This window comes from Phaseolus vulgaris, chromosome 11, assembly GCF_000499845.2.
Source record: "Phaseolus vulgaris cultivar G19833 chromosome 11, P. vulgaris v2.0, whole genome shotgun sequence".
In the NCBI taxonomy this organism is placed as follows: domain Eukaryota; kingdom Viridiplantae; phylum Streptophyta; class Magnoliopsida; order Fabales; family Fabaceae; genus Phaseolus; species Phaseolus vulgaris.
In genome coordinates this window covers 7,867,844-7,939,932 of record NC_023749.2, presented here as the reverse complement: position 1 = coordinate 7,939,932, position 72,089 = coordinate 7,867,844, and the positions used below count along the sequence as shown (strand labels likewise).

At 31.4% G+C, this 72,089-nt stretch overlaps 5 protein-coding genes, 1 long non-coding RNA gene and 1 pseudogene across 8 annotated transcripts; 3 read left to right on the top strand and 4 right to left on the bottom strand.

Moving 5' to 3' along the window:
• Positions 1-712: 712 nt before the first annotated feature.
• On the bottom strand, positions 713-1,151 carry LOC137820090 (uncharacterized). The gene is made up of 2 exons (XR_011082539.1): positions 1,013-1,151; positions 713-925 (listed from the first exon to the last, which is right to left on the bottom strand). It is a non-coding gene; the product is annotated as an uncharacterized lncRNA (long non-coding RNA).
• A 7,648-nt stretch (positions 1,152-8,799) lies between these two features.
• Positions 8,800-12,366, top strand: LOC137820086 (ABC transporter F family member 1). Its single transcript, XM_068623883.1, has 5 exons — positions 8,800-9,292; positions 10,052-10,125; positions 10,222-10,432; positions 10,525-10,759; positions 10,920-12,366. Exons 1-5 carry the CDS (start codon positions 9,083-9,085, stop codon positions 11,975-11,977), a joined length of 1,788 nt encoding a protein of 595 aa, XP_068479984.1. The 5' UTR covers positions 8,800-9,082; the 3' UTR covers positions 11,978-12,366.
• A 3,442-nt stretch (positions 12,367-15,808) lies between these two features.
• LOC137823498 (auxin-responsive protein SAUR50-like) lies at positions 15,809-16,213 on the bottom strand (annotated as a pseudogene).
• Positions 16,214-28,406: 12,193 nt separating this feature from the next.
• Positions 28,407-33,050, top strand: LOC137824016 (cell division cycle protein 48 homolog). Its single transcript, XM_068629438.1, has 9 exons — positions 28,407-28,561; positions 28,663-28,828; positions 28,923-29,151; positions 29,756-30,522; positions 31,091-31,312; positions 31,415-31,486; positions 31,573-31,854; positions 32,074-32,433; positions 32,604-33,050. The coding sequence occupies exons 1-9, from the start codon at positions 28,533-28,535 to the stop codon at positions 32,892-32,894; spliced, it is 2,418 nt and encodes an 805-aa protein (XP_068485539.1). The 5' UTR covers positions 28,407-28,532; the 3' UTR covers positions 32,895-33,050.
• Positions 33,051-40,497: 7,447 nt separating this feature from the next.
• On the top strand, positions 40,498-43,062 carry LOC137827894 (uncharacterized). Of its 2 annotated transcripts, none has more exons than XM_068634267.1 (4): positions 40,498-40,691; positions 41,705-41,853; positions 42,333-42,481; positions 42,559-43,062. In XM_068634267.1, the coding sequence occupies exons 1-4, from the start codon at positions 40,643-40,645 to the stop codon at positions 42,644-42,646; spliced, it is 435 nt and encodes a 144-aa protein (XP_068490368.1). In that variant the 5' UTR covers positions 40,498-40,642; the 3' UTR covers positions 42,647-43,062. The 2 variants fall into 2 exon arrangements, with proteins under 2 accessions (XP_068490368.1, XP_068490359.1); XM_068634258.1 differs by having other exon boundaries at positions 40,509-40,691; positions 41,702-41,853.
• A 1,901-nt stretch (positions 43,063-44,963) lies between these two features.
• LOC137830603 (high-affinity nitrate transporter 2.1-like) lies at positions 44,964-47,502 on the bottom strand. The gene is made up of 3 exons (XM_068638051.1): positions 46,589-47,502; positions 46,256-46,371; positions 44,964-46,010 (listed from the first exon to the last, which is right to left on the bottom strand). Exons 1-3 carry the CDS (start codon positions 47,396-47,398, stop codon positions 45,344-45,346), a joined length of 1,593 nt encoding a protein of 530 aa, XP_068494152.1. The 5' UTR covers positions 47,399-47,502; the 3' UTR covers positions 44,964-45,343.
• Positions 47,503-58,598: 11,096 nt separating this feature from the next.
• On the bottom strand, positions 58,599-61,347 carry LOC137829134 (SNF1-related protein kinase regulatory subunit beta-3). 2 transcript variants are annotated; one of them, XM_068635929.1, is made up of 3 exons: positions 61,167-61,347; positions 59,213-59,309; positions 58,599-59,124 (listed from the first exon to the last, which is right to left on the bottom strand). In XM_068635929.1, the coding sequence occupies exons 2-3, from the start codon at positions 59,237-59,239 to the stop codon at positions 58,798-58,800; spliced, it is 354 nt and encodes a 117-aa protein (XP_068492030.1). In that variant the 5' UTR covers positions 59,240-59,309; positions 61,167-61,347; the 3' UTR covers positions 58,599-58,797. The 2 variants fall into 2 exon arrangements, with proteins under 2 accessions (XP_068492030.1, XP_068492037.1); XM_068635936.1 differs by having other exon boundaries at positions 59,213-59,264; positions 61,167-61,308.
• Between the last annotated feature and the right edge of the window lie 10,742 nt (positions 61,348-72,089).

Here is a 72,089-nt window from a genome sequence, read left to right as displayed (position 1 = left end):
GTCAGTTGAAACTGAAATACAAAACCCATTATCCCATTTATCCTCCATTTCCCTTACAATTCAATCCCTTCTCAAGTAACATCAAAATCATATTCCAAAGACCACACGACTTACTCCCCACACAGGCCACATGACCATCATATCCCTTTTTACTCAATACCTAACTAATCAAAGTTAAACCATATCGTTGCCCTCACCATCACAAAGAAGTTATCACTTAACACTACAAAAGAAGTGTATATTGTGGCAGTTTTTTTCCGTATAAAGTGGCGTTTATAACCGCCACAATATACACTTGTGGCAGTTTTTCAAACCATCATAAAACTGGCCGCCACAAAGTTTAATGTGGCGGTTTTATGTTACCCGCCGCAACACCCGCCACTTTAAACATAGTGTAAATAGTGGCAGTTTTCATATGTAAGTAGTGTCAGTTATAACTGTCGCAATTTACAATCATTGAAGAAAATTCTGGCACCATAATATACGTAAGTAGTGACGTTTTTAACTGACGTAATTTTAATACTGAATAAATAAAATTTAACCACTTTTTTATAATCTGTTTTATACAATTATAAAATTTAACCACCACTTTTTTATAATCTATTTTATAAAATTATAAAATTTAACCACCACTCTTTCATAATAAAATAAAATAATGTATAAAGTTATAATCATCCATTCATTTCATTGAAAATTAAAGCACACATAATAATGTTCAAAAGTTTATATGTAATTGAAAATTAAAACACATAAAAAGTTCATACATCCCTAATCAAGTTCAAAATTACAACACATAATTGTTCAAAAGTTCATATATCCCTAATCAAATTTAAAATTAAAACACACATCCCTAATTAGTTTTGCTTCCGGCACTTGATCCTATTACTTGATTAGGTGATGGAGCACCACTTCCATAATCTGATGCCTGAAATAAATAATTTTAAGTTAATGAATTTGTATGTTTATAATTATAAAATAAAAGACACCAATAAATATTTAAATATATTAATACCTCATTGGTGGATGCATGAACCAAATTAGTTGCCATTGCAGCAAAATGTTCTGGAACATCTTTTCTTGAAGCAATATATGCAAGCAAAGTGTTCATTTGATTTTTCAGAGTTGCAAACTCATTTTCCATTTGAGTTACCTTATCCTCTTCATTTGAGCTACAGTTACGGATCATCAACAATATCATCATCATCATTCATTTTATATAATTATGATTCTACATTCCTTCCACACAAGTCATCACTGCTGGGCGCACTGTACCCTCTGTGCACCACAATGTGATAAAATTTATGCTCCAAAATTATGATTCAAAAGTTAGTTTTACAACTCACAATTTGAATATCAATTTGACAACCTTCAGAACAACAAATAACCTTCTCACCACTTAGGTTCAGTTAAATGAATAAAAAGATTTTCAAATATATCATTGATAGTATTTTAAAATAAGAGAGAAAAACAACTTGACTGAATACGAAAAAAATTATATCAGAAAGAATCCTATTCATGGTTAAGATAATGAGCCACAAATGTAACAGAGCAAAAAGCACCAAAGGAGAATAGGTCCAAATGCAAGGATAATCGGAAATTCCAGAAAAGGGGAAAACCTGTTCAGGTTGAAGAGATCTCAATTAATCCAATAAATCATTCTTTTCCTCTCCGACAAACTGTTGCATTTGAAGAGCAGCACTTTTCCTCTTTACTTCATGTAACTCCTTTAAAAGTGTCCCGCAAAACAAAAAAGAAATCCAAATGAGAAAAACAAGCTAAATGTATTGCAGACCCATATGCAATTAAGGATATTGAATGCAAATCAATCATTATCAAGCACAAAAACAAAACAAAACATGAATCAAAGGATGAAGCATACCATAAAATATGCGACAATCAAGAATTAACAATGTATTGCAGGCCTATATGCAATTAAGGATCTTGAATGCAAATCAATCATTATCAAGCACAAAAACAAAACAAAACATGAATCAAAGGATGAAGCATACCATAAAATATGCGAAAATCAATAATTAGCCCCTCTTCATCAGACTGGTCAACTCTAGCCAAAAATGAGGACTCTGCATGGAATGTTTCCTGGAAAGAAAGGAAACCAATTACATATAACAATGCAATCTGACTAAAGTTTGGACATATTTTTCGGATTTAGAAAAAATCTAGTGAGTGAATCATTTCATATAATATCCACAAACTACATTTAGGCCAATTCACCCATTAAATGGGATGATTTTAGTGGTATAATTGTGTTAATTTAATTAAGTGAAGCTTAAATTAACCTGCTAACAAAACATTAATCATTTTGTAAACATTAAGGATAGCCTTAAGCTTAGGATAATCACGGTACAAACTTAAATTTGTAAGTCCTTAAAACATAGCCTTAAGCATGTGAGGGATGAAGTTCTTTGGCCAAGGAAAACACTACCCAGAAAAGCACATTCCTCCTGCATCCTAAGTCTATTTGCTGGAAACCTCAACTACGTTTATACCAGCCGAACAGTTAACTAGAGAGTTTGGCAACATTACCTAGTACTATTTATTATTAAGAAAATGGTATAGATTGGTGACAGGGTATGTGCCAATATAGTTATAATAATTCACAAATAATAGATATCAAAAATTAAAAACTCGACAGGGGGATGGTGCTATATAGAATACTTCTATAACACATACCTTTATACTGCACATACAGAATCAAACAAAAAAAATCAGTTGCTAAGAAAAAAATTAGCATTAGTGAACAACACAATTTTTTATCTATGTATTAAAAATTTGCAGCAATAGCTTTTAGAAATTTATTGCAATATGTACTCGTTTTTTTCTCCAGGACAGCTCACATACCTGATTACAAACCTGTAAAATGCAGTTTCAGTCTCCTAAAATGTTTAATCTAAGCGTAGATTACTGTATGACAAGGTGCCACACTTACAGACAGTAAAAATGACCAACCAGGACTAGTGTATATGTCACTTTAACAGTCCCAACTCAATAAAGGCATTCAACATAAAATTTTGAAAGAGAAACAACTCACAACACAAGCCTGTCCCAAAAAGCCCTATGAGATAGCTGCTTGCTATTCTGAAAATTGTTTATATATCATATACAATATACATACAAATTCTCAAAAATGATAAAATAAATTACCTAATAATGATGATATTCACAATTAACAATAAAATTTCTTAGTGACAGGCAGAGATTGTCAAACCAACACGAGAGAAGCAGAGGCCACCTAAGATAGGGTGAGGCAGTGATCTCCAAGAGACTTAGTTCCTGGAGATAACAGAGACCAGAGGCAGAGATACCCGAAATGCAGTTGAAACGAGTAAAAATGGTAGACGAAATTGAACACGAGATAGGGTTTTAGTTGCAGATAGAAGAAACGAAACGAAACGAAACGAACCTGAACAAACGTTGAATCCTTGCGCGGAGGTGGCGATGGCGGACCCGAGAGTGAGCGTTAGTTTCGTGAGAGGACAGAGGCGTTAGGGTTTCGTGAGAGGACACAGGCGTTTGAGTTTCGTGAGGAGCAGCCAGGTGGAAGAGGCGTTAGGGTTTCGTTTCGTGTGAAGCAGAGAAAGGGAAGAGACTTAGGGGTGTGGAGCAGAGAGAGGAAAGAGACGTTAGGGGTGTGGAGCAGAGATATGGAAGAGGTGTTAGGGTTTGGTTTCCAAACTCAAAGCAAATTTTCAAAAAATATTTATTTTCCAAGGAAAAGTAAGTTTTAAAAAAAAAATCAATTTCTAAGTGAAAGCAAGCTTTAAAAAAAATGAATAATGAGAAATGGTGTATGGAGGGAAAAAATTGGGAATTTATTTTTTTAAGGATAATTGCGACAGTTAAAAATGATATATTATACTGAAATGACGTATTATACAAGGATAATTGTGGCGCTTAGTCAAATGACATATTATACTGAAAATTGTGGCGGTTATTAATAACCGCCATAATAAAACCGCCATTTTTTACACTGTTTTTTGTAGTGTAACTCATATCTTATATGTTTCAAGAAGGCATTATTAAGCCTAACACTAGCCCCTTCTCCTTACCAGTCCTCTTGATAAAAAAAAAGATGGTTCTTGGCGCTTTTATGTTGATTAAAGAGCCATAAGTGCAATCACAATTCATGGTCGATTCCTTATTCCTATCATCGATGAATTTCTCGATGAACTAGGCTCAGCTACAGTTTTTTCTAAAATAGATCTCTACTTAGGATATCACCAAATCCTACTTCTCCCCAGAGACACTAAGAAAACCACATTTCACACTATTGATAACCACTATGAATTTTTGGTCATACCTTTTGGCTTGACTAATGCACCTTCAACCTTTCAGAAAACGATGAATAATATTTTGAGACCCTACCAATGCCGGTTTGTCCAAGTTTTTTTTTATGATATTCTCATTTACAGTTCTAATTTAGAGGATCACATTGTTCATTTAAAGACTAGCTTACAAGTTTACATGCACAATTTTTTTTCCTAAGCTAACCAAGTGTAGTTTTGCCACAAATCAATCAAGTTAGTTACTTGGCCCATATAATTTCGGCTAGGTCTTCCCAGACCCATGAAAAGTGAATGCAATTAAAAAATTCCCACATCCACGTTCCCTCACGGATTTGTGGGGTTTCCTCAACCTCTATAGGAAATTCTTTCATCATTATGCAACTCTCGTCGCTCCTCTCACCAATTTTTTTACAATACAAAACATTTAGATAGCCAAAGCTCACATTGCAGGCATTTGAGGAATTACAAATTTAAAAAATGTCTATGCTAAAGCTTCCAAATTTCACCTTGTCGTTAGTAGTTGAAACAGACGCATCAGCAGTCGCGGTAGGAGAAGTGCTCAACCAAGAAGGGCACCCGCTAGAATTCTTCAATAAAAAGATGGGCCCAAGGCTCCAAGCATCCTCAATGTATGTCTGTGAGATGTATGCTCACAGAAGTAATCAAGAAATGACGTCAATATTTAATAGGCTCCAAGCATCCTCATGTTGAAGTATAATAACGTGTTTTATAGCATCTCAACCCGAACACATGTCTCCTATGTTATTTTGTAATACTTGTTTCAAAGATCAATAAGCTGATTCAACCTTAAGTATAAAACATAAAATAATTAGACGTTATACACATTCTAAACAAAGTAAAAGCATATTTTGATATAAAATGCATCTCAACATTTACAGACATACTTGTTTGTGTTGCATTTCCCAGTTGCATTAACAAATTTCTCCAACACTTAACAAACTTTTATTTGTGCGGAATAATCCATGTGTTCTTTACATATTCAACAAATAATGACCATGGTGAACAAATAGTTTAAAAAAATTTAACAAACCCATCAAATTTAGCAAACTATGTATAGTTAATGACAATCCTCCACAGATCCATCACAACTTGCCAAGTCTCGACATAATCTACCAACATTTTACATTTTGCTTTGACATTCTTATTTATGTGAAACCGAAAAAAAAGGTTTGTTACTTTTAGAAACACAACATTGATGACATTCATCAAAACAAGATCTCTATCACAAACAATGACTTCAACCCTATTTTCTTTCTCACTAGATAAGAACGCAAAACTAATAGAGAAGGACAAACATGTATAAGTCACACCAACAATCTCAAGTAAATGAAGTCAATATTTTTTCATTTTGTAAGTCGTATCCAATCAAGAATACAATGTTAAATGAATTCAAAAGTTTCACAGCATTAGGACGAGTCCAAAAAATGTCACTAACAACATTGGAACACTCATGACACGTACTCTGGTGAAGATAGTTGTCATGGTCTAACAACATCATTAACTGTTGTAATTCAATTCTTGGTCCTCTAATTGATCTCTTGTAGAAGTATCTTGCATTGTATACTTGCTTTATTGTTGTCATATTATCCTTGTTGTTCTACTTCAAAGTACGTAGTATGTTACCTAGCTTAACCATGCTTTTAGTCATATCAACAAGCATAAAATGTTTATTCGCTTTTAATCTACCCGCATATGGATGATCAACTAATGTACATACAAATCATGATTATGAGTACCACGTATTACCTTAAGTACCCAACCTTGACCTATTCCAATAGGTTTACCTTGCAATTTAAAGAGACAATGACATTTTTTAGTACAAGTTATAGTAACCTCCAAACCATCCTTGTACTTTTTGTACCTACCCCCCTTTCACAACCTAATAAGACATATGTCTTTCTCCCTTACTTTCCATTTGTTGTGTAAGATCTAATAATGACAATAACAAAACCAAGTCCATAACCAACCCTACGAACTTATTCAAGTAAGTATTCTCACGAAGGAAACCCCTGCACAAAGTTATTTTAACAATATTACAAGATCACTTCAGATTATAATACCCTAACATGAATGAAATGATATTCACCTTATATGTTGTAAAATGGGTACCATGGTCCCCTTCAACCAATTCATGTTCATGCACATAATTCATTAAGTCTTTCATACTACACAAACATTTCTACCTCATCTAATCATTTTTTAAACAATCCAACCTCCAGGTCCATACTCCCACCTTCATTAATAACACATAAATTTCCATTTTATTCAAATTTTCATGCAAATTTGCACAATTATGCAAATTAAAAACAACATTCAATTTTCCTTCCGGATTGGATAATCCGTAACTCATTTGATAACTGAAAAATAGCTTATGGATTGGGAAATCCATAAGTCATTTATAACTAAAAAATAGTTGTTGAATTAGGTAATTCATAAGTTATTTGATAACAAAAAAATACCTTCCGGATTGGATAATCCATAAGTTATTTGCTAACTAAAATATGACTTTCGAATTGGGTAATCCTTAAGGCATATTATAACTAAAAAATGACTTTTGGATTGGGTAATCCATAAGTCATTTTATAACTTAAAATATTATTATCGGATTACGCATCCTAGAAACATGAGTTTTGCTTCATTTCCAGATCCCGTATGTATACGAATTTCCTAATCTGAAAGTTTTAAAATTCATTATTTGTGTTTCGGATTATGTAACACAAAACTTAGTTTCAAATTTGGATTAACTTTCTGGGTTATCTAATACAGAACACAATGGTAAATTACAAACTGAATAATCCAGAATGTTATTTATGGATTTTATGATTTGTTGATCTGACGGATTACCTTATCCAGAACATAAAAAGTCAAGGGAATCGTGTGTAATGAAGCAAAAAAAAACTCACCTGAGAATTACATCAGCAACGACCATCAACACCACCACCACCGCCACCTTTAACCCACACACCTTTTTCACTCAGCATGAAACCGTAAAACATTGCTTTCTATTTTTATATTTTTACTGAAGGTTAATTTAGGAATTTTAAAGTTTACGGGGTTGATGAAGAAGTGGATGAGGTGTAGGAAGAAATAGTCTTAACCCTAATATGCAATACACTCAACAACGACTCAACTCACCTCCAAAAGTCCAATTCGAAACCCCCCTACAACATACACCACCAGAGAGCGCACACAACAAAGGCCCAACGATTCCCCGTGGCCCAAATGCAATCAGGAACACACTTTATGGACAAAGTGTCTCAAAGGCAGAGACTACCAAGGTCCAATGCACATGCGAGGCCCAAAAGACAATCAAACTGGATGAAAGATTTTATAATAGATTAAGACGTTTCGAAACTAGTATAATAAATCATAGACTAAGTTGTTTTAAATTAAGCGTTGTAAGACACATGGAGCCTACTTATCTCTTATTAAAGGAACTCACTCATATATAAAAAGACACGAATATAACCTAATTTTAGAGTAATTATAACAAAAGCTTAACAAACTTCTACCGTGATTATTATAACAATCATTAAACTTATTTTTCACACAATTAAAATGATTAATTTTTTACATATATATTTTAGTTAGATTATAGTATTAAATAGTTGACATTATTAATATATATTATTTTTGGTTTTGTTTTGTTTTATTATATTATTTTCCTGATATTACACAAAATAACAATATAAATATACTATTTGGGTTTGATAGTTTGATGATGTTTTCTTGCATTATGGACCTAATGTATCCAATCTTAATAAAATTTAGTTGATTATTTTTTGCCAAAAATATGTTTGGTCCACTTCGTTTCTTTAAAAAAAATACTTTTTTAGAGAATATCTTTTAGGCAAATTCTTCCTGCACCATATCAATTTTAACCTCCACCATATCAATTTTTTAAATTTCCAAAACTACCCTTATTTCAAATTAAAAAATCCAAAATAATAATTATAATTGAGAAATAAAAAAATACATGCTGCTGGAAAAAAAATTCTGAACACAACTAAAAATACATTCTGGATAAAAAATTTCAGAATTAAAAATATGTTCCGAAAATTGAAATCCAAAATATTTCAGATAAAAGTTTCAAAAATAATTTTTCCCATTTTTATGTAAGGTTATTTTCGTTATTTAGGAGGGGTATTTTTGTCATTTTCTAGAGTTGGTTGGGTACATGTTGAAATTGATATGGTGGAGGAAGAAATTGCCTATCTTTTATTGCAACAACTCCCTAATTGCCGAAAGAAAAAAAAAGGATAAAGTAGGCATGATAGAAAAATTATACTCACATAGTAACGGAGAAGATACTAGATATTTTGATCCGAATAAGGTATCTTTGGAGAAAGATCTGGGCTGGCCCATTTACAATATCAAAATAAAAGAACAGGCTAGAAAGCCCATCATAATAAGGAACTTAAGTTTCAATTGTGGCCTTAGTTGCATAAAAGCAGCACTTGGTTGGCACAAATTTATAATTTGACGTTACCTTTCTCAGTCACAGTCCAACTCGAACACGCAACCAAAGCGGAAGCCCACACCTCCCTCTCTCTCTCTCTATATATACCAAACTTCCCCTCACACCGCCACAACTCTCTCCTTCATAACGCAAACCTCGAACCCTAAGCTTTCTCTCGGGTTCGTTTTCTCTTTCTCTTCGTTCACCGAAACCCTAGGGTCATACTATAGATCTCTCTTCGTCTCTCCTTTCCGATCCAAAGTTTTGTTCCTAATTCGTATACTGTTATCGATCGAGGATGGTGTCCGACGCTAGCAAGAAAAAGGCTGCACAGAAGAAGGCCGCCGCCGCCGCTAAAAGAGGTGGAAAGGCCGCCGCCGCTGCTGTCGTCGCCGCTGCTTCTTCCAAAGCCGCCGAGAAGGCTGCCAACGGAATTGCTGATATGCATATATCGGATCGGACCTGTACTGGAGTCCTCTGTTCACATCCTCTTTCTAGAGATATTCGAGTGAGTAACACTAACCGTGACTGCAGCGATTGCAGACTTACACGTGAATATCCTCGTTGTAGGGATTTTTCTCGCAATATAATTGTTCTTGTATAATTGAAGAAAAAACTGCGAACAGAAGTTTATTTTAGATGTATCATGTATCATAGAGAGGTTTATTTTATGCTAGGTCTTTTTGAACTGTACTGTAAATGATTGATGATGTGTTACCAGACAGCATAATGTTTAGCAATTTAGCGCTAAGGCTTATTTTGTATGCACTTTTATTGAGAAATATTGAGAAATTTTGCCTTAGTTTATGAAAAGCACAAAAATCTGTCGAGAACTTTCATAAATTATTTATCCTGTTAAGTGTATACATTCTTTTAGAACGAAGTTCACAACATACCTAAATTTATTGACGCACTTGTTGCCTGCATCCTTAAAGTAGCAATAATCTATCTTGATAATGTGTAAGTTTTCTAGACTGTGGTAGACATTCCCGGTTTAGTGAGTCTTACGTGTAGCTTATTGTTGCTAGCGTGCGTGCACGTATTTGAGCGCCTAGCTGGGCAGTTGGGTCTATTGCATGGCTATTCTACCATGTTGCCATGATTCTCCTTTGTGAATCTAACAAAATACTCACCCATTACAAACCCTTTTGAGGTAGGTAATGTTGTGCAGTTAATGGACATTTCTGCCAAATTAATTATGACTCTGTTAATGTTAAAAGTGATTAGTGTTTTGTATTGATGTAATTGTTTTTTTTTTAAATTGCAGATAGAATCTCTATCTGTTACATTCCATGGTCATGATCTCATTGTTGATTCCGAACTGGAGCTTAATTATGGAAGGTTTGTTCTCCTTTCCCTTACTGGTGCAGATGTGATGCATGTATTCATTGCTTAAATTTTTACCAATGATTGTGATTGTTTCTGAATTTATTTCAGGCGTTATGGTTTACTTGGGTTAAATGGTTGTGGAAAATCTACACTGCTTACAGCCATTGGTCATCGGGAACTTCCAATTCCTGACCATATGGATATCTACCACCTTACGAGGGAGATTGAAGCCTCTGACATGTCTGCTCTGGAAGCTGTCATAAGCTGTGACGAAGAAAGGTTGAAATTGGAGAAAGAAGTTGAACTTTTGTCTGCACAGGTTTGTTTAAGTAATTATGTATCTAGATTTTACCCGTTTTGTTTTTAAATTTTGTTGGCTTGCTAACTTTGTTGCTTAAATCATGGTTCTAGGATGATGGAGGCGGTGAATCCCTGGAACGTGTTTATGAGCGATTGGATGCCCTAGATGCAGCAACTGCAGAAAAGCGTGCTGCTGAAATCTTACATGGTCTAGGCTTTGACAAGCAAATGCAGGCAAAAAAGACACGTGATTTTTCTGGTGGTTGGAGAATGAGAATTGCATTAGCACGAGCCCTATTCATGAACCCAACCATTCTTCTACTCGATGAGCCAACCAATCATCTTGGTATATTCTCTACCTTGGGAATTGTCCATCTTGTGCATTTTATGCATATTTAATTATATTGAATTTGATTCGGGCATTTAGTTCCACTATTATTATTGTTGTTATTCCTGGAAATTTCTTCCTACATGTTATTAATTTTTTTATTTAAATCTGTTTGCAGATTTGGAAGCTTGTGTGTGGCTGGAGGAGAGTTTGAAGAAGTTTGAACGTATTCTGGTTGTGATTTCACACTCTCAGGACTTTCTTAATGGTGTCTGCACAAATATTATCCACATGCAAAGCAAAAAACTGAAGCTTTATACTGGTAACTATGATCAATATGTTCAGACACGTTCTGAGCTAGAAGAGAACCAGATGAAACAGTATAAGTGGGAGCAGGAGCAGATTTCCTCGATGAAGGAATATATTGCTCGATTTGGTCATGGTTCTGCCAAACTAGCTCGCCAGGCACAGAGTAAGGAGAAAACATTGGCAAAAATGGAACGTGGTGGGCTTGCAGAGAAGGTGGTCAGGGACAAGGTTTTGGTATTCCGTTTTACTGATGTTGGAAAACTCCCCCCTCCTGTTCTCCAGTTTGTTGAGGTGGCATTTGGTTACACTCCGGATAACCTCATATACAAGAACATTGACTTTGGGGTTGATTTAGATTCTAGGGTTGCACTGGTTGGACCCAATGGTGCTGGGAAGAGTACACTACTGAAGCTAATGACAGGTGATTTGATGCCTAGTGATGGCATGGTTAGGCGCCATAATCATCTTCGGATTGCTCAATATCACCAGCATCTGGCTGAAAAGCTAGACTTGGAGATGTCTGCTCTACAGTATATGATTAGAGAATATCCTGGAAACGAGGAAGAGAAGATGAGGGCAGCGATTGGAAAGTTTGGCCTATCAGGTAAAGCCCAGGTGATGCCAATGAAGAACTTGTCTGATGGGCAGAGGAGTCGAGTGATATTTGCTTGGTTAGCTTGGAGGCAGCCGCAAATGCTTCTTTTGGATGAACCAACTAATCATTTGGATATTGAGACAATTGATTCTTTGGCTGAGGCATTGAATGAATGGGACGGTGGCTTGGTGCTTGTGAGCCATGATTTCAGGCTCATAAATCAGGTGGCCCATGAAATATGGATATGTGCTAATCAAAGTGTGACTAGATGGGAGGGTGACATTATGGAATTCAAGGCGCATCTAAAGGCCAAGGCTGGTTTATCTGATTGAAGAAGGTAGTGGGGATTTGTCATTGTCCAAGGATTTGTCACTCGCTGCACACGAGTGGGTGGTAGAGGTTGAGTTGGATTTTCCTCAACTTGGACGATTTCCATTGGCAGAATCGGTGTATGGTATAGAATGTGGTTATGATTTTTGTCTTAGCCGAGATGCCGGGGTTTGGACTGGTAACTGGTAATATTTTTTTTCTTCTTATTTTTACTATTACTATTTGTTGTGCTTATCATTTATTTGCTTGGTTTTTAACCAGCATGGATAAATGGGATATCACCTTGAGGTAGACACTCCCTATCTGAATCTACGATCGAGAGCCTTATTCTAGAACTCAACTATTGTACCCAGAGTGTTATATTTTTGGTATTATAATTACTTTTAGTTCACTACTTCTCTTCCCTTTCAAAATTAATTTGCGTTTATGTTTTATAATTTTGAATTTTAAAACATACGTTGATGATTTTATTCAGAAACTCAACTACTGCTTTTATGTTTAGCTTTTCTCAATATACAGGAGAGTTAAAAATAGATAACGAAGAATTTAGTTTTCTTTCTTTTTGTTCTTTTTTCTAAAGTGTATATAAACATGACATTATAAATGTATAATGTTAATGTTAATGTGAATATTAAATATTTTTTATTTAAAATAAAGTTGCCTAATAAATAATAATAAAATCTGGACACGTATTTTCAACTTGTATTGTTTAATAAAGCCGAAATATACAAGACATGTTCTCCCCTATTTTAATTTACATGGAGCTACGGTACGGAGTGTATCTCTTATTCCAGTCTCCATGCATTTTATAAAACGAGTCTCTTTTTTACTTTTTTTTAATGTCATATAATTCTATAAATATTTGTTTTCAATAGAGGATTTTATCATACTTAATTATTAGTACTTTATTACGCTCTAATGCATTGATCGTTATCAAAAATATATTTTTGTTACTTCCATGGTTTTTAGTTAACTTTTTCATTCTTCTTATCCTTGTTTTAGAAAATATCCCTAAACACCAAATTATGTGGCTTTATTTTTATAATAGTGACGGTTTTATTGGCAGAAGTTTTAGTTAACTTAAAAGAGTAAGAGGACTCAAACTTTATATTCTCTATTGTTTTTGACAAAATAAAACGAAATTTGATAAGAATAGTACCACGTGTTCGATATGGTATTTTATATTCTCTTTAACTCACTAAGATACATCTTTAAGATTACACTTATAGGATACCATACATCAAATGTGGAAGATGATGACAAATCTGATATCAAACAAATAAAAAGATAAAATAATAATTACTATATCTTAAATTAGTCTGAATTTTGAAATTTATTGAGTAATTTCTTAAAACAAAAGTTAATATAATTATAAAATCTAACACCAATTATATGTAAAATTAATGAAACATTTATATACCAAGATATTAATAAATGAATATAAATCTCATTTTATTATAAATTTTATGAACTGATTTTATGAATGAGTTAAGTTTAAAATTTATTTTTTTAAATAATATCAAAATTATTTATAACACTTATAATATATAATTAGATTTCGACATGTTGAAGATCCTATTAGATATGAGATCATCTCATAATCTAAAATTAACATAAGTTTTAACTTAATTCAATTTATAAAATTAAGTTATATTTAAAATATATTTTTTAATAATATTATTCAATCTAACACCAACTATATATTATTATATATAATAATATGATATAGTATCGATTCTTTTTACCTTTCTTTTATCATAATTTTCTTTTTAAATTAGAGAAAATTAACTTTATTATGTTCTCGTAAGCTTTTATTTCTCGTCTCTTACTTTCACGATATACTTTTTTTTTTGCTATGTTCTCTAATTTTCACCTATTTACCTAATCTTGGCGAAGTTTATTTATACTACTGAATAGAAAGCCCAAAAGACTTTTCATATATTATTACACTTGTGAGGCCAAAATGAGTGGCTTATTGTATACGTATAGTATAACATGTTGCTTTTTACGTATAGAATAAATGAAGGATACTTATTGTAGAAGCCTACGCCAACCACGTTACTTCACACACATGATTCTGTGGTTAACAAATATAAAACATAGCCTTTTATTGCTTCTCAAATCAATCCATTGACTTTTTATTCCTTGTAACGATAATAATAGTAAAAAGCTAAATTCAATGTATTTTTTTTTACTAATTGGATATAAATACAAATGCAAATAACAAGTTTCAAATACTGTTTTTCATTAGTTTTATTTTTTATTGGTGGACTTTTTAAGAAGCAGCTAATAAAATGAAACACTCATTTTATTGATATCCACCGGATTTCTTTTTAAAATTTAGTTAGTAAAAAAATCATTACATGATTCATATACATGTATAAATTTTGCTGGTAATTAAGTGATCTAATAAATCCTATAATCAAGATTTGAAAATGTTAATCTTGCATTTGATTGTATGTTATATTTAGTATTGATGGTTTAGTTTAGATATTTAATTTAATTAATGCAAGTGTATATAGGATGGAAACAATTCGATCTTAATTCAAGAGGTTGTAAATAAAAAAATATTTTAAATTATGTTAATTTTTTGGACATTTAAATTTTATCCATTAAAGTTTATTTAATTTAATTTTTAAGGGAAATCTAACAAATTGTATACGAGCAATCTACCACATCAAAACAAATTTATAATATTAAGACAGAGAAGAGAAAATTAGAATATTTATCTAATTCACTGATTTAGTCAATTAAATTATGTTTTAAATATATTAAACTTGATTTAGTCTATTAAAGTATGTGACTGATGTTAAACTCACAAACACAAAGAATACTTAACACATTAATCTTGTTTAACAAATTAAATAAGATAGTGCCTAAGAAATGTCTAAAATATCTTCTTTATATAAAATTATTTTCGCAAAAGATTAAAGAGATATTTTAGAAAAAAAATAGAAAGAAAACATATATTTTTAGATTGATCTAATATCTTTGAACAAGATTATAAAAAAATTCTTTGTCGATAATTAAGATCAAAGTCTTCAATATCTCTTTTACAAAAATATCTCTTTTTTTTGCAAGTGTTGCCTAAAACTTTTCCTTTACTTTAAAGGTTAAATCTAACACAAGGGTTTGTGTTTAAAGTTAATTTAAGTTTTCAGACATGAGTAATAATAATTTTTTGAGAATCTAGTAGAATCTTAATCTCTATAGTGAGAGTCGACACATAGCTCTTTATGAAGGAAAATAAATTATATAAAACTCTTGATACATGATTATTTTCCTTGAACTCATACTCATATATAATATATACTTCTTGAAAATCATGACAAAAATCTTTTTAAAATTTATATTTCAATATTTGAAAGTTTTGAATCAATTTCATAATGTCATCCTGTAACCTTGCAAAAAAGAAAAGATGATATATAATTGATCAACAAAATTAATTAATTCATAGAAAATAATTTTCGATTCTTTTTAAAAACTAAAAAAATTCAATTGACCCTTTCAACCAGTGTTTTTATCTAATATCTATGAACTGTTAAATTGAAATATATATATACACACCAATCTCAGTCATTATATTACATGCATAAAACATCTAAATTTTCCAATTTATACTATCATGTAATTAGTAAACATCATAATAATAATATGAGAATACTAATAATTTCTGCTATGTGTTCCTTTGTGTGATGACTACTAATAGAAGTACCTTGGGTAATACATTTGTATTAGTGGCTAATAAAATCCTTAATGTAGAAGCTCTAGTAGCAGCATAGGATCAATATATCAGTACATAGCTTTTGATGGTTTTGTTGCAGGAGTTTTCCCTAGAATCTCCCTCTTTCTTGCCATTGCTAAACCAATAGCTTCTCAAGTTCACTAGGCCTGCAAGGAATGGTTAGTGCACCATGTTGATCAAACCCATACTCTTCTGCTGCTTCTTCCAATAGCCTCAAGAATGTTGGATTCTTTAAACAGCTCAATGGAACCACCAATCTCTTTGCCTCCTCCCCAATATCCTTTGCCTTTGCAATCACAACAAAATGTCCTTCTTTCACATCTTCTGCCACACACCTTCTGTCATCTCCTAATTCTTCATAATCTCCTCCATACAAACTTGATTTATGTCTCCTCAATAAGACACTCTTTTGAAGCTTTTCCAACACACCCTTCAACTTCAAAATACCACCCACAACCCTTATTTTCCTGCTGCTGCTTCTTACTCCCCCCATCACGAAGTTTATGTACTACTACTGGCTAGATTATTGCTTCTTTTTAAGCAGTTTGGTCTAGATATAGGTAACTCAACATATATTTATATGTGTATTGGTTGATGAAGAACTTGAGAAAAGAAAAGACTAATTGGATGGTAGATACATCACCATGTTGAACAACACACAGACCAAACACGAAAAAGAGATATGGTACAAGTTAGTGGTTGAAAATTGTACATGCATGAGAATAGTAGTGCATGCATGTGCAGGTCCTGCTTTGTCGAGCTTTAATTTACCAAGAAACGTCTTTTATTGTGCATGTCGTGTCATGTCATGTATCTGCCTGCAGTTCCTAATTATTGATTAACGAATTCTTGATTAACCTTTAAAGCACTTTCTTTTTTTCATGAATGCCATTCCTTATGGAACAGGTTGGAGCAGGAATTAATATCCATGTGGGGGCAGGTAGCTATTCGCTAGATCTTTTATAGCTACATTTTCTTGGTTTTAATATGTTTTTAAACAAGTTTTAGGAACATGTTATACCCACTGTTTGCTTGCTTATAATATGCTTTTAAACAAGTTTTTAATATGTACTGGATAGTGGTTTGGGAAATAAATAATCATGCATTTTGATGCAAATATGCATGACTCATAACTGGTGACCAGAAATTGTTTATGGCAGATTTTATAGATTCTTTTCATGAATTAAATTTATATGCAAATTGGTCAATACTATAGAGAACTACAACAAAATAATATTTGAACTTGTAATATATTATTAGACACTTGGTGAGAGAGTGATGAAATAAGAAAGATATATATTTTTCTTATCAACAAAAAAAAATGTATAAATAGGAGCATTTACAATTTAGAGAAGGTTCAGGTTATAAATATCACCTAAAATTATCCCCTGTTCTTTCTTGGTGAATAAACCATCAAAGTTTCCAACAAAACTTTATCTTCAAAAAGCCAACTAAAGTATAGAAGGGAACCAGAATATGTTACATACATAGATACTTCCTAAAAGAAACTGTTCATACTTCAGCTCCCAGGACACACAAGTAGAGGCTTAAAGATTTGCCCTTTTATTGTTTCTGTAGAAGAGAGACACTTTAGAGATATTTCCATCAATTAGAATCTTCCTTGGTCTTTAACATAATCCCGATCCACCTAGGGTACACAACAAAATAGGAAAACAAGCAACAGTCAAAAAATGCAAATCATCCATGTTTAGGATGCATCAACTGTGACTGTTGAACAGAAAACAAATTTGAGCCCTGAATTTTGAAGAAAGATTGCATTTTTTGTGTGCTGGTTGTCGACCTGTATAATTTGCATTAAAATTAGAGATTAGCAAGCAGTATGGTTTGTGTTCTATTTTTACCTTTCTTCTCACTCCTTTGAACATAGGATCTATATGAGATTTGGTTCCAAACCATGTGAAGCAGCTGCAGTGGATAGTATTCACTTTTCTATCCTTATGATGCAGGACTTTGGACACATGCAACAATTAGAATAAGAAAAAGTTGTTTTGTTAGTTAAGTCATGCCTAAATTTTCAGTTGTGAGATTCTAAATATTTCCTCCCCATCAGATTTTGCAACTAAATAAGACATTGCTTCTGTGTTTCCATATAAATTTCATTATTACCATCAAGATAGTTTCCCAAAGTATGTTTCCTTTATCTAGTCTTGAAAAGTGAAACTGATGGAAATGTTGTGTAATATATGTGATACCTATCCACTCAATTGAAAGAATTCATCCTTTTCATCATTAGTATGGTTCTATAACCTTTTATACCCAGATTTTTACTATATATACACATATGTCATATCTCTTCCATTTCCACTTATCTTGATCCTGTAGTCTTGGTGAGTATTTTGTTAATTCATTCCAAAACGCATAAAATTGATGCAATTTCCACTAAAACAAGTCCCTCCTCAGCTATAAATTCCATTTCCATATATTATTATTTCAAATTCCCATTTTTGAAATCATAGCAAACTTAAGGTTGGAGTTATTGTACAACTAGGAATTTTTCACCCAAAGAAACTTCACCATTCCATCTATCATTCCATAATTTAACTCTTCTCTCCTTATATTTCATGTTGTTTATATCAAACCATGTTTAATCATCCCTTCTCCTTTCTCCATATTTAGACTCTAATATGTTCATCCATAAACCGCATTTGTCATTGCATGTCTTCATTTTCATTTGACTATTAATGCCTCATTAAAGCTTTTTATATACTTTATAGGCCTCGTAGTTCTTTTGGTTTACATATTTTTTTATCACTTCATTCATGATATTTTCTTTCCTTCAGCTTCTCTTCCCTATAAGAATTGTCTTTTTTTGGTTTACATATTTTTTTTATCACTTCATTCATGATATTTTCTTTCCTTCAGCTTCTCTTCCTATAAAAATTGTCTTTGAATTTTTGTAATTTTATTAAGCACCAATTGTAAGGTTTTCGAATAAAGATAGGAAAAATAGGGGAGAACACTAATGACAAATTTGATAATGAATACCCTTCCAACTGATGGAAAAAACGCACGTGGAAGCAACACACACAATCATGAATCAACTGCAGAAAAATAAACGACATAAGATTTAACGTGGTTCGGTCGCCAACTGCAACCTACATCCACACAGACAACTATTAGGTTTACATTATATCCTGTTGCACACCAATTACAAGTACAATGGTTTCTTTAAATAGAGATAATAAAGGGACATAATAATTAAGCCCACTCACTAAACATGTGTCTAGTCAGCCCAACCCAATTGGTCCTGGCTTCATAACCAACAATCTCCCACTTGAAGCCACGGAACAATGTTCACCTACGCTTCAATTGTGTACATGGTGTCTTGTCAGCCCAACCCAATTGGTCTTGACTTCATACCAACAATCTCCCACTTGAAGTCACGGAACAATGTTCACCTGCGCTTCAACTGTGTACATGTACTTCTGTAATTTGTCGATGGAACTCACTGTTCCACCTCTAGTTGCCACCAACCTTCTTAATCATTTTGAAGACTTAGTTAAAACTCCCCTGAGTTTCAACACGTCAGTCACTGACCCGTTCTCTGTTCCTACCGACTCCTACTTACAGGAACTGCCGGATCTTGGAACAACCTGAGAACAAACACTCTCCATATTCAACAAAATTTTTTCTGGAGAAGTTTCAACCGCTGGAATACTGGTTCTCCTAACCCACTGTCATCTAGGAACCTTAGCTGAAGCACGACCCGTGCTCCCACTGCCACAAGTACCTCTGACTGGTCTACCTGAACCTTTCCATGCTCGTTCATCCTGAATCTGACCTGTGGCTCTGGGTTTCTCTCTTGTAAAGACAACCCTCTTCTGCCCACGAGATTCTGTGAACCGGATTTTGTTTATCTTCTGAACTGGGATGGTCACTCCCTCAGACACGGTAATCTGACTATATACAACGAACCTTTCTTTCTTTCACAGACCATGACAAGATTTCCCTTGACGACCTTCCACTGCTGATTTCTGAACTTCACTTCATGTCCATGTTCGTCCAACTGCCTAACAGAAATCAAACTTTTCCTCGAGCTTGGAACAACTCTGACATCCTTCAAAGTCCAAAAACCAACTGGGTGTCTTCAACACTATGTCACCCATGCCCGCGTAACATCAAGAGTTCTATTGTCCACTAGTCTTACCTTTCCAAAGTCTCCAATAACTAGATTCTGCAATGCTTCAGAATCCATGACCCAGGAATCAACACTGCTCTCCGCGCAACAGACTAAGAGGTCCTCGTCCGCGGAATCTTCTGCAATGCTGACTTGTTTATCATTTGGGCATTGATTCCTGAAATGCCCCACCTCCTTGCAGTTTCAACATGTTACACCTGAGCAATCCCAAGTCTTTGACTGACTCCTTCCTTTGTTCTTGCTCCCACTATCTTTGATATTTCTCTTACCTCTCATGACATATAGCGATTCACTAGATAATTCCCCATAACTCCTTCTTCGGACATCCTCGCCAAGAATGAGATCAGGAATCTTCTCAAAAGTGAATCCATCGGATCCCGCTGAACTGGTAACTGCTGTAACCGTTCCGGACCAAGACGATAACATTAGTAAAGCTTGAACTTCATCATCGAACTTAATGCCCACTGACATAAGTCTGGCTAAGATCGAATTCGTTTTATTGATGTGCTCAGTAACTGAACTGTCTTCCTTCAGTCTTACTTCATCCTTGTGTTTACCAATTCTCTAATCAGAAACACCTTGTTTGTTTGCAGCAGATGGCTTCTCATACATGTTAGACAATGCTTCCATGATACCTTTCGCTGTTTTCTCCTTCAAAATGTTGAAGGCAACATTCTTACTCAAAGAGAGTCGGATAACGGACATAGCTTTCCGATCCAAACCTGCCCACTTTGCATTAGACATCTTTTCTGGCTTGTCATCCAAAGCCACGTCCAAATCTTTTTGAACTAGCAAATCCTCAATTTGCATTTTCTACCAACTGAAATCTATACCATCGAATTTTTCAATTCGGAACCCCCCTTCTTCTGTCATCTCAATTGACTAGACGAGATACTCTGTACAACTGATTTCAGATCTTGGCAATCTTTTTTTTTTTTTTTTAAATCAAGAACACAAAAATTGCACCACCCAAAATCACTCACTAACAGACCTGGTCGCAGTCCCCACTGCCCTGGCGCTCCGCACCACCACCGTCGCTGGTCATCGCTGTTGTGAAGCAGATATGGGAAACCCTAAGCCTTAGGACGCTACTGCAACCCCTGCAAAACCCTAGCTTTGGGATGTTGTTGCCGCCTCTGCAAAACCCTAACTTTGGGACATTGTTGCCGCCTCTGCGAAACCCTAACTTTGGGACGCTAATGCAACCGCAATTTTCACATCTCGTCGATTAATTTCTGCTGATCGGATAACGAACCAAGGCTCTTGATACCACTTGATGGGAAAAACGCACGCGGAAGCAACACACACAATCATGAATCAACTGCAGAAAAATAAACGACACAAGATTTAACGTGGTTCGGTCGCCAACTGCAACCTACATCCACACGGGCAACTATTAGGTAGGTTTACATTATATCCTGTTGCACACCAATTACAATGATCTCTTTAAATAGAGATAAATAGAGATAATAAAGGGACATAATAATTAAGCTCACTCACTAATCATGTGTCTAGTCAGCCCAACCCAATTGGTCCTGGCTTCATACCCAACACCATCAAATATTAGGTGTCTTCTATTAAGACGTGTTACTCTCTTTCTTATCCTTTTCATCATAGTATCTTAACTTTTATGGGATTACTCCCTATTCGAATTCCTAAGTAGGTGAAAGGTATTAATATTATTATATAATTTAAAACAACCACTTATCGATTCATTTGGCCATCAGTCACCCCAAACTCTCCCAATTTACTATTATAAAAATTGACTTTTAGACTAGATGCAACTTCAAAGTATATTTTGTCTTTTATCTTCACGGTATCATTAACATAGTGTAACATAGTTATTGCTAGTTCAGTTAACCTTGTTGTCACCTATTTTACCTTATTCAAGCTTTTAGTTTGTCTTATGATACCTTTTACCTAATTTTCTTTATTAGTGTGAAATCGTTAGTGGAACTTCATTTACCAGAAAATATATAGTTATTAAGACTAAGCAACTTCTAATCTAGTTAACCCACTTTTTTGCAAAATCATAGCATTCCCATCATATAGTATATTAATTTCCATTAACTCATCCTAAGGCTTATGTTCTTAACCACCTCATTTACAATAAACACATTATCTAGCAAATTCTTTCATGCAAGGAATGTTGATTAGGATTCACCAAGATTAGGATTCACCAATGACCTTTGGTATTATTTTCTTCAATCTTTTTGTTAATATCTTGGATACAACCCACCAAGGAGATTGACCTATTTCCTTCGTTTCTTGTGGGTTTTCGATTTTTTGGATAATAGGTTTACCGAGTGTTGCATTATATCCTTTGGATCGATTCCCAAACTTAAGAAAATCATTCATTGCAACTGATATATCTTATTTTGAAGAGATATGTGGATACAAATAATAGGTATTAGTTAATTGTTAAAAGAATTGGTTTTAGATTTCATTACTGATATAACAATTCCTCTTCTTCATGAGATCAGTTGAATTTGAAGATTCAACTCCACAAGAAAAATAAACAATACACAAAATAAACATTAAATTTAAATATAAAAATAAAGATGAGTAAAAAATGTGTTACAAGTTTTTTTATTTTTAACTAAAAGTGGTCACAATTCATATATTTTAACAATAATTATTTAATTTGATCTTATTAATTCAAAATGAGTCTTATACGTCATACATTTTATGTTTGACCTAAAGAAAAATGATGAAACAAATATGTGGTGACATTTTTGCAATAATTAAAACTTATTTGTTGAACTGTTTAAAATTTGACTCAAAACTTAACACTTATGTCGTATTGTATGTTAGTCTGACATAAATGTTGAGTTTTATGTTGGACTCTTAAAAGTTCAATATAAAACTATTTAAATTAGAGTTTCTAGCTTCTTCTTGCATGTGATTCTAAGATGATTTCTCTCCACTTCTCATTTTCTTTCTTCAACGACGATTGCACAAGTATCAGTGGATGTTTTGGAGGTCAATTTTGTGATTTGAATTGGGGATTATAGGTGTTTTGTGGTGGCGGGCACTTTTCTCCAATTGCATTGGAATTTTTACGGATTCAAGTGTGTCATTAAGGTATATGCTCTATATCGCTATTTGTTGGGATCTAAATGTTTCCATTGATTTTGTGTTTCTAATTTGTTTTTGTTGTTTTGTTTTATTGTTTTTTTTTCTGTATTCACTTTTCGTATTCTGGATTTGTTGTATCCTTTTTGGTGTTTTTTTTTGTTTTTACTGTTCATCCAATTTTTTAAAAAACATTAGAAAAAAAAGCTAGAAATTGATTTTTGTGGTAACTCCTTTTAGTGTATATTTGATCCTAGAGTGTAGATTTTGAGATACAAAATTTTAGTAGAGAAAAACTTCAAACGCTCATAACTTTTGATAGATAGCTTATATCAGACACAATAAAAATGAAAGTTGCTTGGAATGAGTAGAAGAAGTTGTTGGCCAATACTCAAAGGGGATTGAGAGGACCAAAGCCTCCAATATTTCTCCATTTAGTACAAGTTTTTTTTAAGTATTTTTCAGACATTTTTCTAGATTTTAATCATTCAGTTACATATGTATACTTGTCAAAAAATTGTAAAATGTTGGTGGTGTTTCTTTATACAAAAGAGAGATATATCAAACATTTACATCTTAAATATTCTATATTTTCATGTTAAAAATTATTCATTTTATGATTCTATAAATTTGCATACTTAATGTCATTTGCGTTTGATGTATAGAAAACAAGATCATTACAATTGATTTTTTTTTTTATATTTTAAATTTTGATTCCAAAACCAGTTATTTTTTTTTAAAAAAAATTCAAAATTTATGTTAAACCTTACTTGAGTCCGATGATGTAAACTTACATCTCTCACTTAAAAAAAAATATAAAAATCAATAAAAAGAGGTGTTTGTTTAAAGATATTTTCAGAAATAATCTCAAGAAGTGTTATCATAAGGAATAATATTGTAGAAAATATTTTAATTTTTTTATTATATTCTAACATTTGAAGAAATATTTTGAAGTGTTGACATAGATTCAAAAATAAATTAGGAAAAATCTGTTTAGAGTTTCTATAAAATTTCTAAAATATTAAATATGTTCCTATTTTTTTTTATATTAGTTTGGTATGATTCTGGAATTTACACATATTTTTAGGTTTATCTAAAATTTAAAATATTTTTTAAGTCCTTTATAATAACAGGAACAGGCGCTCCTGCGTCTTGCGTATGTGCATACATATTTTTTAGATTATATATATATATATTTTTTATTTTTTTTTGTTTGTGTGTATGAAAAATATGTTATTGAGTTTGAAGATATTTGAGGAAGGAGAAAAATAAGAAAAAAATTTAAAAAACTGTTATACATTTAAAACTGTTTCTGATAACTGTTTTAAATAGGAGAATCAATCTCTCTACTCTAAGTGATCACAAATAAAATAAAATAAACTTACCAATCTCTCCACTTCTCTACGAATTAAGTGAGAATAAATAAAATAAAATTTTAAAATTAAAAAACTGTTTATTTAATAAAGAGAATATCAGTTTAAAACAGAAAAGTAATTAATCTTTTCACTCTTCTACAAGTTAGCTGATAACAAAATAAAATTAACTTAACAATCTTTTCATTCTCCTGTCAGTTAGGTGAGAACAAATAAAATAAAATTAAAAAATTGTTTTATTAACTTCTAAAATTATAAAATATTTAAATAACCAAAATAAATTAATAAAACAAAATATTAAACAAGAATAAAATAAAAAATAACTTAAAGCAGTTAAAATGAAAAATTTCTTATAATAAATGAAAAATTTACTTGAAAATAAGTTTTGTTTTAACGCAAACTTTTCTGTTTATTGTTATTGTTTTTTTATCAGCACTGTTATTGCTAGCAAATATCTAAAAATATATTTACATTTTAGAAGGAAAAAAATAATACAAATAAATTTTAAAGTACATATAAAATTTTACGGAAACACAAAACACATTTTACTCAAATAAGTTTCCATATTCTCATATGAATTATCATAAAAATAAAAACTTCACGTTGTTATCATTCTTCGGAAAAATAATATGAAGAAACATTTTCTGAAATATGACAATCATTCTCAAATTAATATTTTAGAAAATAATTTTTTATTCCATAAAACAAACACATCCTAAATTTGAAAATGATAATTGAAGATCATTTTACTGCTAAAACATGATTGTGATTGATTTGAAAATAACAATACTTTTGCCTATGAATGTGTATTAAGGTTTAAGGTGATGAATCTCTACCTACTCTTGAAAAAGCTTCTTTTATTTCCTTTATAATTTTAGAAGAAACTTTCCTCTAATAAGATATTTTATAAGACACTTAATCTTTATTTAACATTCAAATAAAAGTTTTTCTTTTTGTATTTTCAATAAAATGTCACTCATATTTATTTATTTATTTAATAAATAACATATTAGCTAAAATTTAAAGAAAATAAGCCACCACAATATTATTTTTTAGTACAAATTTATTTATTATTTCTATTACGTAGAATTAACAATAATTTTAAGAAATCAATTCCACTTCAAATTAAAATGACATTATTAATAATTTGATTTTATAAAATATCTTATGTACAAAATTTGACCAACAAAACTGAATTATGTACAAATAAATTCAAACTATAAAAATAAGAAAAATTATAGAGTAAAAAAATAAACATAGTCTAAATAAAAAATTCCAATTGGATAGAAATACTCTATATTCCACTATATCTTATTGATAGGATTTAATTAAGAAAAAGATGAGAAATTGAAATAAGAGATAAGAAGTTTGGGAAAGCATGCAAAATGAAAAAAGAAAAAGAAAAAGAAATGAAACTATTAAAAAAAAAGGCTACTTTGAACATAAAATAATGCATAAGCCAAATCAATATTTTGTGATTTAGTTGGAATAGATTTTTTTGCCCTTTTTTATTTTTTTAATTCTAAACTTTTTTTGTTAAAAACTAACTTTTTTACTTAATTAAATTTCTTTTTTGTCCTTATAGTTTTGAGGAATTTTTTTTTAATAACACATATTAATTGATAGCTTAACTTTCCAAAATTAAGTAATTTTAGTGTAAATAATAATAATCTAAAAGGATATATACTGTAGTTGCCATGACAAATTCTAAACTTTCTATGTAAAATTATAAAAAAGTAAAAAAGTCCGTATAACGTGTAATCAATTATAAATTATAAACCTAAATATAATATAAAGATATAATAAAAAATTATATTACATTTATATACATAATTAATTGTATAATTATCTTTAATTAATTAAACTTTTTTAAAATTCTTTTTATTAATAATTATATTTTGATAAAAAATTAAAAATCCGTGTGTAATTAGTTATCAATTATCAATATATATTTAAATAAAAAAATATATATTATATTATATTTATATATATACACCATCAATTGCATAATTATTTTTGATTAATTAATTTTATTTAAAACTATTTTTATTAATAAGTATATTTTAATAAAGAAATTAAAAGTTGGTACAATGTGATTACATATATATGCCTAAAGGATATATATTATATTATATTTATATTTATATAAACCATATAATTATCATTAATCAAATAATATTTTTTAAAATATTTTATTAATAATTATATTTTGGTAAAAAAATTAAAAGTTAGTTATCAATTACACCTAAACATAAAAGATATATATTATATTTATATACACCATCAATTGTATAATTATCTTTAATTAGTTAAATTTTTTAAAACTATTTTTATTAATATTTTATTAATAATTATATTTTGGTAAAGAAATTAAAAGTCTCAATCACCAATTACCAATATATACCAAAAGACATATATTATATTATATTTTTATTTTTATACTCCATCAATTGTATAATTATCTTTAATCAATTAAATTCATTTAAAACTATTTTTTATTAAAATATTTTATTAATAATTATATTTTGGTAAAAAAATTAAAAGTCCGTATAATGTGTAATCAGTTATCAATTACCAATATATACCTAAATATAAAGAATATATAGTATATTATATTTATATACACCATCAATTGTATAATTATTTTTAATCAATTAAATTTTTTTAAAACTATTTTTATTAATATTTTACTAATAATTATATTTTGATAAAGAAAAAAGTCTGTACAACGTGTAATCAGTTATCAATTACCAATATATACCTAAACATAAAGAATATATATTATATTATATTATATTTTTATTTATATACACCATCAATTATCAATTGTATAATTATTTTGAATTGATTAATTGTTTTTAAAACTATTTTTTATTAATATTTTATTAATAACTATATTTTGATAAAGAAATTAAAAGTAAATTGGTTATCAATTATCAATATACACCTGAATATAAAATATAAAAGATATATATATTATATACACCATCAATTATATAATTATCTTTAATCTTAATTTTTTTTTAAAATTTTTTTATTAATATTTTTTAATAATTATATTTTAGAAAAGAAATTAAAAGTCCGTACTATCAATTACCAATATATATCTAAATATAAAAATATATATATTATATTATATTTATATTTATATAGACAATCAATTATATAATTATCTTTAATCAATTAATTTTTTTTAAAACTATTTTTTATTAATAATTATATTTTAGTAAAAAAATTAAAATTCCGTATAAGTGTAATCAGTTACCAATTACCAATATATACCTAAATAAAAAGGATATATATTATATTATATTTATATACACCATGTATAATTATCTTTAATCAATTAAATTTTTTAAAACTTTTTTTATTCTTGTTTTATTAATAACTATATTTTGGTAAAGAAATTAAAAGTGCCTATAACGTGTAATCAATTATCAATTATCAATATATACCTAAATATAAAATATAAAAGATAGATATTATATTATACTCATATACACCATCAATTATATAATTATTTTGAATCAGTTAAATTTTTTTAAAACTATTTTTATTAATATTATTTTAATAATTATATTTTAGAAAAGAAATTAAAAGTCAGTACAAATTGTAATCACTTATCAATTACGAATATATATCTAAATATAATATATATATATATATATATATTATATGATATTTATATTTATAGAGCATCAATTATATAATTATCGTTAATCATTTAATTTTTTTAAAATTATTTTTTATTATTAATTATATTTTGATAAAAAAATTAAAAGTTCGAATAATCACATTAGTCAAATTATTTGCAAATTTTATATAATTTCTCTCCACTTTCTTTACCGATTATTTTAATTCAAATAACTCAATTTTTTATTTATTTTTAAATTCGTTCTTTTTCTTTATTTTCTTCCAAGTTAAAACAGAACATTAAAGATAAATAAAATTATATTATAGATATATTTATTAGATTTTAGATATATTAGATTTTAGAGATATTTATTAGATTTTAGATATATTTAATATTTACTTTGCTTGATTTAAAAAGATCTAAAAGATTAAAATAATTTATTTGTAACCGATTATCAATAAAATTCCTATATAAAGTTACAAGAGGAGAACCCCTCAACATCACTCACCCACCACTCTCCTCTTCTCTGCGTTTTGCTGTCTCACGCTCTGCTTTCATCTTCCATTCACCAATGGCTCACCATGCTGAATCCTCCGACTCGTGAGTCAACTCGTCCTCCTCGTTAATTTTCTTCTGTTTTTTCCAAATGTTTAATTACCCATGCAAAGAAATTTGAGTTTTTTTTTGGAATCGAATTTCAGGAACTCTGGGAAGAAAGACTTCTCGACAGCGATTCTCGAGCGGAAGAAATCGCCGAACCGATTGATCATCGACGAAGCTCTTAAGGATGAAAACTCAGTGGTTTCAATGCACCCTCAAACCATGGAGAGAAATCAATTTTTTCATGGGGATACTATCCTCATCAAGGTTCGTTCAATTCTCCAATTCTGGGTTTCACTTATCTGTTTATTTGTTTATTAAAGTTTTATTTTTTATTATTGTTATTGTGTATGTGGTGTAGGGGAAGAAACGTAGGGACACGGTTTGCATTGTTCTTGCAGACGAGAATTGTGAGGAGCCCAAGTTGAGGATGAACAAAGTTGTTAGGTCGAATTTGAGGGTTCGTCTTGGCGATGTTGTGTCTGTGCATACGTGCCCTGATGTTCTGTATGGGAAGCGTGTCCACATTCTTCCCCTTGATGATACCATTGAAGGTGTCACTGGCAATCTCTTTGATGCATATTTGAAACGTGAGTCAAACCTTCTTTTCTTTTACCACTTTTGAGGTTGTGATTAATGATTATTATAATGTAATACTTTGTTCCCGTATTTTGTTTTGTTCGGCCACTTGTCTGTGCTTTGTTGGGTTATGGTTTTCATTGTTACACCTTGTTTTTGAGCAAATTGCACCCCGTTAGATTTGCTTCGTGAAAAGAAGGGTTTGGGTAGAAAATATACTTAAGTTTTAATTGAATTAGTGTTTAACATGGAATATTTATTTACAAGTTGCTTCAATAATCAAAGAGGAAATATGGTTAAATTAATTTCATTTTGTTGTGATAAATTTATAAAAATAAGGTGAAAACAGATTGTGAATATATTATTAATTATTGTCACATGTTGCTCCAAATACTTGTAAAAGTGCTTTTAAGATAAATTCAAGTAAGGCCAACCCAACGTACTCATAATGACGTTATTTTTCCTCCATGTTCATTGTTTATCGCCGTTTTTATTGGAACAGATGGGGTGGGATTATTAATGTTGCCGGGATTTGATTTGATGACCTTTCCATTACATATTTCTGTAGTTGTATAAGAGGTTTTATTTAACTACATTTTTGTTTATCATTTGCAGCATATTTCTTGGAGGCTTATCGTCCTGTTAGAAAGGGAGATCTATTTATGGTTCGAGGAGGGATGAGAAGTGTAGAGTTTAAGGTCATTGAAACTGATCCTGGGGAGTATTGTGTGGTTGCTCCAGACACTGAAATATTCTGTGAGGGGGAACCTGTGAAAAGAGAAGATGAAGAAAGGCTGGATGAGGTTGGGTATGATGATGTGGGTGGCGTCAGGAAGCAAATGGCACAGATTCGTGAGTTGGTAGAGCTTCCTCTTAGACATCCACAACTTTTTAAATCAATTGGTGTGAAACCACCCAAAGGAATTCTGCTGTATGGACCCCCAGGGTCTGGTAAGACCTTGATAGCAAGAGCTGTTGCTAATGAAACAGGAGCGTTCTTCTTTTGTATTAATGGACCAGAGATTATGTCCAAACTGGCTGGAGAGAGTGAAAGTAACCTTAGGAAAGCATTTGAAGAAGCTGAAAAGAATGCCCCCTCCATCATATTTATTGATGAGATTGATTCTATTGCACCCAAGCGGGAAAAAACACACGGTGAAGTTGAAAGGAGGATTGTTTCTCAACTTTTGACTCTAATGGATGGGTTGAAATCTCGTGCACATGTTATTGTTATTGGAGCTACAAATCGGCCAAATAGCATTGACCCTGCATTGAGAAGGTTTGGTAGATTTGATAGGGAAATTGATATTGGTGTTCCTGATGAAGTTGGGAGACTTGAAGTACTTCGCATACATACCAAAAACATGAAGCTTTCAGATGATGTAAGTTCAGCATTGCTTAACTTTCATTTATGTTGGTGATTTTGTATTTTTTTTCTCTCTTTTTGGTGTGACTAACTTAGTGCAGGACCGGTTCCTTTGATAGTCTAGAGGTGCCTTGGCATTGAGTCCAAAAAGACTTTTAGCTTTGTTATTTAAAAAAAAATACATTTGTTTCAATTTTTTTACCTTTTTTTTTTTTGTAAAAATTAAATTTTGTATACATACGGGGCCCTTATCTATTACTTTAAAAAAATTAAAAGAGTTTAGTGTGTTGTTTTTTTTTAAATTTAATGTTTACATGTTAAAATTAAAATTTGTATATATAAGGACCCTATATTTATTATTGTCCTGGAGCCACAAAAAGTCAAGACCTTGACGTGTGTACTCTTAACTTGCAACATGTATACTCTTAACCTCTATGGATTAATATAAATTTCTCTTTATGTGAATAATGTCCAAGCAGGTTGTTGTAAATGCACATGTGAAGCTTTGTTTCTAGTTGTACTTATTGTTTAGCACATTTTTCTTTTTCTTTTTTTATTTAACTGTAATGGTTCCCTTACTGTAGGTTGATTTGGAGAGAATTTCAAAAGATACTCATGGATATGTTGGTGCTGACCTTGCTGCCCTTTGCACTGAAGCTGCTCTGCAATGCATCCGGGAGAAGATGGATGTCATTGATTTGGAAGATGAGAGTATTGATGCTGAAATACTGAATTCTATGGCAGTTTCAAATGAACATTTCCATACTGCGTTAGGAACAAGCAATCCATCTGCTTTAAGAGAAACTGTTAGTATTTTTTTTAATTCGATTAAATTTAAAACATTTTTAGCTGTTGAGAGTTTCTGTCTTTAATGTTCTTTCCCCTAATTAGTTATTTTTTGTTGAAAGGTTGTGGAGGTGCCTAATGTCAGCTGGGAAGATATTGGAGGTCTTGAGAATGTCAAGCGTGAGCTGCAAGAGGTCATAAATCCCAACTATCTTGGTTAAACATTTTTCCTTAGTTTAATATCAATATAATCTAAAAGGATCTTAACTTTTTGGTGTAGACTGTTCAATATCCTGTGGAGCACCCTGAAAAATTTGAGAAATTTGGTATGTCACCATCAAAAGGAGTTCTGTTCTATGGTCCTCCAGGATGTGGGAAAACTTTGTTGGCCAAAGCAATTGCCAATGAATGTCAAGCTAACTTCATCAGTGTGAAAGGCCCAGAATTACTCACTATGTGGTTTGGTGAAAGTGAGGCCAATGTCCGAGAAATTTTTGACAAGGCCAGACAATCAGCTCCATGTGTCCTCTTCTTTGACGAGCTTGATTCCATTGCTACCCAGGTCTCTATTTTTATCATATATTAATTTGTCATATTAGTATGCCCTTTGATTTATATTAAACTGAGTTTCTGTTGTATCTGTTTTTATTATTGCTTATAACATGTTTTAAAATATTCAAATGATTCCACACACCAAAGTTATGTTTTGGATGTTATTAAATAAATACCTTTGCAATTTTTTGTGCGTGCACTCATTTTATTCACCGTGTCATTGTTGTAGAGAGGAAGTAGTGTTGGGGATGCTGGTGGAGCTGCTGATAGAGTTCTGAACCAACTTCTTACTGAAATGGATGGCATGTCTGCCAAAAAGACTGTGTTCATAATTGGGGCAACCAACCGACCTGACATCATTGACCCAGCACTTCTTCGGCCTGGTCGTCTAGATCAACTGATCTATATTCCTCTTCCTGATGAGGAGTCCCGTTATCAAATCTTCAAGGCATGCATGAGGAAGTCACCTGTCTCAAAAGATGTTGATTTGGGAGCACTAGCTAAGTATACTCAAGGCTTTAGTGGCGCTGATATAACAGAGATATGCCAGCGGGCATGCAAATATGCTATTAGAGAAAACATAGAAAAGGTATTATTTTGTAGAGTTAGTGGATAAAGTGTGAAAACATGAATTTGGAATGGAGTGAGGCACACCACACCACACCTCTCACTTGTCCTTTGATTCAAGATTCTGATTCTTTTCCTATACCTGCTCAATGAGTTTCTTATCTGGATATATATCTGTTTGGTTTCTTTCAGGACATAGAGCTTGAGAAGAAGAGAAGAGAAAACCCTGAGGCCATGGACGAAGACAATGAAGAAGATGTTGCAGAGATCAAGGCTGCTCATTTTGAAGAGTCAATGAAGTTTGCACGTAGGAGTGTTAGTGATGCTGATATACGTAAATACCAGGCATTTGCTCAGACCTTACAACAATCCCGAGGCTTTGGAAGTGATTTTAGGTTTCCAGATACTAGTGGTACGACAGTTGGATCTGACCCCTTTGCAACTTCTGCTGCTGTGGCTGAAGAAGATGATCTGTATAGTTAGCTTTTTTTTTTTCAATAGTTTGCTCGAAAGACGTATTTTTAAGGCTTTTTTTTTCAGATTTTAATTTTCATACACCAACACTAGTATTGGCTTTTGTAAAACTTGGATATCAAATAATTATATGATGGACCAATTTCTTATTATGTTGGAAAATAATTGAGCATATCATTCTTAGCTTGTTGCCTAATTTCAGTTCAGCCGGGTCATTACTATAACTTTATCAACTTAATTTTGGAGATTACTGTGTTACCTCCCAAGTATTTTTTTTTTTCCGTGAGTTTTGGTACCTTGGGTGTCATCAATTTATTGGATATTATTATACTTGTTGGATTTCACATGATTGTTGTGAGAATCAATTGCCAACATATCTTTTGACAACCAAATTTTTGTAAACAATCATTTTAATAATGAAATATTAAAAATAAAATATTATTATTGTATGAGATAAAATGAGAGTCAAAATATCGAAACTCAGAAAAAATAGTTTGACAAATAATTAAGATATCGTTTGCACTTGGTACTAATCTGCTTTTCTTTTTTTATCATTGTTTATGCTTTATTATTACTTACTTAACGAAAACATTGCATAAGCTTTGCTTTGTTTTTCAATCAAATGTACATAAGCTCATAATTGGCATTATTTTGCCCCACCCTAGAGTTAGTGTGCTCAATATTTGTACTTAGAAAGGAAAAATATTTTATTATTTATTTTTTTTAAAACAGGTAAATTTAGTTTTAATTTTTTAATAATATTTAATCGTTTTAATTTCAAAATGTATTATTTTTAAATCTCTAAGTGATTTAAATAATGTTTTATAAAGGAAAAAAAGTGGTTTAGATAATATGCCAAGAGGAATAAAAGTAGTGTATTTCAAAATTAAAAAGACAAAAAAAAAACATTTCCTAAGAGAAATTAAAACTAAACTTACGTATCTATGAATAAAAATCATATTTTCCCCTTATTAGAATAGAACGAGTTAGAAGTTGATGCTTGAGGAAAGGACGACACTCTTATAAGTTTTGTTCTTCTAATGTAGAACAAAACAAACACAAGAAGAAACCCAGTAAAAAAAATGAGTACACAAACTGAAAATTTAAATCACACTTAATATATTGTAATACACGATAACATGTAAAACATTACATAGTATAATATCACATCACCCTATTGGGGTGGTACATGGTATATATATAATTTATTCCTTTGGCATTATTACGTACTCGTGCTTAGCGTAAAGCTAGGACACTATGCATGGCAAATATGGTGATGGCTCGGCAAAAACAAAAACATCTCTGTTTCTCATGTTTTGTCAATGTTCTACACATTGAACTATACACAACAAGAAAACAATACTAACATTTTCACCTTGCCTATGCACATCCCTCAAAATTGCAATAAATATCAATCACAAAACGCGAACCAAAACGACACAATTTTCTCATCTTCCCAACCATTTACAAACACTTGAAACTCTTCTCCATTCAGCATGGCATCATCATCCTCGTGGCTTCTCCGAACGCATTCCAGAACAGCCACTAGAGCCCAGAGTGTCATAGTTCACGAATCTGCTTGGAGCTGAGTTATGCCTATACCCTTTTGGCAAGCAATTCTTCACTTGTCCCCCTCGGAACACATTTTGTTTGCGACCAAGGTGTGGCTTCAAATAAGTTTCAGCTTCGGATAAAAAGAGAGGCCTGGTAACTGTGCTGGGAGCACTTTGGGGGATGATCCTTGCAGCCATGGCGATGTGTAGGGAATTTAGAGAGAGGACGAGGAGAAGGGTCAGAAGGGAGATATGAGTAGGGGGAGACATTTAAATTTTTTGAACTTGAATTCTTTGGTTTGAGTCTGTGAAAGAAAGAAGGGGTTTTATGCTAGATTGTTGTTCAGGGGTTAAGAACAAGAGTCTTAAATAGGCTCGTGAATAGCTACTGAATGCAGGTATGCACAGCTCATTGGTGGTACGCCATAACTTTGGGGGGGTGGTGGAGGTGAGTTGGCGAGGTTGGTGCTCTTTTTTTTTCTGTGTTGTGAGTGAGGATGCTCGTGAGTTCACGTTTATTGCACTCAGTCAAATCTGTGCTGTTTTTTGCCCTTTAATCCAAGTAATATCTTCTTTTTGTTCACAATTAGTTAGCATATGTCTCACAATAAAATCTATGTTACACAATATACTGCTAATACTCTTCTCTCTTCATTAAAGTGAAGAAAAAAAGTGTAGCAGCATGTTGCCTAGTGAAAAATAATTGATATATTTCCAACCAATTGGGGAACCATTTAAAGAACATTGTAGGTAACATAATAGCACAATTATGAGTGTGTTGTGAATCTCTAATTTGGCTGTTGATGAGTCAGTGTAAGAATTGAAGTGGATTGATTAACAATTTCTATCATCACTATCACTATCACTGTAGTCTTTACTTCCCATTATATTGGTTGGCCACCTAATGAACCAGATCAATCTAAAGGCTTAGACAAGGTTTAGATAAATTTGTAAATGAAAATCTCAGTAACTATTTTACATAAACTGAAAAAAACATTGCAATGTTTTAGTCCATATAATCACTCTAAAAATCGATTGGCTTTTAATCAGTTCACATTTTATATGAATATCCATTGAAATGATTCAACAAGTACAAGGTGACATGCAAATGTTGTGATGTTTAAAGAGAAGCAAAAAGAACATGAACCCTTTTGTTTGCCTCATCTGTTTTCAAAGTTTATGCAACCTGGGAACAATTGGTTAAGTTGGGTCTGAAATTTAATAGCCATGGGCTTCATAGTGCAGTTTAACTACTGACACTGGCCACAGCTACTCACACCCAACACATAGATTCATATCACCAAATTGGACCCACTATATTTCCTTCACACATAAACTCTTACTTTCTAACATACTCTGTGAAGTAGTTCTCAAAAAATGTTCATCAACCATTTTTCACTGACACCAATAATTACACAAAACTAATCTGCACTAGAAGTAATAGAATCCATAAGAAGTATTTCAAATCCTCACGCATAGCTGAACCACCCAGAGTAAAAGGTCATAAAATGTGCAAACTGTACCATTTATGATTCACATTCACCAAACAAAATGTGAAAAACGAGGGTGGTAAATTTTCATAATAGAACAGCCAAAAATCAAATAGCGTAGATGTTTTTTTTTATTATTACCAATTTCTACAAAATATGCAGTAAGTTTTTATTTATCTTTCTGTAAATTGAAATACTCATTTAATTCATGTAAACATTGGACTACGAACGCATAATGCTGAGAAACTATACATTAATTTCTCCGAAGGCACCGCCAAAATTAGTTTGCTCACGGGAAGCACGTCACAAGTTGAAGCTACATTAGACACGGGTATGACACAAATCAAACAACAATATTCCTGAATTTTTTTAAAATTTTAGGATACAATATAATTTTAGTAATTGATAAAAAAAATACATTTAAGTTAGCACTATATAAATGTCAAATAAAAAGGAAGAACTCAGAATTTAAGGATTAAAATGTTGCAATAAAATATTATATTTTTCTTATTATTACGATATTCCTATTTGCGTTACTATAAAGTAAAAAAAGTTTAAATACAGTTTTTATGAGTATTCGAAGTGTTCGTGAATTGAAGCGTTTAACATGAATACCTTCTCTGACACACATGTGACATATACGACTGTTTTGTAATTTGTTTATCTTAACACTGTTAGAGCGTCCATTTGTCATTCATTTATCTTCATAACACAAACTAAACTATTAGATGTATTTATTAATTTAAATAAAATGTATGCTAAAATAACTATCTATATATTATTTTTTTAAGAAAAAATATAATAGAAAAATCAGTTATTAACTATATTTTATATATTTTTAAGCAATATTAAGTATAAAAGCTTCGATGTTCTTTATTGTTATAAAAAAATATGACTATTGCTTAACATTTTTCTTACAATAAAAGATCAAAATCTTAATATTTATTTAAACTTTCTCTCTTATTAATTAATAATGGCTTAAATGAATTATAAAGGCAATAGTTGAATTTGAAAAAAAATTATTGTTTCACACTACTACAAGAAAATCATTAAATAAAAATTAATTTTAAAAATTAAAATAATTAATTATTATTTAACTAAAGTAAATACTCTTTTATAAACTAAAATATTATTGGTATCTAAAATAATTTCTATTATTAATAAAAATTTATAAAATAGTTTTTAAATTTGTGTTTAACCATTACTTATCAAGGTTTTAGTTACTTACTACTTTGTATTCTAAATTAGTCTCTATTAGTATTTTAGAAACTAATTTAGAATCTAAAATAATAGTAGCTAAAATCTTGGTAACTAATTTAGATACCAATTTAAAAATTGTTTCATAAATTTTTATTAATAATAGAAACTACTTTAGATATCAATAATTTTTTTATCTCTTAAATAATATCCAATTGAGTCAATATACTGACTAATTATTTTTTGTCTCTAAATTTAGTTGCTATTTGATGATGTTCATATATATATATATATATATATATATAATATTTCAATTAAATTAAGTTTATTATATGATAAATAAAAAATGAAACATTTTTTTTCATATAAATGATTATCTCTTTAAAAAGCTATTTCATTTATCTTTTTTAAAGATTTTGAAGCAATTTTACATTCTTTATTTGTTTAAACTTTACCAATTAAGAGAAGATCAAGTTTAGTCTATTTTGTAATAATCTTAATATTTATAAGGTTTTTCATTGAAATCAAACAATTTTTTTTCCTCTTAGCTTTGCACAAGAGGGGTTTAGCATATATATATATATATATATATATAAATTATATAAGGGGTATATAATTTATGTTACTTCAAGTTTATTATGATGATCTGATGGTTGTTAGTTTAGACTTATCCATAGCCATACTACTTTGAGGATATATGAGATTTTTGTATTGTTGAAAGTTTATATTTTATAACAAGCAAGTTAAGTAGATAAGAGAAGCTAATTTTACAAATTATTTAAATTAATTTAAATGTCAAGTAATTAAGATGGAAATAATCCTAAGTTTGATTTGAAATTTAACTAGATGTAGTTTTGGATTGATCTTTAAAATATTTTAGTGTGTATTTGATAAACTTTTTTTGATTTGATCTATTGATGAATACTTGTATTTGAATTTGAATATGTGGATACATCATGTTTTTGGTTTTTGAAATTTTTTTCCTTTTCATAATATATATTGATTGAAAGTTCATAGTGAATAAAACTATATGAAATTGACATGTTTTTCGTTGAATAAAAGCATATGTGGATATCGAAGAAATTCATTTATTTGGGTTAAATATGTTTTTCGTTCCTATACTATAACATGAAATTGGTTTCCATTCCTGGTCCAAACTTTAGACCATCAAGTGCTGGTATGAAAATGATTAGAATAAGTCCTTATGTATGTGGAATTGATTCAATTTGAGATTCAACTTCATCAATCCATAAAAAGTAGTTATAGTGAGCATTAGTCTGCAATCAAAACAATAACGATTTTTGAAAAAAAAAACTAACAATATTTGAAACAAAATAACAATGACTTCACACACACCAAATGACTCATTCCAATCATTTCAATACTATAGGTACCTGGATGGTCTAAAATTTGAATTGAGACGAAAACCAATTTTATGTTATAGTACATGGACGAAAAATATATTTAACCCCATTTATAAACTCATATTTATTGTTCAATTCAATTCTTTAATATATTTATTGTCATATGATTGAATGATTATTATGACATGAAATGAGTGAAATTTGCACGAGTTTGGTACAAGAGATGTATTGTTTGATTTAGTTGAGAAAAAATAGTTACTTGATAATTTTGTCTAATATGATTGTTGTGGTATTGATTATTGTAACTCATTACTAAAAGAAGATATCCAAACTTTTTTGATAATATAAATCATGTAAATTAAGATGTTAGATGGTCAAAAATTGATAGACACTTATACACAATACTATTGGAGTAAACTACCTTACTATATGGAGTTACTATATAGAGTAAGCTATCTTAATTGCATATTTTTGAGATTTTAAGTAGATTTTGTTATAAGTTGGGTATTAGTCTTGATTATTTAATTGAATGATTTATGAGATAATTAATTGTGTATAAAAACAATTATATCTTAATAAATTATAATTTATTTTATGTTTTTTTTTGTCGGCAATAAAAAATAAATAAATGTGAACCATTTCAGGGGTCGTCCAACCCTTATACAAACATAAAATAGCTAAGAAATTTCATCTCAACACTCGCATAGCCAGACGCCTAGAATTACAAAACAATCATAACTCAACCCAAAAAATTTGAGTTAAAATATAAATCAAGAAATCATCGTCATACAAACCAAATGTTCGAGACACCACTCAGAAAAGGAGAACAAACCAGAGAGAGACTTGGACGTAATCCAAGACCAAGCCTTCCCTATAATTTATTTTATGTTAGTTTACCTTTCGTGTAATTATTTTGTTTTAAATGTGATGAATAACTGATACTTAATATTGATGTGATTATCCCAAAAATCTATAAGATTTTTTGAAAATATATTTGTATATTATTTTAATATGTTTTGGGAGATGAATTGTTATATATATATATATATATATATATATAAAAAGTGAATAATTCATTTTAGAGAATAAAATAAATAATTTAGTTTTTGATAAAATAAATATAAATATTATGCATATATTTATAATTATATTTAAATATCATTAATTAATTTTATTTAAGGATTTAAATTACTTATTTTATGCTCCCTTATTTACACAAGAATCCAATCCTTTATGAAATTTGTTAGAAATTAATCCCGTAAGGAGCTCTTATGTTATGAGGCTTAAAAAACACGTGTACATGTTTCATGGAAATTTAATAAACAATTTATTTTTACTCTGTCTCACATTTTTTCCCGCATAAACTATTAGAATTGTCTCGTAATCTCGTATTAATTTTGGGGGAGTGTATTTGATATTATTGTAATTTTTTAATACAACCAATTTTTTATGAATAAAAAAAGTAGTTTTGTGCTAATTTTTGCGTATGCAGAAAACGCTATCCGTTTTTAATACATTTTTTTTAAAGATATTTACATAACATGCTTAAATTTATTTTAATAATTTTTTTTTTAAATTATAGACCTAATGTTCGCTCACTGCTCACCATTTTCTCTCCGTTAAGAGAAATTATTTCCGTAACACGGTTTTATAAGAAACTAAAAAGAGGGAGAGAGAAAGAAATATAGAATGTGGTAAAAAAATAATATCATCTAACTATATATTTTAATATATTGTTTTCTTAATTTAGTTATTGCTATTTTTTTGTTTTGAATTTTATTATTTTATTCCATATAATGTTTATGAGGTAGATAATTTATTTTTAGTCATTATCAATAATTTCGAAAGAAACTATCTAGAAAAGAAGTAAATACTATTATAAAAACTAAAACAAAAGAGTGGGTATACTACAAATATTTAAACAATAAAAAAAATTACAAAGACTATTTTAAAAAGATATTTCTAAAGAAACCAAAATATAAAAAAGTACATATTACAAAGAGAGAGAGAGAGAGAAATGTTAAAACCTAACACAAAAGTTTTGGTATACAATAATGTTAAAACATTTATTTTTGGAAATTGTGGGAGTGAAGATGATAAGTGAGCTGCAGAGAAAGTAGTAGTGGGTGGACAGAAACAACACATTTATCTGAATGGCTACCTCTGTATCACTTCCCTGCTTCTCTCACACTCACTCTCATAGTAAGATCTTTTCTTCTTATTTTCCTAAATAAAATAATCTATTCTATGTATTTATTGCTCTTCATCAATCCTCCTTGTACTTGCTCATTTCTTTATTTATGTGGTAACTGAAACTTAATAAACCAAGTAGTTTTATTTGGTATGCATTGAAGATGCTGTGTGTGAATTGAGTATAACGTATTCCTTAGTTTCTGTTGGGTGGAACCACCGTGCCAATTCACTGATATCCTTTTGGAGGAGGAACTAGTTCTGGTAGGTGTAGCCGTGTAGTTCACGTTCACCGTTTCTCAGATCAACAACAATATTGCTTTCAACTGTTGATACAATCAATGCTGTTTGAGGGTTCTTCAATTTTTTTTGTTTGAATTCAATTTAATACACACTATTTGATAGTATTTGTTAAGATAGATGAACAACAATATACACAACTCAGTACATGTTAGGAATACACCTTAAATATACCATTTAAAGATAGAACAAAATTCTGAGTTTCAATAGGGAACTGAACTACTATATTTACTTCAAAATGCTCGCTTATGACATCTGCAAGATACTTGTTTATAAATCTCACTGTTAATAGTTAGTTCTACAAAAAGTTTTAGGATCTTCCCTCTTTTTTGATGAATAACATTATTTGACAAATTTCTAACAATGGAAACATAAAAATGATTATTTTTCTCAGTAGTCAATAGAGATTTCAATCAACTAAGTAGAGTTGAAACTTTATCTTAAAAGATAGTTTTGTGAAGGTTGAGTTAGCCTGAAACTATTCAAGGACTCTCAAATGATTATCCATAAGCCATTCTACTCATTTATTGCTTGCAGTTCTAGCATTCTGCATCACTTGTTTCACTGCCTAAAATGACTGAACAGATTCTGTTCATGAAATTAGTGATTTGTAATGAAAACTACCCGTTACTTGGAGTTAAAATTGGTTCTAATGATGTAATTTCACCCCTGTGATCCAAAGGGAAAGCTTGATTTGCTAATCTCATTTTATATTCCTTTAGTAGATGTGAAGTTACAACTGCAAAGAAGGAGAATATCCACCGTTTCCTCTGCACTGGCTGAGACTGCAGCTTCAGTGGCAGTAGCTGTAACTGTCGTAGGTGCAGCAGCTACTCTTCTTGTAAAGAGATCCAAAACTTCTGAGTCAGTACAGGTCAGAGCTCCTCGTCATTACCAGTATCAGAAAATTAATTAGTTCTACTTACACACTCAGCAATATGCCATGCCCCTAAAAAACGACCTTGCTTGTCCAAATAATAACATGAAAAATCTTCGTAGTGCTTCTCTACTTCTAAACTTTTCAATTGTTGTTGCAGTTTGTAGTTTTAGTGCAATGTATATATTGAACTAGCGGAATTCACATTGCTTATGTGACATTACTAATTCTGTTTCACTATAGAAATTTCGTGGAAATATTAATAATGTTGATCTTTCATGTCTCTTATAACTTGGTAGTTGCATTCCCCAAGTTGGTTTATGCACCCATTTCATTTTACAAGACAACATAGATAATTCGTTGATGGTATTGCCAGAATTGGGCTAGGATTGAGAAAGAAGGAAAAAACGATGATTAAGTTGTGTGCTGAATTCCACACTGTTTATCTAAATTAAGTTCTTCTTTTGAAATTAAAGATTCAATTCAAAGCATGTGAAGATTGTGAAGGTTCTGGTATATGCTCTGAATGCAACGGTGAAGGATTCGTTCTTAGGAAACGTTCTGGTGAAAGTTCTGAGAAGGCAAGAGTGGAAGCCAAGAATATGGCAACTCGATTCACATCTAGGTACTATTTTCATGCATATCTTTTCCTCAAATATTTATTTTTTCTGTTTAGCAATTCAACTCGATTACTTATACCAGGCTTCCAAAGAAGTGGAGCTATTGTACGAAATGCTCTTCTGCTCGATCCTGTTCAACCTGTGGTGGCAGTGGAAAGCTAAGTTTGTAGTTTATAACTACATGCTCTCAACCTTGCTAAAAAAAAAGCCTCCTCAGTACTACAGTCTACACACATGCTCTTGTTGAAGTCATGGTTCAGAAGGAGGCAACATAATGAACTCAACGCTTTTAGAGATTCACATCCACTTGATTTCCGTGATCTATTCTGCATGAAGCAAAATTTTATGTATATGTTTTTTAATGGAAGTGTATAGTGTGCTTTTGCTGCATTTAGAGAGGTGTTAGATTTAAAATGTGGGGTCTTGATAGAATAGAATTTGAGTTGAACTAACATGCACACTCTGTATACTCCTCTTGCAAATTGATGGATGGCCATTCAGATTATGCACATAGGTTGGTTTTTGCAACTAAATGTCTTTTCCCTGATGAAGAATGGTTATAGAAGTTTAGTTTCCTTTTGTCTTACTTTCTTGACATTCCTGATAAAGTAGACCACAAATAATTACATTGAAGTATACTCTAGTAGGTAGAATTTAGAAACACTCGAGCACCACGAAACCGGCAAAGGCTCATCCTTGTTAAACATTAAACTTAAAACCATCAATTTTATTATAAGGAGAATTTGAATAGACCATAATAAATTAAACATCATTTACAGTATAATTCTAATTTTGAAGGCAATTTATAATATAGGAGTTATTATGAAGAGATAAATCTGAATTTGAAAAAAATCTACTGAGACTATTTATTTAAAAACATTGTATTCTCCATTTAAAAATATAATAATGAAATAAAAATATATTCTCAATTCACATTCCTTTTGTTATATATGGATATTGTGAAATCTAGGTGTGTACGAGTTACGAGGTATTGTTAAGAATAAGAGAGTTTAACAATATACCTTGATTCCAAATGTTTGTATATCAAGATCTGGTATTACAAATGTCACATTAAAGTCCGTCTTTTATGAAACAACAAAATATTGAAATAGATTTTCACTCATTAATGTCCAACAAAATTTTATATCTCTTTCTTATGTTAAGAAGAATGACTAATTAGCATATATATATATATATATATATATATATATATATATATATTTATAAAAGGATTGAATGATAAAGATCTTTCCTTCATCTATAGGGAGAGTATTAGCATGTATACATTGTTAAGAATACATGGTTTTAGTATATACAAAACTAAGGAAAAAAAAAGTTGGGAATACTTCTAAATATAAAACACCATGGACGTTCATTATTCTTTTTTTATCTCTTTGTCTGTTATATTTTTTTATTAACAAAAAATAAATAAATAAAAAGTATTTTAAAAATATTCCAACTCTATTATAAAAAGACAAGTTATGTATGTACAAAACACCAGAAAAAACACATATTAACAAAATTTATCATAACAATTACCTAAAAAAACCACCCACAACACCATCTCTCAAACAAGTTAATCAATAAAATTGAATGAGCTTCCATAATTGTGACCATGGTTCTACTTTTGGTGTTATGTCCTAATTTCTTGTTACATTATATAATGCCTATATTATTTTTTCTTTACGTATCATTTTAATTTTTTTAATATGACATGATAAAAGAGACCCCCACAGAGGGATAAATATGCCAATTAGGTGTCTAAACTGTTTTAGCATACATCCACAAATGATCATTCAATAAAGTTAGTGAATAGAGGAATGAATTTAATGGAGTACAATTGCTTCAAACCTTGTTGGCTTCTTCTTTGTTTGTATCCTCATCTTCTCCATTGGAATGAAAATACTAATACTTCATATATGTGCCAAAAACTGACAATAGCTCGCAGACATATATCAGACTTGTACTTTGTCATGGCACTTGATACTGTCAAATACAAATGTTAGTATTTGCCGTCCGAAGAAGTTGGAATTGAATGGAACAGGAAGTAGCATAGTCTTAGCATACGACAAATAGTGGTTGGTTATCGTTCTTTTTCTAAAGCAGACGCAAGCATATTATCCATGTAAGCACAAATAAAATTTGCAAAAAGGTTCTATGCAACACTTTGCAGTTCACACTGAACCCAAGCCAAGTTAATAATTAAGGAAATCACATTGTGTTGGTCAGATGTTAGGCAACTTTCCTTAAACAAATCTACAATAATTGAGTTTAGGAATTAATATATGAATTCATTTACTGATTCCATTCCACTAATTAATAAAACGTCATCTACTTAAACTAGAATGCCCACCATCTAGATCTGTGTTGACGTATTGATTGAGAGTGAATTGACACCATGCATTCACCAGCTAACAACTCCCCACTCTGAATCTCTATTACAAGGCAGAATATTCAACGTGCCCACCTCATAATGAGTACATATCATTTGCACAACAAAAATTCAAACACAGTGCTTTATTAATTATTGTTTACATCACTTATTTTTGGCACAGCGATTCATTCTTGCATATATAACCCATCTACACGCAAGTTCTTGCATAGAAACACCAGGTAAAGCGCAAGAATCATTACTATTCAACATATTTTTGGTTAAAAAAACTACTTATTTTCTACTACAGTAGTTGTACCTTACAGCCTAAAGCATATGGCATCCAGATTCTCAGCATTCACGCAATTCAGAACCACTTGACTTAGATCAGATGACTCATATTTTATCCCGATCAATCAACTTTCAAATAGAACAAGTTTTGTTCGTTAGATCTTCGTCCAAGGGTTAAAAATGCGATGTGTGCAAAGTGGAGAAGCTAGATGTGGGTTGGAGTTGTGTTGGGTGGCGTTGGGGCTGAGTTCACTCTCTTACCTCTTTCTGAACGGCTATTCTCAGCAAATTTGAGACTGCTCTGGTGCAAACCCTTTTGCTTCTCTTCCTCATTCCATTCAGAGGTGTAATAATATTCTTCAGTGGACTTATTGATGTCTTTTGAAGGAGGGACGAACATGCCACCCCACTGAGGGAAGTGAACGAGAGTCACAGGAAGAGTGCAACACACAATCATGACACCCATCAAGGAGAGACCAGTGGATGTAGAAAACTTAGAGGTTGAAAAGAAGATCAACTGGGTCAAACCAGACCCAAAGTTGCCACCTGCACCAGTTAGACCTGATATGATCCCCAGAGAACGCCTTGAGATGAAAGGAATGATGCCAAAAGTCGCACCACATGCAGCTTGAGCGCCAATAGAGAAGAGGATCATAGCCAAGACTGCAATGGGAAGTGAGTTGGCACGACCAAGCCATATGCAGAAAACACCTCCTAAGGTTTGGAGGATCCACAGGTTCCAAAGTCTGCCTCTCATGCCGAACAACCTGGCTGCAACATCAGAAGTGTATCCACCAAAGGGACGAGCCAGGAGATTTGCCATTCCAAATGAAGCAGCGATGATTCCAGCAGTGTGTAGCTTCAGATTAAACCTGTTTTATATCAAATTAACCAATTACTTACAAAAATAATTATTATAGAAACTAAAGTATTTATCATATCAGAGTTCATTATTCATTGGTAATATGGTTCATCGTAGAGAGAATCAGTTAGTGGGAAAGTAAAAGGTTTGTTATATTGTATTCCAAGATGCTTTGTGAGAGAGATATTATGTTTGTGTGGATAAATCAATTAAACTTGAGGCTTTTTGCTTGAACTCGATGATGAATGAACTAACCTGTCATAGAAATACTCAGCAATGACATTGTCCGTGGTTAATTCAACTCCCATAGAGTATCCATAGAGGAGGGCAAAAATCCATGTCCTGTAATTTGTTATGGCATACCATAACACCTGAACACAATGAAGCCAAATTAGATAACGAGTTAAAGCTTGAAAGTCTTTCTTTTTCTTCCCAAAAATTTGCCCAATTTTTCCTGATTAACTTTTTTATGATCATTAATTGTAGGCAAAGAAATCGTATTAAGTTCTTTTAGAAATGCTTGAAAATAGAAAGTAAAAATGTGACAATTTACAGTTATGGAGAGATGAATATAATAAGGAGGCTAACCTTGGAGAATTTGTCTTTGGCAACATTACCCTTCTTCTGCAAGGCACCAAGGTTTCCATCAGGTAAATCTTGGCCTAGGGTTAAGACCAAGATCCCCATGATGACATGCAACCAACCTGGAACGAAGAAGGCAATTCTCCAGGCAGTGAAGGGAGTAGCCCCAGCTCTTCTGATCAATTCATACACCACGGGCATAATGAGCTGAGTGGCCCCACCACCCATGTTTCCCCACCCTGCAGCAGTCCCATTCACAAGCCCTATAATCTTACTATTAAACATGGTACTCATCCAGTACTGACATGACACAAAAGTGGCCAAGGAGAACCCAATCATGAACCTCACTACTATATATCCTGCTGCGTCATCCACAAACGACATGCAGAACACAGTTGGGGCAGAAAGCATGATGAGGAAGGCACAGCCATAACGAGGGCCCAAGAGGTCACAAACTGCACCCATTGTGAGCCTGGAGAAGATGCTGCCTGAGACAGAAGCAACCCCGGCATTCCCAATGTCACTTTTGGTGAGGTTGAGGTTGTCACGAATGATGGGGACAAGGGGAGCTGCTGCAAAGGTTGAGACAAAGCAAGTGAAGAAGGATATCCAAGACAAGTGGAAGGTTCTCATGTGGGGGTTGGCCAGGGAAAACAGTTTGAAAACCTTGGCTTTGTGCTCAGAATCAACTGGCAAAGCAAAATTTGCCGTGGTGTCAGTTGGGACCATAGGGGAAGCCACCGAGGCAATGAAGGTTTGTTCCCTCCCTGTCACTCCATGCATGGAGCTTCCTGGAGATCCCTCAACATCACCCATTTGGCCTTAACACTACGCTGAATGGGGAACAGTAAAGAAACAGATCTTATAGCAAACCAAAGAGTGAAAAGAAAAAAACCTAGTTGATTTGAGAAGTGATGGTGAAGTTGTGAAAGGAGTGTGTTGTATTTATAGTGGTGAAGCCGTTGACAATCCGCTAACAGCCAATGAGATTCCCAACGGTTGCAAAGCTTTAAACATTAAACAAAGCTGTATTTCACGTAATCCATTTCGCCGCGTAAGCCTAAAAGAGCCCATGCTATATCTCAAAGGTTCATGTGACGTATAATCAACTCTGATATACAGATTCTTAGTTTCATATATGTGCTGTTAAATTATAACACTAGCACCTTCTGTAGTATTATATATTATTCAAAGAATTTTGCCTCTAACTTTATCCACTGTGCTTCATTTTTAACCTCGGGAAGCAACTTGGCACATGATTACTTGGGGTTAGAGGCATGAAGACAATACACACATAACTAAATATTGTTTTAAAAGTAAGTATTCAGTAACTCATTGAGTACCCTACGCTACAAAAAAAAAATTGCTTGGTATTTTGTGGGTACACACATCACCTTTAGTGACAAAATCAACCTATATATGAACATCAGAAAACATGCAACCTGGCTGAGTCAGTGAAATGAATTAGTTTTTCACAACTAAGTAAATTAAAGTTTGAATACTTGGTAACTTGGTTAGACAGTTGTTATGAAAGAAAATGTTTGGTGACGTGAGTACAGAATATAAGAAATAACTGGAAGAAAAGAGAAGAATTAAATGTGATAAGTATGATATGTTAAACAAAAAGATAGTGAGAAATAAAAAGTATCAAGTTGTCATTTCATGGTGGAAATTACGCAAAAGATAGGAGGCAAGTATGGTTTGAATTATTATGTGTTGCATGGGACTCAATCATGCAACGATATAGTTGCTAAATTTAAATAAACCAATCAGATTTATTTGGGGAAAAGAGGATCTGTGTTCTTGTGCGTCTCATTCATTATACGCATCCTATAAGCTATAAGGAGTTAGTCTGACCCAATGAAGTGAATAAACACACAACCACAACCTAATAGAAGGTAATCCATTTCTTCTTATTCAGTTTTACTACCATAGAACAGAGGAAAATTTCAATGTTTTTAACTGGATGCTATTTTCTCACTGATGCAATCGTTTTTTCCCACGCATTATATAGCGAACTTTTATGCAGAATATTTAAATGGAAAAATGCTGATAAAAATAAAAATAAAAATTAAATGGAAAAATCTGCAGAACTAAAATAAGTAATTAGTTTAAATAACTATACATTGTAGAACTTATTATTTTTTATAAAATAAACTGCTTGTTTTAAAAAAATTCAAATTCAATAATTAGATAATATTATAGAAAATTCCATGCAATTTGTTAGAATTCAGTGACGTAATCCAGATAGTTGACAAGTAGTAGAGTCTTCTCTGCTAACAACTTTGGGGTTTGGCACATATTTTGGCCCACAGCTCAAGTTGCAAGTCAAACAATAATTATAGTGCCTTGTCATGTATGAAAAATCATTTTTTCAAATATACACCAATTTCAATTTTGTAAAGAGATGACTGCAAAATGTATAGTAACCCTACTAGCTATATTTATTGGAGTTCTATCTATTGGAGTTCTACTTATGTTCGGTGCATTGTTTTGTAAAATAAAGCTGCAAAAGAACATGAAAAAATGGATGTAGTAATTCACTTTCACGTAAACAGTCAAATAATTGGCCAATGGAAAAGGCACGTGAGAGAGGAGAGAGAAGGAAGCACGCAAATATACGTAAAAGATACACTTAGAGTTTTGTATCTGATCATACACTCATGTGAAAAAGAAAAAAAGAGAAAAAAACCTAAAAACATACAAAGAAAGACGAAAATGGAAAAGAGAAAAAAACTAACAAAAAAAAGATAAAACGAAATAATCTCCCTGAATCTGCATAATAAATGTTTATGACTCCAAACTTTGGTAACGATGGTGCTGAAGTTTCCTGGTTCAAGAAGTTTTTAAGGATATTGGAGCTTGTTGACTTGTATAGATGGATAGTAACTAAATGGGGTTTTGTGTGAAGTTTTTCCGTCACATGGCAATTTATTTTTATATGTTTATTTAATTTATTTTTATATGTTTAGTTCATTAGTGAATGTTGTGATTCTTAGTTGTATGCCTTGTAGATTAATTATTATGCTAATGATTGAGTTAATGATTGAGTTTTGATAGTCAGATTATTCAATAAATATGTTAACCATTGTATTTTACAGTTACAAGCTACAAAGACTTTGTATTCAGTTTCAAATAATGATTGTGATATGATTGTCTGCTTCTTGGATTTCCAACAAACGAGAGAAGATATGAGGAAAACACATAAACTTGTAGTAGAGTGTCTAGTTTTTGGACATATTACCCAATCAAAATCGTTAAATCTTTTGAACTGCAAACTAGAACTTTTGGAAAAGAATAAGCCTTGTCTCGAAGCATTTTAACGTAACATATAACACATTGAGCAACATCATAATGATATAACGTAAAGGCACGAAGAAACTGACTCAAGAACTATACAAAATAACATATGTCAGGCCTTGTATTGGTTAGATATAGAAGTTTGCCAATGAGACGTTGGTATGAAGTTATATCTTGTAAAGGTGCTCCTTTCTTCAAAATATTGTTTGATGTCTCTAATCTTGGGTGTAGAACAAGATTTTTCTACGAGCAGGCCAAAATCTCTAAGAACATCAAGGGCATATTTTCTCTGTGATGATTTCCTTTGCTGGAACATGCAACTCCAATTGATATTTAACATGTTGAATGTCAGACATAGAGTTTCATGCAAGTTCTTTTTATAAACAGAGAGTGATTTGCACTAGACTATATGAACCTAATGTTTAAAGAAAATAAGATAATTTGGCAAACCATTGCCTACTTGCTTGTTTCAAACTATATAATGTTTTAGTTATCTTGCATACATGACCTTAATTTTTAGTAGCTTTCATACCTAAAGGAGGAAATCATGCATCCATCACCAGAAAAAAAAAGGTATTGCTTACGTCCAACTGCTGCAAGTGCCAATTTTGAGTAACTGTCAAAACAAGAAGCAACCCAATTGCAAATAGCTTAACAAATGAGGAGAATGTAACAATGTAATCAATTCTTCAAGCTGATTTGTGCCAAGCCCACCTAAACCCAACTTTTAGAAACACATCCCAAAAAACCGCCTCATGCCTTCATTTAACCTAGTTTTTAGAAGATTCCTCTAGCTTGGGCGGCATCGTAGGTTGACCTACCTTGTAGAAGATTTCTCTCATTATTGCGCCCTAGCATTCACTCTTACTCTCCAAGACACTCTCTCCTATAAATAGGGTGTTTTGCCTCATTGTAATGACATTAAAATTGAAGTAAAGAAACTTTGTTTGAGTGATTCCTTGTGTGGTTTCCAAACGTTCTTTGGATCTTATCTTGAATAGAGAATATTTCAAGGCGACTCCTCCTCACTCATCTTGGAACTCTCCCAATTCCATGTGGCCTGATTCAATCACCAGTTCCATCATCTCCAATAAGCTTCCTTTTCTTTTCCATTTCGACAATTAGTTTTAACTTAGATTCTTTTGTTTTCGTGTTCAACATCATCCTCATCTTAATTAGTGTTTTTTTCTATATTTGTTCTCTTGAAGAGAATCTTCACACTTACTTTTTTTTTATAAAGTTTTCGTGTTAGGCATCACTATGCAACTTGAATCTTCACACTTACTTAACCACTTGGTTAAGTTCGTGTCCAGCGAAAATCTTTATTGAGTCTCACCATATCATTGCTAATCAAAATCACAATCCAAGTGGAAATCCTAAAAATATGTGCAATTCTAAAATCAACTCACATTACTTTTGGATCATTTCTCCAAGGAAGGAACCTTTGGGCGTTAATGTGACTCATGCTGGAATATAAAGGTTGTATTTTTTTTTTGTAGCATTCACCTTCATCTATCTCTGTTTAGAAATACAATGGGTCGTGTTTTTTGTAGTATCTAACTTCATCTGTTTCTGTTTAGAAATTTAGTGACCTTGCATGGTGATTGAGTTTTGTAGTGTTCTCGGCTTAAGTTATAAAGCTCTTTGGGGGTGCATTTTGACGGTTGGTTGAGGATAATAGTATTTGTTATAAAGCTCTTTGGGGGTGCATTTTGACGGTTGGTTGAGGATAATAGTATTTGGTGCTACTTTGTTTTTTTGTCACCAACTGGTGGTAGGGTGATAGACACTCCTCTTTATAAATTTTTTTGGAGGTTTTTCGGGCACATAACTTGTTAGATGAAATAGGGTTGGGACATCCTTAATATACTCTACATTTATTTTATTATTTCTTTTACTGATAAAAAAAAATACAATGTATGAATTTTGGGTAATATTCAAAATGTTTTTAAGATGAGAAAAGAAGTTTCAAAGTACTTTTAATCTTCAATAAATTATGACATTTGTAATAGAAAAATGTTGAATGGAAACCATAATGCAGAAGAGTGATGAAAATATGAAATATTCTATTAATTTTTGTATGGTTATAGAGGCAAAATAATACCAAACAGAGTGTATAAGAATGATTAATGATGTGTCAATCTTGTACCGATTGTGGTGTATCATTTGTTAAACCCCTCAACAAGCTTTATGACTTAAAGCTTTAGTACCATATTTGTTGACATTTTAAGGCTTTGTTGACATTTTATGATGTTCATGAAAAACCATATTTGTTTCCAACAAATTGATTATTGGAAGTTGAAACGAAAAACATATTTCCTCGAAAAGTAAACAATAATAAACTTAAACACAAGTTCTCATGGACTTACGTTTCTATAATACGTGAAACCCATCTCAAAGTGTTTGCTCACCTACTGAGAAGTTTTTAATAATAATTTGAATTAACCCAAATACGTAAAAATCGTCTAATGACTTAAAGAGATATTTGTTCATAATAGAGATAGGAAAACCTCACACCAATACTAGAGGTAATTTTATGTTGGTTGATAAAAAGATCATACTTATACTGTGTAAAAAACTTCATACTCGTGATAATAAATCAGTTATTTTAAACAATTAAGGTTAACAGAAATTAATAATAAAATAATCTTTTATTATTGTTGAATATTTCACATTAAATAAAAATTAAAAAAAATCATAATATATAAGTAGATACTAATTTTATTTTATAAATTAATTATAAGGGAATACAAACTTTATTTTATAAATTAATTATAAAATTAAATTAAATTTAAAGTTCAAACAATATTATCATTCTCGAAATCGATTTTTAAAAATATAACACTACTAGAAAATTATTAAATATAAACTAATTTTAGAGACTAAAAATAATTAGTTGTTATATTAAGTAAATTAAATTCTGTTGTAGAGACTAAAAAAATTATTGGTTTCTAAATTACTCTTTAAAATAATATCTAATTTAGTGATTATAGCAACTAAATTTTTGTCTCTAAAATTGATTTCTATTTAATGATTTTCTTGTAGTGACAGTATATTAAACGATATAATTAAAACTTATAGAAATATTAGATTTTGATAATTTATTATTTAAGTGTTGTTTCTTTTATGTTGTTAAATAGGACTTTTGAATGTTGTGGATTGCATTTTGAATGATATTGTATGATGAAAATTATATGAAGTTCAATTCATACATTTGGAATAATGTATGAAGTGATGTTTGGTTTGTTTGTTTGTGTATTAAGTATTGATGTCTATGTGGTAATAAAGATCTATGAGCTTCACTAATGATCTAAGTCACATAGACTAAGACATCAGGTGGTGAGAAACTGATGGATGAGTTCATGCACACTGTGACATATGAGATGCATGACTTGGGTTGTATTGAACTTACCCTGATCCTTTCTCTTGGATTCGGTAGTAATCTTTGGATCAGGTGTTAGTCTTTGGTAGGACTTACTTGATACGGGTCTTCCGGAAGGTTTCAGTTTTCATTAAGTTGATTGAATATCCTATATGTGTAGATTTATGTGAGATCTATGTGATTGTTTTATGTTGGATTTGAAGAAGATTGAATAATTGAGAAATTGAACCATGTAATTTGGTTTTCTCTTTTGATTTAATTGTGTATATTTAAAACTTTATTTTTACTAGTTTACCTTTTTTTTCTTATTGTGATGACTGTACTATATATACAAGCAAATAATCAACAGGTGCAGAAAAATTTGGAAGGCTTTAGAGTTTTATTTTAAATTATGAATTTTAAATATTTGTATTTATATAAATTTTCATAAATATTTTGAAAATCTCTATAAACTTGTTTAAAAACCTATAGAGCTTATTTTTTGGGTGTTATAAGTAGAGATGTATTTATATATATAAAAAAAAAAATATTAGGCTTTTGAAAAGAAAATGGGTATAAAGAAAAAGCTTAGAGTGTGCATCTTTCCCAATGACATTTGTACTGTTATTTAAAATGTTAGAGGAATGGATGGCGACAGAAACAGTACCTTCCGTACATAACCCAACCCACCCTTTCAGGAGCACCTAGAGTTGTTTCAGTATTATTCAACAGCCACCACTAACCATAATAATAATATCAATGATGATAGTGTCACGCTATATTTTTTTCACACTCTCACTTCATAATCAATAAATTATTATTTTATTTTAAAATTGTGTTCATATTTTATTTTTATTAATTAATTAAATATAATCTTTTATAGTGAAAAAGGTGGATGTCAAAAGAATTATTATTGTAATAATATTACTATGCTAACCTTTTCTGCGGCTCTCCTTAATCCATTGCTTTCCTCAGACCTTTTCCGTACTACTTTTTAAACACCTATGTTTATGTCATTACATTTTAATTGTATACTAAAAAGTATTTATACGCGCATGTTGGCTAAAGTACGGAAAATGAAATTTTGAATATACAAATTCTTAAAAGATTATAATTTAAAAACAATTTACAAAAATGAGTGATTTTGCATACGAAATGTACTTTAACACTATACTTGTAGGTCACATAAGAATGAAAAACATAGGTACACTTTAGATAAGTGATTATTGTAGATTAAATTGAGTGAAAAAGTTGACATATAGTTTACAACTCTTAAGTGATTAACAATAAAGTTAATATATTTTTACATATATAAATTTGAGGAGATAGATGACTCCAATATACTTTATCTACTCATCATTGACAATAACATTATAAGATATATATATCTCATATATATTTGACCTTGTTTGGTTTATAAATAATTGAAGTATTGTATAATGAAATATTGGTGTTTGTTGTGATAAATTGAAGTGTTATTTATATTTTAATGATAAAATATTTATTATAAATTCATTTAAAGTTTGTATGTTTATTTATTTTAATGAAAAAATTATTATTGGTGTAAATGTAAGTGTATCGTTTGTTAGTAATAAATTAAAAGTTGTAGAAATTACTAAGGAAGATATTTAAGGAAGATATTTATGGAAGTATATATTTAGATAAATGAAATTGATTAAATTTTATCTCGTAATTTGATTTAAGAATTTAGAAAATAATGTTAATTTTATATTTGTGTAAAATAGTCAAAACACAAATCATGAATTGTGTTTATAAGACTTTTGTTGATTTTTGCTATGTATATATTATACAATCAAATCATATTAAAATCGAGTATATTTTGGAATCCATTTTGACTAAAACCAAAAGGTTTACAAAAAAATATCATAGATTCGCTCATAAGAAATAGAGTAGCATCGTACGAATTATATAAAGGTTATTACTTTTTTATATTATCAATTAACTCAAACAATGTTCCTTCTTCCAACTACAAGATTTGGAAGTTTGAGATCTTGTGCACATTCTTGTGGCAAGACTTTTGTTGTTGCTGTCGTTCCTCTTCCTTCTTTAAAGGAATCTTCTATACATAGTGTTTGAGAATAAAATAGTTGTTGCACATAATTTGTAGTTATTATGAGTGTCGTCTTTTGCTATTGCTTCTTCTTATGTTTGAACATGTTTTGAGACTTCAAGACACATTAAATGTCCTAGACTTAGCATTTAATGTATGTGGCTTCTTTGGCAACACTTCTAGAGCATGGCAAAGCTTCACATGATTGACTAGGTGACTTCTTTCCACCTTTTGAGCAAGGTGTAAGGCTTAACACAACTAGTTGACTTTATGAAGAAATATACATTTTTTTACTAGATAAAACAAGCCTTTGTTTAAATTTGAAATGTTTTAAACTTATCTGTCAAACAAAGTATACTTATTGTCTATTCAAACAAAATTTAATTTTGTTGGGTTTAATAGTGCCAAAGTTCAAGAGGGGGGGTGAATTGACCTTTTAAAACTTTCTTGCAGAACCAGTGTTTAACACAGTTTTACAGAAAATAAATCGATTTATGTAAAAATGAACAGATTTATTTCAGCACTGTTTTTGTTTGAAAAGCTTTTAATACAGCAAGATTAATCACAAGATTATGCAGATAGATTTTTCAGATGCACACACACAGATATCAGATTGAAAAACAGTGAAACACAGAAAACAGCAAACCTTAATTCCACTTAATGTGATTTAGGTTCAGTTAGGGGCTTGACAATTTGTGAGACAATCTATCACATACAACCTGTTTTATTAGCCTTTAACAGATTATCAGTGTTCTTATTGAAACCAGACAGTTTTCCAGAAATTAAGAACAATGAGCACAGTGCCCAGAAAGAACAGATTTATTTTCAATTAAACAGATTTATTTCTTTGCTGTTTTATCAATTATGCAGAAACGAAATTGCAGAGAGTGAGAGAGAATGAACACAAGCAGTTATACTGGTTCACTCAACTGAGCTACATCCAGTCTTCACCAACAACAGGTGGAAATCACTAAAACACAGTACAACCAAGTACAATTCCCACTGTTCTTGAAACCTACAAGAACTTAGGTACTCTTGCTGAAAAAACCTATTTCAGCACACACACACTCACTCTTCAAGAACACCTATCAAGAAGAGTGTTCAACCAACCTATTACAAGAAATAAGAAGTGAAACGACTACACCTGACTGAGGATACACAGATCTGCCTTAAACCAGTAGGCAAGATTGCTAGAACAGTAGCAGCACCTCACACCAAGCTTTTGGAACCAAACCAAGAACAAGCACTTTGTGATTTTTGAAATCTTTGAAGAACAAATGCTAATCCTTTGTAAACTTTTGATTCTCTGCTGTAAAACTCGTTTTTGCAAATGTATGAACTGTTGAATTGATATTGAACTCAGAAAACAAGTTTGCATTTTATAGAAAACCAACTTATAACAGTTTTTTGAAAAACAGTTAAAGCTGTTATAAAATGAACCGATTGAAAATAAAATGAACAGATTAATTTTCAAAAAGCAGTTAGAGAATTTGTTAAGAGAGGTGACTTAGTCAACCATTCTGGTGCAGAGATAGAACTGAAAAACGTTTAAGCTTGACATGGCACCAGAGACAAAAGGAATCTATTCATTTACAGATGAACAGATTTATTTTTCAAAACGAAAACAGATAAAGTTTAACAGTTTAAAACTCAGTCGTTTTGAAAGGTAGAAGACTTAGTCAAAATACCTGATGCACAAAATCTAATTTTCACAAGACTCAGCCAAGGCATCAGTGTAAAAAATGAATCTGTTTATTTAGAAAAGAACAGATTTATTTTTATGCAGTAAACGTGTTTTTTGTAAAACATGTGAAAAACAATTTAAGAAAACTTATGCTTGTTCTTATCACATGGTCAGTGGTTATGAGGTGAGTTACTCAGCAAAAAGCCCACTCTTAAACAACCTCTAAGCACTACCTAAGACATACTCAAAGCAAAGCAAAATACAAATGTAATAATGTACATAGAAGTCTTCATCAAACACAATCTTGAAGGGGCAGCAACCATCTTCAACAAATTTGACTAAATATACTATACGTTTGTTCAAGCAAAAACTTATCAAACGATACATGTACATAACGTTTGCATTTGTTAATGTTTTTAATGGATACATTGTATCTTACATTATCTAATATACATAAAGTTATTTTATACTTAGTTATTTAAGTACAAAATCAAAATCAAAATCAAACATAAAGTATTTTACACTTGGATCTAACAATCTCTCCTTTTCTTATAGTATTTAAAATAATAAAGTTTAAATCTATATTTTTCAAAACACAATTTCATCATATCAAGTTTTTGCAAAAACAATTCAAGATAAAAAAAAAATAAGTAAAAGGTTGAAGAAATAAAGGGATTTAAAGTTTTTGTCCTAGTCATCTTCTTTTTACTTTATTTTCTTTTATTTTATTTTGAAATCATGCCTCTTGACATGTTTTTAATGTTTTTTTTATATTTTATTAAATCAACTTTTTGTTTTTTTAATCAAATTATTTATTTAAAAGTGTGATTTATCGTTTTTAAAAAAAATTAAAAACAAACGTAATTTTTAATTTTTAATATGTTTCTATTTATTTTGTATAGAAAGAATAATGTGACACAATTTAAAAAAAAAATGATAACAAGCACGAGTTTTAAAAAAAGTTCGTTCGAATTACAATTTTTAAAAATATAGTAAATAAATTGAAATTATGCTTTTAAGTATGATTTTAATAAAAAGAAAGAAAAATGTGCTTCAAAGCTTGACTTTGACTAAAAAAATGAGTTGAACAAAATTTAATTTGAAAGCACCACTTTTTCCTTTGAAGTGGTACTTTTAAACATGATTTATCTACATATGTTTATAAATTTTATATAATATGCCCATTTGAATAATAACAAAAACGAATTACACCAGTTTTATTAGAACAGTGCTTCAAGTTCGCAAACTTAATTATTGTATATTTTATTTAAATTATTACATTTCAATCATCTACAAAGTTAACCCCAATTGTATATTTCAACATTCTTACTGGTTGACACGTATGTTTAGCTGTACTAAATGCAACGTAGGTTATTACACAATTCATAAAGAGACATATTTTCTAAAACTAATAAGCAGGGTTAAAAATGCACATGAAATGAGTATATAATAAACAAGAATTGAAGACTGTTTGTTAAAATAATTTTTATCTTTAGTTTTAAACACATAAAAAAACGGCTTAACAGAGAAATTGAGATTTATCACTTACCAAACTATTGGCGAATTATTTCAGATCCCCATATTATCATATCATTATCCATTGAACCAAACCACCCAAAACTCAAATAATTTATAACTATGCCACAACGTTAAAACGAATTTACAAACAAATATACAGTTAAGTTACCAGGAAATAATCTACTTAGTTCATTAAAATATCATTTCCAGTAATTGGAATATTGAGTCTACAATAAATCATTACAAACGGTCGTCGGTGATTAAGGTTTTGAATATGCACATTAAATACCTGTATTTCCCCTTCTTTGGACTGGTTTGTAAAGCACGACTGTAACATATTTAGAGCGGAAACGATGGGTGAATCCCAACGCCACCACAGATCTTGGGGACTCTCTATTCTCGATGTAAAGATGATTTAGAATCACATTCTGAGGCAATGGAACAGTTCCTGCAGTGTCTCTACTAGCAGGATAATTAAGCAAAGTGTGTTGCAAATGTGAAGGCACCATAGGCGGATCCCTTGCCTCATCTTCATTTCCAGGGTGGATATTGTTGTAACTGGAATCAGGTGATTTTGGAACTTCAAATCCCACCACAGTTGCTTCATCCTGCAGGTAGATAATTCTATCTTTCAGACCAACTAGGCTACTACTACAGACAACTAATTGATGAAATTACAAAGAATAAATCACTTGCATGATTATCTGAGTGAGAATTGTTCATCTTGGAATTGGAGCCCAACCGCTAACTGTGTGAATGCATCAATTAGAACCCAAGTCAGATTCCAATATACCTGAAGAAAAGAGTAGCATGGCCTTTAATGCATATACTTGATGCGGGTTTATTGGTTAATCAGAGGCAACATTCGCAAACTAGCACTCTACTACAAGCACAAACACACATCAAATCTACTTCTACAACCAAAATTAAACCAACTCAAACAAACAATATGAATCATTTGTCCTCGCATGTATGTCAAAAGGCATGTGTGCAGGGGAGAATGCGAGTGCATTTGCACAAAGTCAAGATGAACAATCGGTGTTCTATGGACAATAGATCAATTAAGTTGTTCAGTAATAGCAATCCTAGTGGTAAAATGAGGCATTTGTTTTCTTCAGTCTATGACTCTAAGAACAAAGAGAATGCATGTTCAACTACGTAACAAGGACCTGACCCGCAAACTCAACGTCAATGATAATAAAAAAACAAGACAAAAGAAGGTCAACCATGCCAAACTTGATCAGAAGAAATCTACAACTTTAGGAATGAGAACTACCCAAGTGGTAAAACGCATTATGTGTCTATATCATGTACTATTTGCAACCTTCACCCAAAAATAAGTTCAATATGAAGCATCTTGGTAAACTTCTTCAGAACTCACAGTTAACATAAATGTCAAATGCCTGGTCACTGGCCAACCCCACCTGAGATAACTACCCCTCCCAAAGATGAAAAGAAATTTATGATATTCATGTATGAATGGGAAAAATAATTTCACAAAATAAATTATTAATGGCACTACTTTAGTAGCTGAGTCAATGAATGGTTGAGCTCCACCGTTTTTAATCATCCAAAAATCTTACAAAATATTACTGCTATATAACTTCTTTGAGCATTCCTTTATGCTAGACCATAGACCAAAGTACTGAAATAGAAATGTTGATAAACTCATGACTAACACATAGCACATTAAAACAAAGAAAGATAAAAAAACTTACAGTTTCCAATGTTTAAGAAAATTTGCACTCAATTACTTTAGTCTAAACAAATACATACCATTCCAATCCAGCCATCAAAGTTGGGAAAAGCTAAACTGTCTAACATCGGCATATACTTAAAGCTTATTCATAATGGTAAGGTAATGACACGCTTTAAATTAGCATTTGGCTGAATGAAACTAGGATTAGAAATTCATCAATAACCAAAACTGATATACGCAAATAATAGTCTCATAAAAAGCTCGCTCCACAGATACAGGGAGGAAAGACATAAGCAATAAGCTATAAGTACCAGTGTTTACACAAGCAATAATAACACAAATACACAGGTTGAAACCATACATGGCCCCAATGCCACCGCCACTGCCGACGGAGATTTTAAGATTCAATTCAAGGGAGCCACAATCCACTCAAAACGAACACAACTAAATAAAATCTCTAAAAACACAAGCAAAAAATACTCCGTTTTAACCAACAATCAAGCTATAAGCATACATGAAAATTTACAAGCCCTCCTTATAAAGCAACAATAAATCCCTCAATAAGATTATAACTGCATTCCTCTCTCCACCAAAAATTGCCCCTAAACAGTTACTTCATAAACAAGCACACAACATAGAACCATAAACCAAGATGCAGTTCCCAGGTTTCCTTCTATTTCCCACAGAATCAAAACAAAACCAAACATTCCACCCAAACAGAGCACACAGCATACATTACATCATTCATTATTTTTATTTTCAAAACAAAATACCCCAAATCGAGCATTCCAGTTCCACTAAATTCAAACTGCGAACCCAAACTCTACACAACGGCCCCACAAATGAGGAAAAAAAATCCATAATTCACAAAAACAAAATCACCGCCAAAACGACATGGCAGGTGCAGAGCACATTGAAGGAAGAAACGTGGAGAGAGAAAAGTAATTGTACCGTGTCGCACGATATGGTGAAATTAGGCGAATTAGAGAAAGAAAGCGAAATGAATTGAAGGCAAGTGAGATATGGAAGGTGAAAGGAGAAAGGGAAAGTGGAAGTTTGAAACCCTAATATGGCGATGGGAAAAGAAAGCAATTTTTTGTGTTATGCTGTGATTTGTGGTGTGTCCGGTCACGAGGAATTTTGTCTGGACAAGTTAAATAGAATTAAATAATCGGTTCAGTTATCGAGCAATAACGATAAACTAATTCAATAACAAAACACTCGTTTCACATGTCCTTTTCTTTCTTCTTCTTCTTTTTCCATGCATTTACACTCTAAAATGATAATACAAAATAGAACAAGAATTTGTGAATAATTATCATTTATTTAATTACATATGAATGGTAATATTAAAAAATAGATTTTAAATAAGTTAAAGAAAATAATTTATAATTTAAGTTGTGAAGAAGCTAAATTGTAAAATATTTTCCCTATAATTTGTCAAAATTATAACTTTTTTTTTATATTTTCTTCTAAAAATACTTATCAATAAATTTATAGAAATTTAGTTTCTATAAAATTAATAAAACGTTTATATTTTTTATCCTTCTAAAAAGTTTTAAATTTTTGACATGGTCTCTATAAAATGAGCAAAATTTAATATAGATCATTTTAACAGAATAAAATTGTTATCCTTTCAAAATTTGAAGTAATTATTTTATTTTTAATATTAATTTTAAAATAAATAAATAAAATTTGTAAAAGTTATAGATATCACATATTAATACTATATTGTAGGCACTAGTAAATGTCAATTGAAATTATCACGCAATCTCTCATTCAAATAAGTAGTTAATGAATTTTGAATAATACCAAGGAGCAATATCATTAATTTTCTATACGTGATGGATGAAAAATTAAAAAAGTTAAGAACTAAAACTTGCTCATTTTGTAAAAATTAAAAACATAATAAACATGATAACAATTATAAAATCATTCTTATTATTAAAAATAATAATAATTAAAATAAAAAATATATATTATATTAAAAATAAAGTTATTAACTATCAATATTAATAAATAGAAAAATTAATAAGGTACAATAATAAAATTAATTATAAATATGTATTATTATTTTTATTATTAAATAATGAAATATATCATTTAATATTTATATTTATTTATTAATAAAATAGTTCGAAATATTTGTGTTATTGATTTAGTTATCCTATTAACTCAATACAAATATTATTTTGAAACGTTTAATGAGTTAAAATTTGTCTTTAATATCTGTCTAAAGTATTATAAATTGGTGTGTTTAGTACAGAAAGTGAAATTTTGGTGTCTAAAGTATTCATTATAGTATATATCACATATTTTTATTTATTTATGACAAAATTGTAATTAAATAATCTTAACTTTTATTTTAATTCTTACATATTTTTGTTTTATTTTTTCCACCTTGTTTCTATGCTTTGAGAGATACGCCATTAAGTTTTATCCCACTAGTAAACCAATTAGGTATGGTTAATGTGTTAATGGAAGTCAATGGACACTCAATTAGAGGCAAGAACTACCGTTGACCAATAAAACTTAGGAACCAATGGCATTAACTTCACTTCAAAATCAACCACACAAAATGCCTATGGGAAAGTGGAATCCCAAGTGGAAAGATATTGATTTTTTAAGTCTATAACCTTATGGGCTTAAGTCATGCCCATCACCTATTTACAAAAATCAAAACTCAAAACCCATAAACAATCAAAGCAAAAGAACAAATAATATGTTTTTTTTTCTTTTACCAAGAACAAAATTTAACCCGCTGGTGAAAAGATCACCCCATTAAAAACTAAGGGTGTGTTTGCTTCCAAGTGGGAGGAGGGAGGAGTGTTTTTTGTGTTTGTTTCCATGGTTTTGAGAGTGGGGGAGAGGATGGGGAGAGGATGGGGAGAGGGTGGAAGGTTTTTTTCATTCTTCACAAAATGAAGAGATTTGTGGGGATTTAGTAGGATTAATGCATTTTACCAAAATATCCTTGTGCATGCATTTTATTTTAATATATAAAATTAAATATTACATAAATTTATTTATTATTTATAATTTCAAAAATATTTAATTATACTATTAATAACAAAATATAATTATAAATAATAAAATAATAAAATAAAATTATAATATCAACAATATATATAGTTATATAAATTAACAAATGAATATTATTTTCATAAATTTTAATGTATTTAATAAATTTATTTCAATTTAACACCAAAATATTCTATATTATATTTTTTAATTTTTTATTAAAAATATAAATAATTATGAATATTATACATTAAAAATATTTAATTAATTCAAACCTAAAAAAATAAAATCATAATTCATTATTTAAATATTTTTTTAATAAGAAGGACAATTTTGTAAACTTACAATCAACCATCCTCACAAATCCACTCTATCATCCTTCAATCCAAACAATCTCACATATCCTCACATATCCTCTCCAATCCTCACAAATCCACTCCCTCCCCTCCTCAATCCAAACAAAGCCTAAGTCATGGACGGATATGATCTTTGTCTCCTTGATGATTAGTTAAATTTAGTTATGAGTTGGATTCTAATGAAAAAAAATGTGCCGATATAAAAGATTAGAGTTGGAATATTTATATATGGAATACAATGTTTAACAATTTCATTAAGGTGGAAAAAATCCAAATTTTCAAATTCAATTCATAATTATCCAAATTCATATTATTTTTAATTTATTTAAATGGATTTATCTCAAATTCAAATTCATATTTTTAAATTTTAAATCTAATCCATTTAATTGGATATGGATTAGATATAGATTAGATATATTTTTGGATTATCCAAATTGGATTTTGACTTGGCTCAAGTCCAAGTTGAGCATAGTCAATTCGGGTCCATGTTGAGTTAAGTCGGCCTGAACTCATGTTGCGGGCCCATGTCTGATATCAAGCCGAGTCAGTCTGAGTCCCTGTCGAGCCAACTCCACTAGGGATGATGCCGACCCGAATCAAGCAAGGTCGATGTCGAGCTATGTCGGCTCGGGCCGATGTTAGGCTAAGTTAACCTGGTCCGATGTCGATCCAGGTAAGCCAGGGACAATGCCGAGCCGAGTCGGTCAGAGCTGGTGTTGAGCCGAGTCGATTAGGGCCGGTGTCGAGCCGAGTCGACCCAAGCCCATGTCGAGCCAAATCGACCTATGCCCATGTCGAGCCGAGTCAGATAGGACCGATATCGAGCCGAGTCGGTCCAGGCCGATGTTGAGCCGAATTGACCAAGAATGATGTCGAGTCAGCCTGGGCCGATGTCGAGTGAACTCGGCCCAGATCGATGTCGAGCGAACTCAGCCCGGATTAATGTCGAGCGAACTCGACCCAAGTTGATGTCGAGCGAACTCAGCCCAGATCGATGTCGAGCGGACTCGGTCTGGTTCGATATCAAGAAGAATCAATCCAGGTCAATGTGGAGCGAAGTCGATCTGGACCAACCAATGTCGATCGAAGTCAACCTGAATTGATGTCTACCGGAGACGACACAAGTCGATGTCTACCGGAGACGACACGAGTCGATGTCTACCGGAGAGTGCTCGGGCCAATGCTATAAGCACCCTTCAAGCAATAGACAAGTATTCTTATGGAATCTCTTCATTCTCTTTTTTACTACATAAAATTTTTATGTCATTACTTATGGTATTTGGTTCCTCGTTAGACAAAGAATACATATTTTAAAATACAACAATCGTATTGTTATAAGAAGCACCTTCATCTTTTTTTTTCTTTTTTCCAACTTGAAGAATTAAAACTCTTCTTCATTCCTTTTCTTTTAAAACTTCAAGAAAATGTGCTATTACCTACTTATAATACCAATTTGGAACTGTAGGTAAAAATGAGTTACCTACTAATGTTTTCGTATATAATAATAAAATAGTTTTACAAGAAAAGTTTGTAGATAAAATCTGTACATAATTTTAGCGGACTAAAGTGGAAAATTGTTACCTACAGATATTACCTATGATTTGTTACCTACCAATATTACTTATAGATTTATTCGTAAGTAATTACCTACGGATTAAAATCCATAGGTAAAAATTATGTCCAAATTTAAATATGTGGATAATTACATATCAATTACTTTTTATAAGAATACTCAAAGGAAATAAGATAATGTGGTTGCGACTTTTTTTTGTCTTTAACCCGCCAATCAACTTGTTTCATTTTTTTTTTTATTCTAACTTGTCGAACAATTTGTTTAATTCCTTTTGAATATCCTCCAACCCGTTGATCAACTTGCTTTTAGGGATGGAAGAAGTGAGTTAATCAACCAATGAAAAAATATTGAAAAGAAAAGAAACTGATCGACGAGTTAGAGACAATAAGACAAAAATAATTATCACATTATCCTATTAATGAAAAAATTAAAAGCACATACTTCAGCAAAAATAAAAAATATTTTAAACACTTAGCAGAATACAAATTTTTAATAAAAATTCAATGAAAAATATACATAAATTTATAAAGTATTTAAAACTTAATTAAGCCTAAGATTGATCTAATATCGTTCTTTACTAATAGTAAACAAATATGACAAAATTACATATGCTAGAAATACTATAACGGAAGGAATGCTTGCTATTAGAATATAAAAAATCTAGTATTTTTCTTCTCATAAAGATTGAAGAATGTTTGATGAATCAATATGATTTTTGTTCTAGTCCAACAAGGAATTCTGTAATAGACAAGACTTTGTAGCCCAGAGCAATGCATGTAGAACTGTGCATGTGTGAGACTTAATTAGTACGAGGTACAAACTGAGAGAAATACTACATGACCATGAAGATACCTTATCTAAGATAATTTATATGAATTGTTTTATCTTTGTTTTAAATTATTACCTTATCTAAGTTTGTTCGTGTTAATCTTTTTGTAACTGTGATCATCGGGATAGGAGCTGTATGTACGTGTATATATTATTTTTTTCAAATCCCTATGCAGAAAAGATATACTCTTCCAAACAAAATTTATTACTGTTCGCACATGTTAGATTAGGATCTACAAAGGGTTACATTTGGGGCTGCACACAAGCCCAACAACAACTTGGGTAGGGTCAATTGGATATCAGATTTTAAAACCCTTTTTTGGCAGTTTCTTCCTGCACCCCCATATTTTTCTTCCTGCACCAACACAATATTGTGCAAAGACAAAACTGTCTCTATACAAAATTTTACATTTAATTTTTTGCATTTTGGATTGTGAAATCCGATCAAATTTTGGATTGGCGCGTCCGGTAACCTTTCGGATTGGTGTTTCCGGTAATACATGAATGACAGTGTTAATCCAAAATAAAAAAAGCAGAACATCCATAATTAAAAAAACCATTATGGATCCTACAATTCGTAATTCAAAATATGCATTCTGGATTCAGAAATCTATAATTAAAAAAAGTCATTCTGGATCCACCAATCCATAATAGAAATTAGGCTTCTGGATTTAACAATCCAGAAATTAACAATTTATGAAAACTTTGCTTTCGAAACACCCTCTCATCCAGAAAGCAACATTATTCACTTCTGAATTGATGAATTCGTAACACACTCCCAGATCTTGATTTCAAATAAAAGTTGAAGGTCAGTTTCGGGATTTATAAAGTTGTGGGGGTGCAGGAAGAAACTACCCCCTATTTTTAGTTAAAATGTGTAATTTTAAGACCTTTTTTTGAGATTTTGCAGAGTAATTTTTTATAATAAACTATATTATTTAATATTAATGGAAATGTTGAAGCTGGAGGAAGCTTCTTCCCTACCAAGGCTTGATGTGTGTTTGATGAAGAAAATGGCTTGAGTGCTTTTGAAGATTGTAATAGGTTTTTAGATTCATTTGTAATTAGGCTTGTAAGTGTGTATGATTGTCTTTTGCTGTATAACCTATCCTAGATGCCTAACCAAGTCCAGATCAAGCACATGTTGTGGTTAAATGGTTTTTGAAAAGTTTTTTTAAAATGATTTTAAAAGTTTTAAATCAGTACACAAATAAATCTGTTTTATGGAGAAAGAATCTGTTTATTTCTTCTCTGTTAAAAGGCTTTTCTAAATTTCTGTAAGGGCACCAAGGGAAAGGTTAGTTCGTTTTTTTAGTTAAGCTGAGCTGGCCTGTTTGTTATACTTTAATCTGTTTTATTGTGAAAGAACAGGTTTATTCTTTGGTCTGCTGAAAAGTTTTTCACAAGTTAGTTAGGGCACCAAAGGTACAACTCAGACAGTTATTTCTGTTAGCTGAGTTGGTAGTTTTCACAAAATAAATCTGTTAAGTTCAAAAATGAATTTGTTGTTTTCATAATTGCTTTTCAACTGTTTTTTGAAAAGAAGTTAGAAACTGTTTTCTATATAAAGAAAAGTCTCTCTCACATGAATTAGTGCTGAGAAATTACGTTTTTGACAGAGATCAAACAATTTCCATGTGAGAAGAAGGATTGAAAGATTTTTGAAAGGTTTTCCAAAGAGATTTTGAAGTGTGCTTGTTCTAGGAAACCTTTGATCTTGGTGAAGGTGCTGGTGCAGTTCTGCAGCAAATTGAACTACTGGTTTTGAGTTCTTGCATCTTCTTTTCAGGTGTAATCTTTCCTTTATTCTGTTGTGTAAAGGTGTAAGTGTTAGTCACTCCTTTATAGGGTTTCTTGGAGTGCAAGGTGTGCTGAAATAGGGTTTTTCAGCATTGTGTGTGTTGTTCTTGTAGTGTTCAAGAACTGCTGTGTTTGTAAGTGATTGGTACTGTTTTTAGTGAATTCCACCTTGGGGTAAGGTGAGACTGGATGTAGCTCTGTATGAGTGAACCAGTATAAAAACTTGTGTACCTTGTATTCTCATCCCTGCACTCATTTCTGGTTTTTGCTTAATTCTATCAAGAACTAAATCTGTTCTTTTGAAATTGAATCTGTTAATTCTGGGTTTAAGTGAAAACTGTTCTTCCTGATTTGTTAAAGTTTTCTGATCATAAACAAGGTTGTTGCATATAATGGTTTAAGTCAATTGTGAACAAACTGTCCATTCATTAAAACCTGAGAAAGGATCATTCTTTGTGTTGTGTAATTTTGTTTGATTTCTAAGCATAGCTGTATCCTTCATCCTCACAATATTAAGCTGATCTGGTTCTGTTATAATTCTCTGTTGATCACAATTTTACATTGAACAAAATTCAAATTGTGCCAAGACTGCTCTGAAGAATCAATCTGTTTCATGTAAAAACAATCTGTTCTTTTTGCCTCTGGAATACTGAAAAATTGTGTGTTCTTGCGAAAATTTTATAAGCTCAATTCACCCCTCCCCTCTTGAACTTAGACACTAATAGACCCAACAATTGGTATCAAGAGCTAGGGCTTGTATTTTGCTCAAGTGTGTGTATGATGTCTGAGTTTAAAATGCCTTTTGCTGAAGGTGCGTCTATTAATAGACCTCCTATGTTTGGTGGTGTTAACTATGCTTTCTGGAAAATCAGGATGAAGATCTTTATGGAGTCTATTGACATGGGAATCTGGGATGCAGTGGTCAGTGGACCTTTTATACCTATGCAGGTTGTCAAAGATGAAACAATAAAGAAGCCTTGGTCTGAATGGAGTGAAACCGAGAAGAAGAAGGCCCAATATGACTCTTTAGCCAAGAATATCATCACCTCTGCACTAAATATGGATGAGTTCTTTAGAGTTTCTCAATGTAACTCAGCAAAGGAGATGTGGGATGTACTAGAGGTGACTCATGAAGGGACTGATGATGTGAAACGGGCAAGGAAGCATTCACTCATTCAGGAGTATGAGCTGTTCAGAATGCAATCTGAAGAAAGTATTGCAGATGTGCAGAAACGATTTACACACATTGTAAATCACCTCACGGGCCTTGGTAAAGTCTTTGACAAGGAAGAGCTTAACATAAAGGTACTAAAATGTCTTGATAGAAGTTGGCAGCCTAAGGTAACAACAATCTCAGAATCCAAAGATTTATCCAAGATGTCCACTGCTGCACTTTTTGGAAAGCTGATAGAACATGAAATTGAGCTGAAAAGATTGAAAGAACAAGAAACAGTGGAAAAGAAGGCCAAAGGAATTGCTCTGAAAACTACCATGGAACATGATACAAGTAAGGAAGAAGGTGATCCAGAACATGATGAGACTATGAGTCTGCTCACCAGAAAATTCAGCAGGTTTCTTAGAAAGAAAAACCGTGACAGAACTCAGCAAAGAAAGAGGTATTCCAAACAACCTATTGATTCAAATTCTTCCAATTACACGTGCTTTGGATGTGGTAAACCAGGTCATATAAAAGCTGATTGTCCAAACAATCAAAGTAAAGAAAAATCAGCAAGCAAGAGGAGTGACAAAGGCAAAGGTAGAAGAGCATATATCTCATGGGAAGAAAATGATGTATCCTCATCTAGTAATTCCTCAACTGAAAGTGAAAAAGCAAATCTTTGCTTCATGGTGAATGACGAGGGATCCAACTCTGACTCAGTAAGTAATTTCTCCACTGATTCTGAAAACTATGATCAGCTGCTAATAGCCTTTAAGGAAACACATGATGAAGCAAACAGGTTGGCTATAATGTGCAACAGATTGAATAGAGTAAATAGGGTACTTGAACCTAAGGTCAAAGCTCTTGAAGAAGAACTGCACAAAGCTAAAACTGAATTGATTAGTCTTGAATTGACATGTTTGCATGCATCAATTAAAACTTGTGATAATTGTAAAAAGCTGGAAAAACAGGTTGAGTATTTGTTAAAAACGCTTTCAAATTTCACTAAGGGAAGAGAAAATCTTGAAACCTTATTAGGTTCACAGAATGCTATTTTCAATAAAAATGGTTTAGGATATAATCCTGGAATGAAAGGTAATGTGAAAAAGCTGTCCAGTTTCTTTGTTCCTTCCAAAACAGGTTTTTCCTCTTTTAGTTATTCAAAAACAATGCATATTGCAACATGTTTTTATTGTATGAAGTCTGGTCATGTATCTAAAAATTGTAAAGCTAGGAGGTACCTTGTTCCTAAAGGATTGGCCAAATGGCTTCCTAAGGAAAGGTATTAATCATGCTGGACCCTAAACTAAAGGGGTACCATAAGTGCTAAATCTGTTTTGTTGCAGAAAAACAGCAGAAGAAACCAGTGGTATCTTGACAGTGGCTGCTCAAAACACATGACTGGTGATGTGACTCAGTTCATAAATTTGAAACTCAAAGCTGAAGGGCATGTCACATATGGAGATAACAATAGAGGAAAAATTCTTGGAAGAGGAGATGTTGGTACTAAAAACTCAACTACTATTGAGAATGTCCTATATGTTGAAGGGCTAAAACATAGTCTTCTAAGCATTAGCCAGCTGTGTGACAAGGGATACAAGGTCAATTTCGAAGCCAATACTTGTACAATTTCAAATGAAAATTCTGGTAAGGTGCTGTTCACTGGAAAAAGGGTAAACAACATTTATCTCCTAGACATTATAAAGAATTGTTCTGAAAATGAGTGTTTGCTATCTAAAAATGATGAGTCTTGACTGTGGCATAGGAGACTAGCTCACATTCACACAAATCACTTGAATAAGCTAAAATCTAAGGAACTTGTTTCTGGTTTACCAAACATAAAGTTTCAAAATAACAGATTGTGTGATGCCTGTGTAAAGGGAAAACAGATTAGAACCTCTTTTAAATCAAAAGATATGGTTTCTTCAAATAAAGCTTTGGATGTTTTGCATATGGACTTGTTTGGACCATCTAGGACTGCTAGCTTAGCTGGAAATTACTATGCTTTGGTGATTGTTGATGACTTTTCAAGATATACATGGACTTTGTTTCTTGCTTCTAAAAATGATGCATATAAAGCCTTTAAGAAACTTGCTAAGGTTCTGCATAATGAAAATGAAAATAGGATAAAACAGATTCGTAGTGATCATGGGGGAGAATTTCAAAATGCAAAGTTTGATAAATATTGTGAAAAACATGGGATCATACATAGTTATTCTGCTCCTAGGACACCCCAACAAAATGGTGTTGTTGAAAGAAAGAATAGATCACTAGAAGAGTTAGCTAGGACTATGCTAAATGAATCTGGTTTACCTAAATATTTTTGGGCTGATGCTGTATATACTGCTTCTTATGTGCTTAACAGAACATTGATTAGACCAATTCTTAAGAAAACTCCCTATGAATTGTATAAAGGTAGGAAGCCTAGCATTAGTCATCTTAGGGTGTTTGGCTGCAAATGCTTTGTTTTAAATAATGGTAAAGATAATCTGGGGAAGTTTGATCCTAAATCAGATGAAGGAATACATATTGGTTATGCTATAAATGGTCATGCTTATAGAGTGTATAACAAAAGATTGCTTGCAGTTGAAGAATCTATACATGTTGTGTTTGATGAAATAGATTTTTCTGTGCCCAAATCTGTTATGGATGAACCTGGTATGGATGATTTAAGAACAATTATGCAACAGAATCAGTCTAGTGAGCTTGATGCTACTAATCCAAATTCTGTCAAAGAATCTACTGTGAATGCAGGACTGCCTAAAGAATGGAAGACTCCAAGGGATCTCACTCTTGAAAATGTAATTGGTAAAATTGAGAAAAGAGTCTCAACAAGGAATTCACTCAACAATTTCTGCAGAACAGTAGCTTTTGTGTCACAGATTGAGCCTAAAAGTCTGGAAGAAGCACTGCAAGACAGCAACTAGATAACAACAATGCAGGAAGAGCTGAACCAGTTTGAATACAATGAAGTGTGGACTTTGGTTCCAAGGAAGCATGAGATGAATATCATAGGAACCAAGTGGGTGTACAGGAACAAGATGGATGAACATGGAGCTATCGCTAGAAATAAAGCAAGACTGGTTGCTAAAGGGTATAACCAAGAAGAAGGTATTGATTTTGGTGAAACCTATGCA

Excerpts from the sequence above, each read along its gene's own strand:
- LOC137820086 (XM_068623883.1), top strand. The coding sequence starts at position 9,083 with ATGGTGTCCGACGCTAGCAAGAAAAAGGCTGCACAGAAGAAGGCCGCC. Across the intron at positions 10,126-10,221 it reads CTGGAGCTTAATTATGGAAG|GCGTTATGGTTTACTTGGGT; the intron begins GTTTGTTCTCCT and ends AATTTATTTCAG. Across the intron at positions 10,760-10,919 it reads TGAGCCAACCAATCATCTTG|ATTTGGAAGCTTGTGTGTGG; the intron begins GTATATTCTCTA and ends ATCTGTTTGCAG.
- LOC137824016 (XM_068629438.1), top strand. The coding sequence starts at position 28,533 with ATGGCTCACCATGCTGAATCCTCCGACTC. Across the intron at positions 29,152-29,755 it reads CTTTGATGCATATTTGAAAC|CATATTTCTTGGAGGCTTAT; the intron begins GTGAGTCAAACC and ends TATCATTTGCAG. Across the intron at positions 31,487-31,572 it reads TCAAGCGTGAGCTGCAAGAG|ACTGTTCAATATCCTGTGGA; the intron begins GTCATAAATCCC and ends TTTTTGGTGTAG.
- LOC137827894 (XM_068634258.1), top strand. The coding sequence starts at position 40,643 with ATGGCTACCTCTGTATCACTTCCCTGCTTCTCTCACACTCACTCTCAT. Across the intron at positions 40,692-41,701 it reads CTCTCACACTCACTCTCATA|TAGATGTGAAGTTACAACTG; the intron begins GTAAGATCTTTT and ends ATATTCCTTTAG. Across the intron at positions 42,482-42,558 it reads GCAACTCGATTCACATCTAG|GCTTCCAAAGAAGTGGAGCT; the intron begins GTACTATTTTCA and ends TACTTATACCAG.
- LOC137830603 (XM_068638051.1), bottom strand. The coding sequence starts at position 47,398 with ATGGGTGATGTTGAGGGATCTCCAGGAAGCTCCATGCATGGAGTGACA. Across the intron at positions 46,372-46,588 it reads CCAAAGACAAATTCTCCAAG|GTGTTATGGTATGCCATAAC; the intron begins GTTAGCCTCCTT and ends CATTGTGTTCAG. Across the intron at positions 46,011-46,255 it reads GCTGAGTATTTCTATGACAG|GTTTAATCTGAAGCTACACA; the intron begins GTTAGTTCATTC and ends GATATAAAACAG.
- LOC137829134 (XM_068635929.1), bottom strand. The coding sequence starts at position 59,239 with ATGAACAATTCTCACTCAGATAATCAT. Across the intron at positions 59,125-59,212 it reads ATTCTCACTCAGATAATCAT|GATGAAGCAACTGTGGTGGG; the intron begins GCAAGTGATTTA and ends ATCTACCTGCAG.